This window comes from Pelophylax lessonae, assembly GCF_965119305.1.
Source record: "Pelophylax lessonae genome assembly, chromosome: 2".
NCBI classification, from domain to species: Eukaryota; Metazoa; Chordata; class Amphibia; order Anura; family Ranidae; genus Pelophylax; species Pelophylax lessonae.
In genome coordinates, this window is record NC_138769.1 from 111,225,486 (window position 1) to 111,289,902 (window position 64,417).

Sequence of the window (64,417 nt, forward strand, 5' to 3'; positions counted from 1 at the left end):
GGACTGGCAGGATCAATAGAATTTTTAATAATAATACATGTATTCAAAAATATATAAAAAGGCACACATTATGCGGCATATTTATTTGCAGACTTATTTAAAAGTTTATTTATTTATGGTCAGAGATTTATTTTCACATTTACTGACTCCTCAACAGTCTTTTGATCATTAGTTAATTTAGATTGTAATTAAAGGATTACATTGTGTATGTATTTCAAGCAATAAAGATGTTAGCCAGCAGTAGTCCAAGGATGGTAATGAGACTGAACCTTGTAGCTGTGCCTGTAAAGCAATAGAAAATAAATGATAAGGCATTGTTATACACCAGTGGTTCTCAACTCCGGTCCTCGGGACCCACCAACAGGCCAGGTTTGCAAGATAACTAAATTACATCACAGGTGATCTCATTTGCTGCTCAGTGATTGCAGTATTCTAGTCTGCATCCCCCAAGGTAATACTTAAAATCTGGCCTGTTAGTGGGTCCCGAGGACCGGAATTGAGAACCACTGTTATACACATTACTTAAATGTCTACATATAAGTCAAACTCCAAATTTTCATTCAAGAAACTATAAAAAAAAAACAATATGGAAACTCCCTATATACTTATGCAGTTCATTCAAAAAAAATTATGTGTCCCAAAAAAATGAGTCTTTTATTACTTATGTTTTAGTCTCTATTGAAGTGATTTTTCTATCACTTCCTGTCAGGACAAATGATGGAAAAGTTCCCAAAAGGACAAAAGACAAAAAAACTTTTTTGGTAAAATAGAATGCAGTAAGGTTAAAAAAAAAAACCTTCTGCCTTTTCAATCACTTTCAAGTGATATTAAAGACTATTTTTTATAATTAAAATAAAATGCAGCCTGAAGACTAAGAGCTGAGCGATCAGCGGTATTTTATCGCTCAGTTCTTGGTCTTCGAGGCGGCGGGGGACAGATGCAGCATCAGATCGTTGCTGCATCCAACTAGGTGAGTATAATTTATTTATTGAATCCTGAACTTCACTTTTAAGTATTTTTTTTCACTTTTTGTTTATTTTACTGTTGCTATTTTTCTTTTTTTTCTGAGTCTGCAAGATGTCACTGCAGATCTGGCAGTTTGGACCTTTAATTTAGTGTGTTGGAACTCCTCTTCGAGGTCACCCACTTTACTGGAGAGTAGATGAAAATCTTTTTATAGGGTGCCCATTTCTGATCTGCAGGTTTCATGGACTTCATGGATAAGTTGTCGGAAGCCTTTGCATGTGGGAATGAATTTTACATAATTCTTCCAATAAGGGTAGTCATTAAATTTAGTATCTGAGGTTATGGAGTTTGCAGGGGAAAAAGGAACAATGTCAGTTGTGAAAAACTCCAGGTCAGTGAGCGAGAATAAGGACTATGGGGGTTTAGCAGGTATTAGGGTTGCTGTTTTAGAGGAGTCATTGGGCATTTATTCATTTCATTGGCCAGAATATTAACTTATTCTCGCCAATCAAGTGAAAAAATGCTCAGGCTGGGTTCATACATGCAGCGGCCATGGCTCAAAGCAGGGATCTGGTGCATCCCAGTGGACTGATTCAGGTTCGAATCAGGTCAGAATTTTTGTCTGAATTAGCACCTGATTCGCAGCCAAGGACACACAGAACCCTTTCCGAATGCGGACTGCGGTCGCCCTGGAGGTGTGTGAACCGGCTACATTGAAAGTCAGTCACACTTTCCTGTCATGCGAAGTGGATGCGGGGAAACTCGCATCTAATTCACGTAAGTTTTAACCCAGCCTCAAGCACACCTAGCTCTTAGGCGCATTTAGACTTGTTTATCTGTGTTTAGGCATGCCAGGTGTTTTTTCTGCCAAAATGCTCTTCTTTTGAACTCACAAGTGATGTTTTTTCCCACCTCTAAACTGTAAACGCCTATGTGTGCATGGACACATAGGCTAACATTGAGGGGCATTTAGAGGCAGAAAAAAAGTCAAACAGCTATAAAACAGGTGTTTTTGAACCAAAGTATACATGAGGCCTTAAAGGAGAAATATAGCTAATGCTTTTTTGGCTTTTCTTCTCCAAGGGATCATAGGAGTGCAGTTTGTTCTGAAAAGCTCTGAAAAGATCTCGATCATTTGGTCGGGATCCACACAGATGTCTGGACCGGCAGCTGGCTCAGCCTCCCAGTGAGCTACTGAGAGCCTGAACCAGCTGCTCCCACCCAGCCACAACCCAGCGCTCCAGTGAGCGCTGGAGGGGCAGAGTAGAGAGCTCAGTTCTTGGCTTTAAAGCTGGTGGGGGACAGATGCAGCATCCAGATTGATGCTGCATTCAACTAGGTCAATATATATATATTTTGTAATCCTGAAATTCCCTTTTAAGTATTTTTTTTTTTTTTACTTTTAATCTTGTTTATTTTACTGTTGCTATTTTTCTGTTTTGTAATATTTACATTAAATATTTTCTTGCATTGTTCCCCCCCCCCTTTTTTAACAATATCTTAAAATCATTAAGCTCAGTCTCTGAATGCTCAGTATCAGAAAAATAAGAGTGTTTGTCTCTGTTAGGGTGACCACATTTTAAAACTTTGTTACTCTTTAGCTGTGGAAACAAGTGTCACATAGGTCACAACTGCAACAGCAACAGCAGATGCTGTGGACAGTGTGTTTCCATGAAAACATATGTTAATGGCCACTATTTGTATGTGTTAGTTGTTAACTGCAAAATCAACCTGCCCAGAGACGTCCACTCTCATTCTACTGGTGCTTAGGTTAGTGTCTCGTGGTGCATAGCAAGCAAGAAAATCTCTGCACAGGGTGAGCTTGAGATTTCTAATGTCACATTTTAGAATGCTTCTAAAGCTTTTTAAGGGCTGGTTCACGCCATACGATCATGAAAGTTGATGGAAAAATTACGCAGATTTCACTTGCAGAGAAATTAGTTTACATCAGTTTTCATACACGTTTCAGTGAGTTTTTATACACATTGACATCAGTTTTCATGCATTTGAGTTATGTGTCCTGTTTAAACCACAGTGTTGACATCACATCAGTTTTTTTTCCGAGCAGAAAATTGAAAATCTGCGATACCAGTGTTCTGGGGTGAACAGGGCACATAGAGAACAATTGTTGTTTTTTTTTTTTTTTGTGCCCTTGCAGAACGCGTGCAGAAAAACTGATATCTCTGCACATGGTGTGAATGAGGCCTTAATGTTCTCATGGATTATGCATTGCCATCAACACAACAGAAAATAGAGAAAAATAAAGAAAACAAAAGAAACATAAGATTAAAAAAAAACTCTAACATAAAAGAACAATGAACAGCAAATATGGTTCTAGAAATGTACAGTTCTGAGGTAGATGTGTATTCCCACTTAACACAAGGCATCTTTCCCACTAATAGCACTCTGGAGCTCTATGTGCTGGTGAATTCTTGTACTGTGCCTCCTGGCATGGCACTCTATAAATGCAGACAAAGATAACCTTTCAGCCTCAAAAAAAAAAAAAAAAAAAAATGCTAGGGACCAGTCACAGAGGACAATTGTATCTGCTTCTGTCCTTGGAGTTATGGTACAGTAGTTAACGCATGTTATGCCATGCATCAAACTGTGTTGCATTAAAGTGGAGTTCCACCCTATTTTGACACTTTGCTCCATCGATTACATTAAAACATCCTGTAAAAGAATTGGATAATTAACATTTTTTTTTTGTTTCACTTTCCTTATTTTTCCTGAAAATTAACTTACCTTCCTTCCACTTCCTCCCTCTGCGGCCGCGGCCCCCGACGTCACTCCCTTCTTTGCATTGACTCCTGGGAGATGAGCGTCATCAATCCCCGGTTGTCACTCATCACTTCCGGTGCGGGTGCGTCATTCCCTGCTGAATCAATTAGAACAGCTTCTGGGCATGCTCAGAACCAGCTGTGGGATGATGCGCATGCACTGGAAGTGACGAGCAGGGCATTCTGGGGCTCTGACATCCAGGAAGAGGGACGCTCAAGCTTCAGCTGCCCACAACGCAGATGGCAGCGCTGGACAAGAAATTTTCAAGGTAAATTTTTCTTCTTACAGGTAAGCTAAACAGGGGACAGTTCAGAGGCTATTGTTGCTTAAATGCACAAACCCTGACTGTCCTAGGGGTATTTTTTGTTAAAACATTTTATTTTTAGGGTGGAACTCCGCTTTAGGCAGCTCATTAATTTTGAATGGACTGACAAAATACAAGAACAGACCGAAAACAGGAACATGCAGCGTTTTTTTTCCAAAGCAGTGCACCAAAATGCTGCAACCTATGTACAGTACATCAGAGCTGTGTTGCTGTAGTGTGTTGGGGTGCAATTGAAAATAGCTGGCACTACAATGCGGTATCACGTGCAACATGCGATGTGGTAACTCCAACAAACCCAATCACAAAAGTATCTTTTAGCACTTAGGAAGTGGGTTACATTGTGGTATTGTAGAGGCAAGATTTCCAAGTAAAGTGGAAATTCCATTTATTCTTAGGTAAAACATGAAAAGCTACATTTGAAAACTGTCTATTAAAAAGGTAACATTTTAGACTTACCAGCACTGCGACCTGTGAAAAAAATAAAAAATAAAATATTTAAATACTTATTACTCATTAATTTTTAATGGGTTGTCAACACACAGGAACAGACCACAAAATAAACATGCAGCAACTTTTCCGATGCAGCTCACCAAAATGCCTCAACCCATGTGCATCAGAGCTGGTTGCCTTAGTGCATTAAAGTGCAATTCAAACTAAATGCCACTACAATGCGGTAACGCGTTTAAGATTTATTGCAATAACTCCAACACAACCAGTCACAAAAGTATTTTTTAAAGCTTAGGAGGTGGGTTACATTGTGGTATTGTGGAGAGCAGATACAGGATTTTCAAGAAAAGTGGAAATTCTTTTTATACTTACCAATAACACGATCTGTGAAAAAAAAAAAAAAGAAAAATGGCTTGTTACTCATTATTTTTACAAGGCTGCAAATGCACAGAAACAGACCAAAAAAACGGACATGCAAAAATGTTTCCAATGCAGCTCACTAAAATGCTCAACCCATGTGCATCAGAGCTGCGTTGCCTTTGTGCATTGGGGTGCAATTCAAAATGAATGGCACTACAATGCAGTAATGTGTATAACATGCATTCCAGTAACTCCAACACTTAATCACATATGGTGTTTTAGTTCAATCTTATTTTATTGAGAGAGAAGGGTTTTACAGAGTAAGGGGAGAAGCATGGGGGTATGAAACATACAGAAAAATAAATTGTTCAGGAATGACATATAGTAAACTGTGAGTAAGTGCATGCAACATGACGAGGGTAGATCAGAGGTCACCGATTATCAATGACCCCTGGCCTGACTCCAAAGCTTTGACTCCCACTAACCAATAAAACACGTTACTCCAAGTGGAATTAAAATGGCTGTAAAGCCTTTTATTATAAACAACATACAATAAAATAACCAAAACATAACATTACAGGTCAACTTGGGTTGGAAGTCCTTGAAAGTACCATATTACTGAAACATTGTGTCTGTAGCTAAGACATGCCCCCAGCCGCAAGACACCGCCTTGGGGGCAATCCCCGCTGACCTCAGACACATTACAGGTCTACCATGACCTGGTCATTCTTATTGGACCACCAACTAGAGGGCACCATACCAACGATGGTTCCCCACCTTTTTCCCAAAACACCAGATATTCCACCCTTTCAAGGACCCCAAACCGCCATATTTCCGCTACAAAACTACTACCAACCTAAAGTAACTAAACAAAAAAGGGAGGGAGGGAGGGCGTTCATCTGATGGCTTCAATTCTCCAACTGATACTGTCACACCCCTTCCTGCAGACTGTGCTCCTACACTCCTCCCCTTCACCCTGTCTCTGCAGCCAATCCAGTGAGCACTATACCTTTGCCACTTAGCACATAATTAACCCCACGCTGTAAGGTTCCCCTTCCACCCTGTCATGTATGCCCTACGCTTATCCATTTCATTCCTAGCTCCGGGCCTGCCTATCAATATCAATAAGTGCAAATAAGGAACATAAACTGCCAGGTCCATTAGATCCCGGCAGCAGCACAATGAAAAGAAAAACAGCAACTTGGGGTAGCAGGTGTTACATAAACATAAGAAAAGACAAGGAAAGGCCAACACAGGTAGAAACACTATCATAGCTGGCGTCACATGGGAAGATTGTGGAAAGTGTGGAAGGCATTGATAAATATCCCGGCTTCCCATTGAGAAGCGCCTAAAAACAACAAATAAGCAAAAAAGGATTGCCTTATAGTGTCAATGGTATAGCCAGAGAGGGGAATAAAGGGAAGAGGGTGGGATAAAGCAGGAGAATGTAAAGAGGTATGCCAATGGGGCAAATAAGGTGGAGGAAATCAGGAGGGGCCGCCCACGTCCCACTACTGCCCCCCAGCACCCGGCAGCACAGACGTCTCGAGCCAGGACTGAAAGGCATCCGAACAACGAAACATGTCCCAGGACCTCCAAGCAGCAGAGAATCATTCCTCCCTGCCCCCCTCTTGCGCCCACATATGGTGTTTTTTTTGGTGCTTAGGAAGTTGGTTACATTATGGTAGTTTGGAAAGTAGATAGGGAATTTCCAAGGAAAGTGACATGTTTTATTATTCTTAAGAAAAAGATGAAAATCTACATTTGAAAACTATAGGTTAAAAAGGTAAAATATTAGACTTACCATCATTAGCGACTGTGAAAAAAAAAAACAAAAACAAAAAAAAACATATTATTTTGGATGGGCTTCCAATGCACAGGAACAGACCAAATAACAGACATGCAGCATTTTTTCCAATGCAGCAAACCAAAATGCTGCAACTCATGTGCAGTAATAATTGCAATTAATCGCAAAAGTGTATTGAAATTGGTTTACATTGTGGTATTAGAGGGCAGAAAGGGAATTTCCGAGAAAAGTGAAAATTATTTTTATTCTTAGGAAAAACATACAAAGTTACATTTGAAAACTGTATATCAGGAAGGTAAAACTGTATACTTACCAACATCGCCATCGCCTTCTGTTAAAATAAAAATAAAAAATAATTAGCTTATTACTCTTTTTTATGTTTAGACAGAAATAAACGTAGCTCATCCAAGAATTATAAGGCTCCGTTCACATTTGGGGCGTTTTTGGGGACAAAATCCTATTAATTTCAATGGTCCCTGTTCACATCTGAGCGTTTTGACGCTGTGAGCAAAACGCCCAATGCTCAAAAAAGTACATGAGCTTCTTTTTGGGCAGATTACAGGCGTTTTCCATTGGTTTCTATTCAATCTAAAAACGCCTGCACAAATAACGCCTGTAAAAACGCCTGTAAATCGCGGTAAAAATTGCGGTAAAAAAAACACGCGAAAACGCTACGCTCAGGTGTGAATGTAGCCTAAACAATTTCAGGGGGAACGTTCCTATCATGTGTTTTGCTGAAATCCTATTAAACTGCAAATAAAAAAGAAGAAAAAGGTACTACGAAGTAAATGTTATACTGTACCAGGCACATCAATAGGTCCAAACGTCAGAGTTCCGTGTGTCTCCTGAATGTCACTGCTAGATCTGCTGCTGGAACAAGTCTGTAAGAAAGGAAAACTCCATTTTAAAATGTCAGTAGTTTTTTTCCTCAATCATTACCATAACGTTGCTCAGCTTTTCACCAAGGCAGGGAATACAACATAATTCCTTGATCTTTGGAACTACATGATGATGTTTTTATGTTGCCGTCTTGCTCATGCATGTTAAGTGTCTTCACATATGTTCATGTTCTTGATGAGACTTCATAGTTGTGAGGATGCGGACACAAGCAAGATTCCAACATGGTTTGTTACTATGCTATGCACTGCTTTGTATGTGCGCTTTGCTGGTGAACATTCCTGCCTTTCTTTTCCCCTTGATGCTATGGGGTTGATTTACTAAAAGCAAATAGTCTGTGCACTTTGCAATGTGCAGTTGCACTCTACAAGTGCAGTTGCTCCAGAGCTTAGTAAATGAGGTAAAGCTTCAATTTGCAAAGAATACAGAATCACGTTCAAGGAAAATAAAAAAAACATAATTTTTGCTTGCACATGATTGGATGATGAACGTCAGTAGAGCTTTTTTCTCATTTACTAAGCTCTGGAGCAACTGCAGAGTGCAACTACACTTTGCAAAGTGCACAGTCTATTTGCCTTTAGTATATCAACCCCTATATGTATCCTGCTCAATAGTGCCGCCACTTTGCTCTGTCCTATTCAACGTATTTAGCAATTCTTCAATTCCTGTGGCAACTTGTTGGACAGTGGCCATGAGCCTCTTGCCTGAACATACTGGTCTGATATCTCATGAGATTCTGTGCTCAGCTCCTCATTTGTTTTTTGCTTTTTTTTTTTCTCCTCTCTTGTCTACTTGGTCCTGTCTGGTCAATTTGTTGTCCTAGCCTTGCTGTTATCTTTTGCTTGTTACACACGTACGGATCGTCGTCATACAAACGTTCGTCTTTTCTCCCCGGGATGTCGGTGTCTGTTGAAAAGTGCAAAGACAGCACAAGGACAGCACAAGAATTTTGTCCGCAGACTTCAGCTGACTGCAGAAGTGATGTCATGTAATGGTTAACTTTCCCTGTGTTTTTTATTTTCTGAGCATGCCCAGTCTTGCAAATCTGCGGTCTGTCGGCTGATTTCTGTACTGACAGGCGAACAATCGTCCGTTCTGGTGTCCGCAGACAAAAATTTTCATGTTTGCAAGAAAGACTCTTGTCCGCGGATTGTGCGCAGACAGCTGTCGGAGGCACCACACTAACACGCGTACAATCGGCAGATCTTTCGTCCGCCGACGTTTGTATGACGACGATCCGTACATGTGTACGGGGCTTTAGTTTCTTTTGAGCCTGTATTCAGTCTATTTGCTTTTCTGTTTGTCCATCTCTGTCATGTCACCGGTGACGTCCGCCTCCCTGGAATGATAGCCATACAAATCCATCTCCACCATCAGGGTTCTGGCTAAGGGGACATTTACTTTTATAAATGCACCCTGCCAACAATTACAGGGTTCCCATGATTAGCTGTGAGTAGGCAGCCCCATGGAAAGCAATGGGAGACTGTGGCCAGGGCCGATCACTCACATTCAGCATGAATGATTGCATGTGGTTGGGGCAATTAGCTGCAAGACCCGCTAGCCTCCCACTGCTTTCAATAGGGCTGCCTACTCACAGCTAACCCCCATGGTGTTTTCGTATGTAATCATCGGTAGGTTTATTTAAAGGTGGAAATGCACCCTAAAGCCAGCCGTAGACAGATCGAAATTCAGCTGGTTCATCAAAAGCCTTCTGAAAATAAATTCATCTGTGGGCAGACTGATTGTACTGAAGTGAATCTATGATTCGACTTTAGTACAACCAGCCCGTTGTTTTTTTTTTCGTACAACCACTGCTGCTGGCTTCGGCGTTGACGGCTTACCCCAAGATTACAATGGCTGGTAGGGATTCCCCTGTCAACACTGTCTGTGGTTGCAGGAAAGAAATTTGCTCTGTGTATGGCATGGTTTAAGACTAGGCACTCTTCAGTTCTGCCTTTCATGGTAAACCTTTGACACCCACTGGTAACACAACTGCTGAGCTGGACAAATGTGTAAATTTCAGTTTGTGGGCTGAACACAAGAAATCAAACCTATTCCTCCATCCATGCTAACATGCTAACATGATTGGATGCAGGCGCTGTTTCAACAGGATTTTTAGTCAAAATCTATTGAAAAGTCCTCATTTGTTGAACAGAGAAATGTTGGCAGGACCACTGCTCAAATTTCGTCTGAGACAGCATGAATAGGATGAAATTTGAGCAGTATATGGCCAGCTTTAGTCACTGTCCTGTTGTCTTGGAACTTTGTTTTTTCTTGGATTGTCCACCTAGTTTGGATCTTTGCTCTTGTCTGGCATTTGATCCTTGGCAAGGAAAGCCCAGTCTATGAAGCCACAAACTTTCAAAGCACTCTTTGTGATTTTTTTTTAACAACAAATTTTAACCAGCATCATATTCCTGTGTTTTTCAAGCCAAGAAATATACTGACAAAAGCTGGTATGTCCAAAAGATCCAAGCACATACAGCTTTGTAAATACAGTCCATTTCAGTGAGGAATACAAAGACATTGGGGTTGCAAACCAACCTCTCAACAAACACATGGCCTGGAATAGGAGGGGGAACCCTGCAGGGCGGGGCAGGACACAGAAGTCTTTCTAAACCAACTTAAAGAGGAAGTAAACCCTCCTCTACAACTTGTACCTATAGGTAAGCCTATATTAAGGCTTACCTATAGGTACTGTAAATATCTCCTAAACTTGTACCGTTTAGGAGATATTTACCATACATGCAGCCAGTGACATCACTGGCGCATGCGCTCTGAAGGAACGGCCACTCGTGCCGTTCCTTCAGAGTCCCGTGCCGTGACTGTCGGCTCTCGCACGCGTGCGCGGGAGTGACGTCACCGCAGCTCCGGCCAATCAGATGGCCGGATGCCGCCATCCCGGAAGACGGGCGACTGGACATGTTGCCCGTCATAGAGGTGAGTGAGCGGCACGGCGGGGGCTCATTCTAAGGTAAGTATTGCATAATGAGCTAGTATGTGATGCATACTAGCTCATTATGTCTTTCTCTTGCAGGGTGGAAAAAAAAAACGAGTTTACAACCTCTTTAACAAAATGTGGGTAAAAACATAGAAAAAGCTTAGTAAAAGTGGAAAAGCTTCACTTTGCAAAGAACATTCAATTACATGCGAAGAAAATAAAAAATATGTTTTTCTTGCACATAATTTGATGATAGAAATCAGCAGAGCTTCCCCTCATTTCAGAGCTTCTGCAGTGCATAGTATATTTGCCTTAAGAAAATCAACCTCAATATGTCTTGAAACTTTCAATAGAACTTGACCACTCCAGGAAGAATAATTTACTTAGCACAGTCACAGTTTCCCCTTTCTCCTTCTAAGTAATAGCCCTCTCCTCTTCTAGGAGCACCTAATTACTGTCTGAGCTCCCCCAATTTCTTCCCTCCACCGTTATCTTCTAATATAATTTATTTTTTTTAGCTGCTGGGGCAAGAGCAAATGGAAATACAATATAGTGTCACTTTGGTGACAGCTCTCAATCTGCTGGAGCTGCTGACATTGCATCCAATCATACAGCAGTCTTGAGCTTTTTGAATGCCTGCACAAGGGAGGCTTAAAGTTTTACTAAACCCAGGACCCTGCATTCACTATATCTGATCTCCCAAATAACACGTAACATGGAAATTAAATTATTTTAGTGAATATAAACTGCTAAGTACCTTTTCTCATCAGCAGTATAATGCAGTCTTGTGACGTCTATCAGTGTCTAGTTAAAACTTGTAAGAAGAGTTTTTTTTTCTACTCTGACTGTCCTCTGAGGCTGCAGGATCCCTGAACCTCTGTATGGACAGTGCTGATTGGCCCTGTGCTGATCACATGCACCCTCCCAAGAAAAAAAAAAAAAACCTCTCTAGCAATACAGACCCAACAGAGCATGCGCAGAGTGCCCCTAGGGTTCTGTTCTATCGGGAGATGGAGTGGGGACAGTGGAAGAAGTAGAGGATCAAACAGCCTTTTTACACAATTCAGAGGATTACCCCTTAGGTTCCACAGTGAGTATAACAAGCATGCTTTACTGCATATACAGACTGATTTTACTGTTGTGGGTTAAGTAACACTTTAACAGGTAAATAACGTATGTAAATTACATTATTTGCATCATATGAGAAGATTGTTGTTGAAATGAATGGCCTAGTGACGGGGTCTTATTAAGGATTAGAGATGGGCCAAACACCCTTCCCCCCCCCCCCCCCATTCGGTTCCCAGCAGAACTCTCAAACAGGGGAAATGTTCTAACCCGAATGGCGAATGTCTATACGAGCCAAACAGGAAAAATCAAAAGTGCCCATTTTGAAGGCTTATATGCAAGTAACTGTCCGTAAAAGGGGTATGGGCATCTGGGTACTGCCCTGGAGGACACATATCAATAAAAAAATAAGTAATTAAAAATTCTGTTTTTTTTTTAGGAGAAGTGATTTTAATAAGCATGAAAAAATGCCTTTAAATATAGTGTCCCCTTAATGTGCCTGTAAAGTGGCGCATCTGTAGCATGCGTAAAACATGAAAAGAAAATGAGTTAAACCCCATTTAAAATGACTCGCGGTTACAATTGTCGGCACCCGGCTAAAAAGGGTTTGGGGTCCCCCGAAAATCCATACCAGACCCTTATCCGAGCATGCAGGCAGGCAGGTCAGGAAAGGGGAGGAAGAACCCCCCCCTGCCCCAAAGCATCCACCCCCCCATGTTGAGGGCAAAAGACCTGGTATGGTTCAGGAGGGTTGGGGGCACTCGCTCGTCCCCTTTCCTGACTTGCCAGGTTGCATGCTCAGATAAGTGTCTGGTATGGATTTTGGTGGGGCCCCCACGTCTTTTTTTCCCTAAATTTTGGCGTAAGGTTCCCCTTAAAATCCTGGGGGACCCCAGCCTTTTTTTTCTTTATTTTTTTTTTCACTGGCACTTTTTTTTTTTATTCAGCTGTCAGCGGGGAAACCCATTGACAGCTGATGACTCATCAGTTGTTAAGGAGGCCACGAGCCGGCTTCCCGGCCTGGCTCCTTAACAACCAGCTTACACTGCGCCCTGACTGCCGCTAGCAATAATCGCATGTAAAATCTGACAGGCTGGTTGTTCCCAGGTTAATCAATTGATCAACTTGGGTACATTCAACCTGCCCATATATGGTACAAATCTTGTCCAGTTCCTGCTAAACCAGCCGAGAGTCGAACCGTCTATGGCTGGCTTAAGTTTAAGTGTCCATGCAGCATAGCCCGCTATGCACTGAGAGCTTAGAAAGATGTGCAGAAGACAAGAGGCTGTGTACTGTGTAGGAAGCTTTCTTCTATCATGTGCTCTCTCTCTACCTTCATTCCTTTTCTCCATGCACTAATGCAATAATCCTGTTCAAGTTTAAAAATTAATTCCAGGTATGGTATTTTTTCTTCCGGGTTCCACACTAAATGACTGGCCTGCTGCATTGTTTAATACAGGAGGTCAGCCAATCAGTATGGGCACCATTCAGAGAATGCTTTGCAGTTTCTTAACTATTGCAAAGTATTCTCTGATTGGACTAGGTGCAATGCAAAGCATTATCTGAATGGCACCCATGATGAGCAGGTGACGTCCTATGCTCAAAATCCATCAGGCCCTCCGCTCCGTGTGGAACCCAGAAGCGAGTGGAGATCACTGGAGTAGTGGTGTCAAGGGACATTGGCCATGTATGGTATATACATAGTTACTGGAATTCATCTTTAAGCTTACATTGACTGTTGCCCTTTGTTCCATTATGAGAAAATAATCACTACCTGAGAAGAATGTGCCTGTAACCTTATTGCCAAGTAATTGGGCTTTGGATACATAGCTGTTGATCATCTAGATGTCAGTATTTACTGACAGTACCACAAGTACCACAAGTGGTGCACATATATTATATAAGTAAATCAATGTATGCATAGAAGTAATAACATTTTTACTTACAGGAGCACAAATATTTTTGCAAAGGTATACTTCACAATGCAAATACACGGTGCTGTAATCCCCAATGAACTTAAACATCTGTATGTAGAATTTTCCTTTGCTGGAAACACCATTTTCTAAGACCCGTATAGTTGAGTCTTTTGGGTTAGGGCAGCTGTAAAATAATAATAATTATTATTAATGATGTTATCATATGTTATTTTTCTAAACATTTTAATATTTAGATATTTTTAACATCAGTCTTTTTGAGTCATCTCTGGTAGTAACTAAGCATGCTTGGCAGACACCCCATTGTCCAAACATTAGTAAGACCTCATCTTGAGTTCACAACAAGGATGATGTAGAACTGGAAAGAGTGCAAAGAAGGGCAAATAAACTATTAGGGTCCATGTACACGGGACGTTGTTAAAAGTCCCTTTGAATGCTGGAATTTTTAGGACGTTTGAAACGTCCGTTCGGTCGCGTTTGTACCCGTGTTTATCGGGCGTTTAGCGGGAGTTTGCGGGCGTTTGCAGTTTACAGTCAGCACTCTTCTTCTAGCGCCACAATTGAGAGCTTCAAAGAATACAAGGTGTTTTGTAAATGGACAAATGGGAAATTCCTATCTGATTACCCACCAGCTCCTCTCCCGTTTTCCATTTACAGAATGCTTTTTGTGAATGGATAAGGGAAGGGAAAACTAATGTTATTAGTGTTTGATAGAATTAGGGACTGTTTATTGATTATTTATTGTATACTTTTTCTATTTTTTATGCACCAAATATGTTGATGTATGTACACTTTTGAGTAGCGCAACACAATTTAAATTGGTGTATTGATTGTTGTGTGGGAACACATTGGAGTGGATTTACTAAAACTGGAGCGTGCAAAATCTGATGCAGCTCTGCATAGTAGCCAATCAGCTTCTAACTTCCCACCCAGCCAATAATAGAATGACAGCCAGGCAGTGGCTTTACCATCCTGACTGGACGACATATGATGTCCTTCATATCGTGCTACTCGTGCGCGCCCCAGGAGGGCACTCAGCACAGCGATCGGTGGTGAGCTGTGTCCCTCGGGAGCCAGCAAATCACTGATCAGGATACAGAGCCACTGATGTGAGCTCTTTACCATGTGATCAGCTGTGTCCAATCACAGATGATCGTATGTAAACAAATGACTGTTATCGGCAATCCCTTTCCTTAGCACTGTCAGTGTCTGAGAAAAGGAATGCTGATAACCGGCTTTCCAGTTACAGGGGACATTTATAATGATAATCAGGGCACTGATCATCAGTGTCCTGATTATTAGTGCAGCCTCATCAGTGCAGCATATCAGTTTCCATCAGTGCAACATATCAGTGTCCATCAGTGCAACATATCAGTGTCCATAAATGCAGCATACTGGTATCAATGCATATCAGTGCAGCATATTAGTACCCATTAGTGCTGCCTCATCAGTGCCCATCAGTGCTGCCTCATCGGTGCAGCCTCATCAGTGCCCATCAGTGCAGCCCCATCGACGCCCATCAGTGCAGCCTCATCAGTGCCTATCAATGCAGCCTCATCAGTGCCCATCATTGCACCTTATCAGCACACAACAGGGAAGAAGAAAAATGATGTATTTGAAAAATTGTATAACAGAAACGAAGAAAAGGGTTGTGGGTTTTTGTTTTGTTTTTTTCCATCTTTTTTTGTTTGTTTAGCAACAAACAAAAAAAAACAGTGGTGATTAAATACTGCCAAAAGAAAGCTCTATCTGTCTCAAAACATGATAAAAATGTTATATGGGTACAGTGTTGCATGGCGGCGCAATTGTCATTTAAAGTGCGACAACGCTGAAAGCTGAAAATTGGCCTGGGCAGGAAGGGGGTAAACATACCCTGTATTACAGGGCACAAAGAAGTAGTACAAAGAAACTGGAAGCTGATTGGTTACTATGCAGAGCTGCACCAGATTTTGCACTCCCAAGTTTCAGTATATCAACCCCACTGTGTGTTTTCCTGCAGCTCTCCATCTGGAGTATATTTGATTTTAAGGTTTATTTTAATGTATTTATTTAAAATAAAAAATGTTGGCTGCGCGTATCCGTGTGCAATCCAATTTATGTTTTTAAACCAAAACCTTACTTTCAAACCACAAAACTGCTATCATTATTCAGTGACAAACTTTGAAAAGTGATCGCTATGAGGCCTCAGCCACTAGCACAAAAAGGTGAATATATAAACAATGTATATAAAAATGTGTGCAGCACTAATATACATAAATCATATCATAGAATACACCAAATGTTGTGTCAGTGAAGCAAATCAATAGTCCAAGTGTGTATAAAAAAGTTCATAATCCCCAATTGAAAGTGGCTGTGATAAGGAGTGTCAGAACACTCACCAAAAAGATAGAGAGAGAGTGCATTAATCATGATGAATTCACCTCTAGTAAATAATGCAATATTGAAAAGGTGCTCCTCCTCTACCATTCAGATGCACTCACCAGAAAACATATGGGAAAAAGCCTTGAATATTTCAAATCGAGAACTGGAGGTCCATCCTAATCTGCAGTACCATCCTCTCGATTGCCGAGTACGAGTACACTGTATGAACGCTCACCAAGCGGAGCCAAAATAATCAGACAGACTATCGTTCCTGAATCGGGAATGTAGCGGTCAGACGCCAGCGTGTAAACCCCTCCCACAGGATCACGTGACTTCCTCAATCTCTGAGGAAGTCACATAATCGTGACGATACGCATGGGAGGGGTCGGTGACAGAGGACTGTGTTTGTGGAACATATGAGAGCATACGGGAGCCGCTGCCCCGTTGGATGATTTTTTAAAGCGCACTGTCTCAAGTTTTAATGTAAGTGGATATTATGCAATAAATTTGGAATCTTTATATACTACACAATGAGAGTGTATCTTTTATACTGAGGGGTCGTGGAGGTAAGGAAGTCCAGACAAAGCCTTCTCAGTGAGGGTGGAAAGAGATTCAACAGTTGAGCAGCCTGGAATAAACCCCAACAGGGGAAGGCAATTTTGGATCTGGAAACAGGTCTAAACTGGAGGTGAACACAGTGGTGAAAGGTGGTGGGAGTCATGCACAGTTGTAACTGAAATCCACAAGGGTGAAGATGGAAAAACTGCGGAATATGAGAAGCACATTTAAGGTAAAAATATTTAAAGTAAGAAAAGCACTACTAATTTATAGTCATCTGGGACTTGAAAATTTGTTTTATTTTACTTTAATTTATTGTACACGAGAAAGTTTATCACTGAATAATGATAGCAGTTTTGTGGTTTGAAAGTAAGGTTTTGATTTAAAAACATTAATTGGATTGCACATGGATAGGCGCAGCCAACATTTTTGATTTTATTTTGTTTGCAGTTGTGGGAACACAATTATTTGGTTGCAGCCATCAGACACAGGGGTTGATTTACTAAAGGCAAATCCACTCTGCACTACAAGTTCACGTCTTTTGATGACGAAACGTTGGCGACTCCAGATGTAACGTCCACACGCTCCCTTACGGAGCCGGCCTCTACACTGCTGTTTATGCTGTTTGGATACACGTGGGACGCCGCGATCGGACCTACAGCTGTCTACTTAATGTGCCTGCATATGTCTTCTACATTGTGAGTAGTGCTTTTAATAAATATACTATATGTAGTTTACGGGATTACACTATGGTCCTTTGTCTTCATTTTTCCTCCATATACTTATCGGATTATAACGGAGTAATCAAGAGAGATTAGGAGGTGTCATCCACCTTTTTGGATCCATCGAATATATTGTTATATACCTTCTTGCTGGGAGTGGCTTTCTCATTCATTTGAGTAGCCATGGAGCTCTGGTAAGCTGCTCTTAATACTTGTGCACTGAGGTGTCCCCATCTTACACTTTTCCTGGGTGTCACTGGAAGGAGCGTCTCTCACAGTATTTTTGCACATGGATTTATTTGAACTTGCACTATTTTTTGGGACTTAACTCACTATAATTTACTTTGGACACTACCCTCATTATATTATTGTCTTGTGGATTAATTTTTTTTCACTAGTTTTTTCACATTTACTAGGTTATTTTTAGCGCTACACTTTTATTATTATTATTACTACAAGTTCACTGCAAGTGCACTTGGAAGTGCAGTTGCTCTAGATCTAAGGGGAAGATCTGAAATGAGGGGAAGCTCTGCTGATTTCTGTCATCCAATCATGTGCAAGCAAAAATGCTGTTTTCTATTTTCCTTGCATGTCAGATCCACAGTAACTGCACTTCCAAGTGCACTCATAGTGCAGAGTGGATTTGCCTTTAGTAAAAAAAAACCCATAGGGTAGAAGTGAGGGACACATCAGGTTAGGGAGCGTGGGATAATACACACCTGTATTATTATGTTTTTATTAGTTTACTTTTTGGTAGAGCACAGAGTTTTTCATTTGTTTGGTTCCATCCCAACAGAAACTGTTGAAGCTTTAGCTTTGACCTCAGGCCTCTCTAAGGTTCTGTATGAAGATTCTAGGTCTATGGATGTCCTCCTTCCAGGCTATGCGATTTGCTTAGTTTCACACAATTTTTAAAATAAAACATCCTTTTCAATGTGGTGCATCCTTAAGGCCCGTACACACGTACCGATCGTCGGCATACAAACGTCGGTGGACGAAGGATCTGCCGATTGTACGCGTGTTAGTATGGTGCCTCCGACAGATGTCTGCGCACAATCCGCGGACAAAAGTCTTTCTTGCAAACATGAAAATTTTTGTATGCCGACACCAGAACGGACGATTGTTCGCCTGTCAGTACAGAATTCGGCCGACAGACCGCAGATTTGCAAGACTGGGCATGCTCAGAAAATAGAAAACACAGGGAAAGTTAACCATTACATGACATCACTTCTGCAGTCGGCGGACAAAATTCTTGTGCTGTCCTTGTGCTGTCTTTGCACTTTTCAGCAGACACCGACATCCCGGGGAGAAAAGAGGAACATTTGTATGCCGACCATCGGTACGTGTGTACGGGGCTTTAGAATACAATGTCACTGTCACAGTGGCCTTTTACAAATCCTTGACAGCGGGAAAGTCCTTCTTTCCTCAAAATGGGAAGGTAGTGACTAGTGACTATGGATACAAATCTGCAGGGCTAGGGAGGCCTTCTCTGCCCACAGTGAGCAGAGGGTTTTTGCAGAAAAATCTTTTACCTTTACAACCACTTTAAAGTGATAGTCAACCCATTCTTTGCTAATTAAGAATCCAGAGGAAGAGAATAATGAAGTGTAGCCAACCCTACACACATTATCAGTATGTGTATCTTTGTAGGCATTAACAGACTTCAATAAAGATCTACTAAAGAGTGAAGTGGAATATCCACTTCATTTGAAAACCCCACTGTTATTGCTCACATAAATTTTCTAGTGCATTGGAAAGCCTCAATGTTTACTATGTGATCAATTCCTTTAGCATAAGTGCATCCAAGTCAAATATTCCCTGAATCAAAATTGGGCCCTATGAGTCTGTGATTGGGATGAAGATGAACTGACATTTCACCTATAGATAGCCTTTTGGTCCCAAAAGAAAGAAACAGCTAACTTAAAACAGGATATACTCACACCAATGTTCTAAAAGGGACCTTACCTGTTAATTATGATCTTATACTGTATGGGGTCATACATGTTGTTAGTTGGGGTACTGTAGCAATTTACCATCCGAAGACTAAAGTCATTAATAGCAACTGAAGTACTACCATCAGATATATAAACGCCAACATATAAGTTTAATTTGGTTGACAAGTGTATAACACTATCGGTATATGGAGTTGTATAGCTGATATCTTTGTAGATAGCCATCTTCACCTTAAACCGTCCATCATTTCCAATCGGTATATAGGTGGTGCTATAAAGACAAAACAGGGAAAAGAAAATGTAAAATTGAAAGTGTTTGTTGTCCCCCTACCCCCTCCTCCCAACTTTCCTTAAATTCATCTTGGGCTCATCCTATTTTTTACGGTCAGTAAATTTTCAGCTTTTTTCATTATTATGGGAAACATCGCATTTAAAGCTGGCCATAGGCCATTTTTCATTAGTATGGGAAACATTGCATTTAAAGCTGGCCAGACATGCAGGCACAATTGCATTGTTTTCAGGGCAGTGTTTACAGTGAGGATATGGAGGGGGTGCATTCCAGACACCTTCATCACTGGCTTTACAGGGGAAAATTAAATCATAGCTCCAGGAACAATCTTTTTTTTAAATGTACGTTTGGCCAGATTGGTTATATGTAGTTATTGATAAATCACATCTGGAGGGTGGCTGGAAATGTTGAAATTCACTATAGTAGTCTGTACTACACTGACTGTTCCAGGCTCTGCTGGAGCAACTTCCCCTCGGGTACACTAAAAAGAAGAGTCACTAACTTGGTACCTCTACCATTCAGCAAATGTCTTGTATTTTTTTTCCAATGAAAGGAGGTAATTATTTTTCTACAACCAGTGCAACACTCACATTAGAAAATATATGTAAAAACCCACATAAATGATAGTGCTAAATATCATCATAATCATTCCAATGTTTCGAAATACGATAAAAAAATTCTTAAACTAAAATGAGATATATATTAAAAAAAAAAGTCCATAGAGTATATTCAAATTGTGATCAAAATTAAAAAGTAGAAAAGTCCCAGGGTGACACCTCTCACTCTCATGCAAGGCTTACCAGAACAATTGTGACCCCCATAAAAAGGTGGTCAAAAACACATTACTTCAATGGATCACCCGCCCAATGCAGGAATAATCGTCGCAGAATATCCAGAAATGTTTAACATATCGCCACCATGGACGCCAGGATTGCGATACCTAAGACGACCCTGCACTATGCTACATGCTTTTACCAAGACTTACCTATGTGAGTAAGATTTTATTAGACCTACATTAAAGTTGTATACCTGCTGCACTTAGAAGATGCTGTGCTTTTCTCTCTTTTAAGAGGAATGAGGATGGGATTCTCAGGGTGAGGAGTCCTGGGGTGGTCCACTTAAAAGGAAAAACAAATTTACAGTTTTTCCCAGGATTTTTAAGTCCTTATTTAGGTTCCTGGGTGGGAAAGAGCCTCCAACCATGACTATAGGTACCTTCAACCTAAAAGGTTAACCCACCTGTAAGAGAGAAGCTAAAAAGGGCAGGAAACAGGCATCAGGTGTACATAAGGTGTTGGGCGGAACAGGACACAGTTGTGAGAGGGCTGTAAGCTGTTTGCTGAGATGCTGCTGGGTTTTTGTGAACCTATTCCAGACCCCTGAAGCAGGCGGGAACTTCAAACCTTGTTGTTGGACAAGTTTATGCTTGCAGTAAGCCGAAGCTTCATTTTTGTAGCAGAGTTTAAGGATTGTTTTGTTTGTTATATGCTGAAGAAAAGCTGTTTTGGTTTGCCTTTGCCCTGGTGATCTGGTAATAGGGTCTCTTTAAGGAAAAAACTGCAATAATTATTCAATATAGGTTTCTAGCTGCTTACAAAATGATACAAAATAACATAAACATATATATTAACCTCCAGGGCTTTTTTTTCCCCCAGAGAACAGGTGCAGGAACTCAACCACAAACTCCCGGACCCCCCCCCCCCCCCGGTGCTACATCAAAGGGTGAGTGTGACTAAATGGATAAGTGGGAGGGTCTTAAAGTAACGCACAGAATAAAGAACAATGCAGAAAATGCAGGAGTCAGAATAACATAATGCAGACAGTGCAGGGATCAGGAGAAGGGATTGCAGAGAGTGCCGGGCTCAGGGGTAAGTAATGCAGAGAGTGCAGGGGTCAGGAGCAAGTAATGCAGAGATTGCAGGGGTCAGGAGTAAGTAATGCAGAGAGTGCAGGGATCAGGAGTAAGTAATGCAGAGAGAGCAGGGATCAGGAGTAAGTAATGCAGAGAGTGCAGGAGTCAGGAGTAAGTAATGCAGAGAGTGCAGGGGTAAGGCGTAAGTAATGCAGAGGGTGCAGCGGTCAAGAGTAAGTAATGCAGAGAGTACAGGGGTCAGGAGTAAGTAATGCAGAGAGTGCAGGGGTCAGGAGTAAGTAATTCAGAGAGTGCACGGGTCAGGAGTAAGTAATGTAGAGAGTGCCGGGCTCAGGAGTAAGTAATGCAAAGAGTGCAGGGTCAGGAGTAAGTAATGCAGAGAGTGCAGGGATCAGGAGTAAGTAATGCAGAAAGTGCAGGGGTCAGGAGTAAGTAATGCAGAGAGTGCAGGGGTCAGGAGTAAGTAATGCAGAGAGTGCAGGGGCAAGGCGTAAGTAATGCAGAGCGTGCAGGGGTAAGGCGTAAGTAATGCAGAGGGTGCAGGGGTCAAGAGTAAGTAATACAGAGAGTGCAGGGGTCAGGAGTAAGTAATGCAGAGAGTTCAGGGGTCAGGAGTAAGTAATGCAGAGTACAGGGATCAGGAGTAAGTAATGCAGAGAGTGCAGGGATCAGGAGTAAGTAATGCAGAGAGTGCAGGGATCAGGAGTAATTAATACAGAGAGGGTAGGGACCAGTGGCATTGCTAGGGGGGTGAGGAGGGAATAGACCGCACCCAGGTGACACCGACCAGACCTGTGGGTAACAGCACCGCACCCCTACACTGATCTGCATCTCTCGCCGGCTGTCTCGGTCCCACACAACAGGGCGGACAAAAGCCGCCTCCCCCTCCTAGCGGTTTACATCTACACAGGAGGAGGGACACCACTGTGCATGTTCTGCGCTGATCTGAGGTATGTACATTGTAATGTAGATGGACAGAGGAGAGGGACAGTGACCAGTAAAGGGGACAAGTTGAAAAAAAGATGGGGGAGTAATTGGGGGGGGGGGGGGGTTAAGAGGACATGTGACTGGGGGCACTATGAGAGGGGAGAGGAAGGTCCTATGATAGAAATGGGCAACCCTCCAAAGAGCACAAGCCCTCTCCCCTCCCATAGTGCCCCCAGCACATATCCAAACCCTCACCTCCCTACTAGCACAAGTGGAGAGGGGGTCTGCACTGAGGGGGGTCTATACTGCTGAAAGGGGTCTGCACTGAGGGGAGAGGGGTCTGTATTGATGGAGAGGTGTCTATACTGATAAACTGATGGAAGGGGGGTCTAAACTTATGGAGGGGGGTCTGTACAGAGGGGGAGGTCTGCACTGATGGGGGGGGGGGTCGGCACTGATGGTGGAGGGTCTGCACTGAGGGGAAGGGGGTCTGTACTGATGGAGAAGGGTGTATACTGATGAAAGAGCAGTCTATACTGATGGAAGGGGGATCTATACTGAGGGGGGATCTGAACTGAGAGGAGGGGCGGGGTCTGTACTGACGGAGGGGGGTCTGTACTGATGGAGGGGGGTCTGTACTGATGGAGAGGGGGGAAGGTCTGCACTGATGGAGGGGGGGTCTGTACTGAGGGGGGTCCGCACTGATGGAAAGGGGTCCATACTGATGGAGAGGGGTCTATACTGAGTTGGGTATGTACTGGGGGGGGGTCTGTACTGAGGGGGGTCTATACTGAAGGAGGGGGTCTGTACTGAGGGGGGGTCTATACTGATGGAGGGGGGTCTATACTGTGGGAGGAGGTCTGTAATTAGTGGGGGGGGTATATACTGAGCAAGGTCTGTACTTAGTGGAGGGGGCTGTGTACTGAGGGAGGGGGATCTGTACTTAGTGGGGGGGGGGGGGGGCTCTATACTGAGGGAGGGGGGTCTATACTGATCGAAGGGGGGGTCTGTACTAATGGAGGGGGGTCTGTACAGAAGTGGCGTCTGCACTGATTGAGGGGGTCTGTACTGATGGAGGGGGGATCTACACTGAGGGAGGAGGGTCTGCACTGAGAGAGGGGGGTCTGCACTAATGGAAAAGGGTTTGCACTGAGGGGAGGGGGATCTGTTCTAATGGAGAGGGGTCTATACTGAGGGGGGCTGCACTGATGGAGGGGGTCTGTACTGAGCGGGGAAAGTCTGCACTGATGGAGGGGGGTCTATACTGAGGGGGGTCTGCACTGAGGGGGGGTCTGCACTGCTGAAGGATCTATGCTGATGGAGGGGGATCTGCACTGAGGAGAGGGGGGTCTATACTGATGGAGGGGGGATCTGCACTGATGGAGGGGGGGGGGTCTGCACTGAGGGGGTCTGCACTGAGGGAGAGGGATCTGTACTGAGGGAGGGGGGTCTGTACTTAGAGAGGTGGGTATGTACTGAGGGAGGGGGAATCTATACTGTGGGAGGGGGGTCTTTACTTAGTGTGGTAGAGATATGTACTGGGGGGTCTGCACTGATGGAGGGGGGTCTGCACTGAGGGAAGAGGGGCTGTACTGATTGAGGGGAGGTCTGCACCAGGTGAGGGGGGTCTGCACTGATTGAGGGGGTCTGTACTGATGGAGGGGGATCTGCACTGAGGGAGGAGGGTCTGCACTGAGAGAGGGGGGTCTGCACTAATGGAAAAGGGTTTGCACTGAGGGGAGGGGGGGTCTGTTCTGATGGAGAGGGGGGTCTATACTGAGTGGGGCTGCACTGATGGAGGGGGTCTGTACTGAGCGGGGAAAGTCTTCACTGATGGAGGGGAGTCTGTACTGAGGGGGGTCTGCACTGATGAAGGATCTATGCTGATGGAGGGGGATCTGCACTGAGGAGAGGGGGATCGGCACTGATGGAGGGGGGGTCTGCACTGAGGGGGTCTGCACTGAGGGAGAGGGATCTGTACTGAGGGAAGGGGGTCTGTACTTAGAGAGGTGGGTATGTACTGAGGGAGGGGGAATCTATACTTTGGGAGGGGGGTCTGTACTTAGTGAGGGGGGGGGGGTCGGTACTGAGGGGGGTCTGCACTGGTGGAGTGGGTCTGCACTGAGTCTGCAATCTGTACTGATTGAGGGGAGGTCTGCACTTAGTGGGGGGGGGGGCTGTACTGAGGGAGGGGGGTCTGTACTGAGGGGGGACTATAGTTGGTGGAGGGGGGTGACACAATGTTTTTTCTGCACCAGGTGACACCAACCCTAGTGACGTCACTGACAGGGATCAGGAGTAAGTAATGCAGAGAGTGCAAGGATCAGGAGTAAGTAATGCAGAGAGTTCCGGGATCAAGAGTAAGAAATTCAGAGAGTGCAGGGATCAGGAGTAAGTAATGCAGAGAGTGCAGGGCAGAGGCGTAACTAGAACCTTTAGGGCCCTGCTGCAAAAAAACCATGAAGGGCCCCCCGCGGACCCCTGGCTTGGGCCCTTCCCTTCAAGCCTGGGGCTCTTCCCACTGATCCTGGGGCCCTTTACTCTTGTTGCGGGGCCCGTTATTACGGTCCCGCTGTGGGACCCTTTCACAAGTTCTGCAGTGGACCCCCTTCCTGCCATCTTGGGGCCTCCCCACAGTGGTGGAATGCCAGAGCCTGCTTGCAAGTGTGACCTTTGCGATCCTGGAGGTTCACCCACTGGTGTCAGTAGTTTTATTTTTTGGTATTTTAATTGTATTATTTTTTATCATTTTATTTTATACAATGTCATTGACTATGACTCTGTCCATTCAGAAAAGGAAGGAGATGGTAAATTACATATTTACCGACCCTTCCTGGTTCTCTCTTGTGACACATCCCCTGCAGCAGCCAGCAGGAGAGGGAAGGGAGCACAGTGGGGGGGGGGGGGGGGGGACCATGCAGGGGCCCAGAGACAGCAGAACACAAGTGAACTGGATAGGAGGAGTGGCGGGGGAAGCATACAGAGGAACCAATCTCCTCCATTTTCTTCCTGCAGCTACAGGACGAAAAATGAGGACAGTGATTTCTCTACATGCTGCCCCCGCCACCCCTCCTGTCCAGGTGTACAGGGGAGCCGCACAGGCCCCCTGGAGCATGGGGCTCGGTTGCAATTGCAACCCCTGTAGTTACGCCCCTGATGCAGGGAACAGGAGTAAGTAATGCAGAGAGTGCAGGGATCAGGAGTAAGTAATGCAGAGAGTGCAGGGATCAGGAGTAAGTAATGGAGAATGCAGTAAGTGATGCCCAGGCCACTGTACAGAATACAGCCAAAAACAACCCCCTCCAGCCAGTACAAACCCCTCTCCTCAAGCCCATACCCACCCCAGCTCAGATCTCACCCAGCCATCCCAATCTTCCCTCCACCTCCAGTAAAGATCACCCTCCACAGGCCTAAAGCCTCATTCACACGAAACTGATTTGTGTCCTGTACAGGGCCATGTTTACCCACACAGTGATGCATAGGTGTTCCGAAGCAAGCAGTCCCAATATGACATGCATGTGAGTGTGGGTGCTTGTCCCTGAAGTCACCCTGAGTGCGTCGGGGCTGTACATCCCAGCACCAATGTCACATTGGGAACAGCAACTGTGTTTGTACAGCCCTTTTGTCCCAACAGATAACAATGGGACTTTCGGCACAGGGATGCAAGAAACACCTGTACATCCTTGTTCTGGTAAAACATTGCCCTGCACGGGGCACAGATAATCACTCAGTGTGAATCCCCCAGGCCCCCCCCCCCTTTGTATAAACTATTCTCTCCCAGCTTCTTGTAAAATAAAGTTTTACAAGTTAGTTCTTGTAGAAGAAACTGCTGAGCCACATACACTAGGCCACACTGCAGTCTTACTGTACACAGGGCTCTATCTTGCTCCCTCGTTCTTTTGCTGTGTGGAAAGTCTGCTTTTTATTTCCACTCATTCTCAGGTACCCCTGTCATAGAATGTACCTCTGCAGAGTAGAGGAGAGAAGGGAGGAGGCCACCTGTAGTGTTCAGCCTGTTACCGCATGCTGCCTATTGGTGGGCGGAACTTGAGCAGGAGGGGACAATGTCAGATCACTCCTGCCTGCCGAAGACCATAGTTTGCAGACCGCACTCAGCGACCATAGATGATCAAAAGAAACTCTAGGCTTGCTGGCCCCTATTGGATTGAAGTACCACCCCTCACCTACACCACGGCCCGTCCCCTCCTCTGCTGTTATGGAGATATATAGGACAGGGAGGGTTCTGTGTGCGCTGCTGGCAGAGCTGGGCTGTCATTTGGAGACACAGTAAAGGAGCTCTCACGTTTACAAGTAACAGCAGTGAGCGGCAATGACGTTGTTCCGCCACGCTTCGGCAGAAGAAAAGCCCTGTAAGAGCCGGTTTCCACTACCACGACCAGAAAGTCGCCCCGTGACTTGAAGAGACTTGTTTAGAGACTTGGAAGAGACTTGTGCACTACTTTGAAGAGACAGGCGGCTTTGTCTGTGGGGAATGCCTGGCTAATCTCTTTCTTCTTCATGGAAAGTCTGATAACAAGTCGCTTCAATTAAGATAAGGAGGCGACTCCCATTGAAGTATATGGGACAGTCGGATCACAGGTTGCCTCAAAGTAGTACAGGACCCTTTTCTGAAGTCGGAGCGACTTCAGTAGTGCCAATTAAGACGGCACTAATTGATTAACATTGCTTTTCTTATGTCAAGCGACCTGGGGCTACACAAGTCACCTCACAAGTCGTGCTAGTGTGAATGGGCTCTTAGCATCACATATTGAAACATTTTTTGAATAATAAAATATGTACCTTACGTCAGGAAACAAAATTTCGTCAAGAGAAACATTCATGCTTAATGGATATGAGCAGCTAACGTTTAGGACGTAATCCTCTCTATAGATAATTGCAGCAGGATCTGGTGGCAAGTAAACGTAATTCCTATATATGGCATGTGTGTCCGTCACCTTGAAGTAAAAAAATGTAATAAAAATAAATCAGTAATGATTTGTTATTGGTGTTTCATGATTTAAACTGTAAGTACTGTTATGTTATAACATTTTGACAGACATTAAAACAGCCATTTATAGTAAGGTAGTGTATGTATAACTAACAAGGTGGTCATCCACTAAAATAATTGAAAATTTCTGTCATTCCAGCATACAATCTAGTTAGAAACATAAGGCCTCATGCACACATGACATTTTGCAAACTCTCCTAGAAGCCTTTCCTCCTGGCTGCAGCATTTTGGCACAAAAAAACACCAGACGCTTATAAAAATGCCTAACGATTTTAAAAGCTCTTAGGAGCTTTTACAGGAGTCAAGCACTTGGCCATTCATTTATTTCATTGGCCAGAATAATAATTTATTTTGGACACTGAAATGAATTACCACTCAAGCAATAAACGCGACTAGCATTACCACACGTTTAGACGCGTTTATAAACGTCAAGAGTTTTATTTCTGCCAAAACTCTGCTACTTCTGGATGCACTGGCAGTGGGTTTTTTTCTGTCTCTAAAAGCCCCTGCCACTAAACTCTGATAAAATCCTGTGTGTGCATGGACACATAGGCTAACCTGCAAGGGAGTTTAGAGACAGGAAAAAAGAATATGGATTTTTTTCTACAGCTTACCTGTAAAATCCATTTCTTGGAGTACATCATGGGACACAGAGCCATATTCATTACGTATGGGTTATAGGCCACCTTCGGGTGAATGGACACCGGCAACCAATCAGACAGGAAGTCCCCCTATATAACCCCTCCTATACAGGAAGTACCTCAGTTTTGTAGCAAGCAATAAATACCCAATACAAGATGGGAGGGACCTCTGTGTCCGTGATATACTCCAAGAAACTGATTCTACATGTAAGCTGTAGAAAAAAATCCATATTTCCTTATCGTACATAACGGGACACAGAGCCATAGTCATTACGTATGGGATGTTCTATGGCAATGCACTTGAGGGGAGGGGGACACCATCAATACCGCCATCAGACCACAAAAGGTCTACATAGCTGCCTGCAGAACATTGTGGCCAAATGCAGACTCCTCCTGGGTCCTAACATCCACTTGATAAAATCTAGTGAAAGTATGCACTGATGACCAAGACGTGGTTTGCAAATTTGAGCCATAGAAGCTTGATGGGGAATTGCTCAAGAGGGACCTACACTTCTGGTAGAGTGTTCTTTATCGGAAAAGGTGGAATCTTCCCTTTCAAACCATACCCCTGAATAATACCCTGGAAAATCCAATGAGAAATCGTAGACTTAGATGCTGACAGCTCTTTCCTGGGCACTTCTGGCAGTACAAAAGATCGCTTTTACGAATCTAAGCCGACATTTTCAAATAAGTCTTAAGAGCATGTACTACATCAAGAGAATGTAGAGGAACTTCCCTCCTCTGTTTGAGGATCTGTAAAAAAGTAAGGCAGTACAATGTCCTGATATAAGTGAAACACGGACACCACCTTGTACAAAAAACCTGGGCGTGGACGCAGAGTCACCCTATCTTGATGTAAAATCAAGAATGTCTCTTTACAAGAAAGAGCTGCTAGTTCTGATACTCTTATAGCTGAAGTTATCGCAATCGAAAAGACCAATTTTCTGGTCAAAAGAATCAGGGGGATATGCCCATTGGCTCAAAAGGCTGTTTTTGTAAAACTGCCAGCACCAAATTTAGGTCCCAAGGACACAATAGTGGCTTCACCGGTGAAAGCAAGCATAATATCCCTTGAACGAAGGTTTGAACCAAGGATTGCGAAGCAATCAGTCTCTGAAAAAAAAAAACGACAGACTGAAATTTGACCCTTAATTGTGCTTAAGGCTAGTTTCATATCTACTCCTACTTGCAAGAAAGCTAGAATTCTCCCGATGATATTCATTGCCTGGCTTCACACCAGGAAATGTAAGATTTGCAGACTTTGTAATAAATGCCTCTGGAGATAAGTTTTCTAGCATTTACCAGGGTAGAAACTGTAGGGCCAGATATACCACATGCTTTCAAAATCAAGGCTTCAATAGCCAAGCCGTCAAATTTAGAGACTGTAAAGCAGGATGAAATATTAGACCTTGAGAGAGCAGGTCCGGACGCAGTGGAAGAACCCAAGGCCTTGCCACTGCCAGTTTCTGAATTTGTGCATACCAAAAGCTCTTCGGCCATGCTGGGGCTACCAGGATTACTGGTTTTCTCTCTAGCTGGATTCTGCGTAACAGACGCGGCAGAAGCTGAACCAGAGGAAAGGCATAAATCAGGAAAAACTCCCCACCAAGGCATCCACCCTGAATACAAGTGGATCCCTGGTCCTGGACACAAATCTCATCAACTTGTGGTTGATCCTGGATGCCAACAGATCCACATCTGGGTCCCCCCCCCCCAGCATTTGCAGATCAATGCAAAGATCTTGGGGTGTAAAGACCATTCCCCCGGAAACATCTGTTGACGACTCAGAAAGTCTGTCTGCCAGTTTTCTATTCCTGGAATGAAAAGTGCCAATAGGCATGGAACACATTTTTCTACCCAGGATAGGATGCTATTTACCTCTTTCTGGGCTGACCGACTTTTGGTGTCTCCTTGATAGTTGATATAAGCCATAAGCTGTGGCATTGTCGGATTGTACCCTGACAGGGTAACCTGAAGTCTGGGCTTCCAGAATTTAAAGCCCGACAAACTACTTGGATTTTCAAGACATCAATGGGGAGACTTTTCTCTACCCAAGACCACTTTCCTTGGACTGTGGCCTCCTCCAGAACTGCTCCCCAACTGGAGAGAATGTCATCTGTAGTCACTACTTTCCTGACTGCTGGAAGAAAGGATTTCCCTTTTTCCCTTTAACCAACAACTTAGACTCTGGCACTCTTAAATGGTACTCTTGGTGCCAGAGACATGCACCAGTCTAGGGACTGGACCTTTCTGGACCATGCTGACATAATGTTGTTCTGCAAGGGGCTGGCATGGAATTGAGCATAGGGAATTGCTCCGAATAAGGAAACCATCTTTCCTAATAACTTCATGCAAAGACATACAGAAGGATACTTTTGCCTTCTTACGGTTTGAACCAGATCCTTCAGGTCTGTGACCTTTCTTGATGGCAAAAATACCTTTGCCTGTATTGTGTCTACAAGGAAACCCGGATACTCCAGACCCTGGACTGGCTGTAATGCTGACTTTGTCAAGTTCAGAATCCAACCCAGACGTTCTAAGAACTGAACTGTCTGGAAAACATTTCGGCATAGAGCTGAAGCTGATCGATCTATTGGTAATAGATTGTTTAGATATCCTATCACTGATATCCCTTGAGACCTTAGGGCAGCCAATACTGGAGCTTGGATCTTTGTGAACACTCTTGGAGCCGTGGCCAACCCAAAGGGCAGGGACATAAACTGAAAATGATGGTTTTCTACTGCAAAGCGTAAAAACCTTTGATGGGCCTGAAAAATAGGCACATGAAGGTATGCATCCTTAAAGTCTATGGATGCTAGAAATTCCTCTCCCTGCAGGGAGATCATGACTGAATGAATTGACTCCATACGGAAAGTACGAATGTTCAGAAACTGTTTTAAAGCTTTGAGATCCAGAATAGATCTCATGTCTCCATTTGGCTTGGGGATTACGAAAAGGTTTGAGTAAAAACCCCTGAATCTTTCATCCTCCGGCACTTCTGTAATCACTCTTGGTGACCTTAATTAGTCCAGAGCCCGAAAAAGAGATTTTCTTTTTAGAGTATCATCAGGTATGTTTGACTTTACAAACCGGGGATGCGGGAACACACAAAATTCCAGTTTGTATTCCTGATAGTGGAAATAACCCAGTTGTCCTGAATTATTTCTACCCAGGCCTTTGAGAACTGTAGCAGCCTTCCCCCAACCGATTGGGTGGAGGCGCCCCTTCACAAAGAAGGCTTAGAGGTGGACTTGATAGATCTCTGGGCCCAGGGTTTCTTCTGCCCTTACCCTGAATGCTTGGTCCTAGATCAAGACGGCTGTCGCAACTGCCTGGGATTAGAAGCACTGGGAGTCTGAGTGCTGGGAATCTTAAAAGAAGGACGTTTGCTTTTCCTCTTAAAAGCTACTGTAGGTCGTATCTTCCAGCCTAGAGTACTCCCTAAATGAAATGTTTGCATTTGTATTTAAGTATGTACATGTTTTATGGAATTTTGTCCATTTTTATTATTGTAAACAAATAAAATTGACGTCAGCCTTTTAAACTTTATTACTTTGTTTGCTAACTGGAAAATAGATGGGGCAAATTTATTTCATGCAGCCATTGGTTGTCAGCGGAACCCCCTCTGCCGAGCCATTTTATTCTCCCGGGGGGTGGGGGGAACAGGGGAAGCCATCCCTGCTGGTAGAAGGCAGCGATTATTGCTAGTTGCCAGCCACTTGCTATAATTGCATGTAAAATCCAGCAGGCCGGTTGTACCCAAGTTGATTGATCAATGAACTTGGGTAGTCAGCCTGCCCATACTTGGCTTGAATCTCAGCCAGTTAATGTTGAACCGCCCAAGACTTGAACTGTCTATGGCCAGCCCCAAATCTGCCCTTTCTCTAAAGTATGATTAGCATTTGGATTGTGCGTCAGAGGCTACTGACAGGCAGTGAGGAAGAAATGTAATGCCTCCTCACTGCCTGTTTTAACCCCATTATTGTTGACAAATGCGCGGCAACTGCATACATTACACTCGGTTGTGGGGCATTTGAGGCACTTCCTGTTTGCCTGAATGGGCTGCGTTTGGCGGGTTTGTCACCCCCTGATTGCTACATGTCAGGTAGACTTTGCTGTGGTTTTTAAGTATCACAACCATGGCATGTAAACTCTTCTGTTGGCTGCCTATTGGAGCTTAAGGAGGTGCTGTTGGTGGGTGTCAAAAACGCAGCTCCACCACTTATTTTTATTGTCCCACCGACCACACGTCTAAATGACACCCTAATGAAAAGTTATTTCACTTAATACGCTGACTGTAAAAATATATGTGAATGGGGAAAAGTCTGATCAGTCCCAGGATTCTCTCCCCCATTCGCAGTTTGTGTTCCAAGCGGTGTAACCAATAGAAGAACCTTTCTCAGTGGAGGAGGAGGGAGAAGGGGACATGTCCCAGTTGAACCATCTGTACTGTACTTTAAGGTGTCAACCATCGTAGCTCTTAAATTTCAGAGACTGAAAGAAGACAGGCACCCCTGCAGTGAAGATGTATCCATGACCCACAATTTTGGGACATATTTCATTACAAGTAAGTGATGTGAAAGCTGAAGGGATTTTTTTCTTTGTTTAACTAAACGTCAGGTTTAATTATTAGGAGCTAGCTTAGGGTTAATACTATGGTCAGGGGATAAAGGGTTAGGGGTTACATGTTAGGGTCAAGATAAGGGTTCAGGCGAATTCTCCTGATAAATAAGGGGTTATATTTAAGAGGACAGATTAATTGGTTGAGCCTAAAGCAGTTCTAAAGTCTAAAGGGTTTTACCTTAAATCACTCTTCGAATTAAGGTAAAAAACCTTCCATTGTGTGTTCCCCTCCTTCTCAATACTTACCTGACTCCTGTATCGACCCAGCTCTGTACCCAGCTGCAGGTCTTCTCTCCCCTCTCTTCCTGGTTCCACAGGCTTTGCCAAGAGCAGCAGAAGCCATTGGCTCTTGCAGTTGTCAGTCAAATTCCCTGAGCAGAGACTGGGTGGTTGGACTGAGCCATGCTGTGTGTGTCTATGACAGTAAGCCCACATGTCTACCCCAAAGCAGGTGGCTTGCTACGGGGTGGCTTTGTGCAATACCATTGCAATACCATTGCACAGTGCAGGTAAGTAGAAACCTATTTGTAGCACTGTCCCCATAGGGCTTGCTGCATGATGACCTCTGATTACCAGCACACAGTCACTTAGGAAACAGTTCACACAACCCTCCTTACTCTTGATGGCTCGTCACACATTAAACAGTCCAGGGGTATTGGTCTTTAGTGTTTATTTTGGAACTTGAATGGGAGAAGGGAATAGTGGGATACTCCAACTGTAACTATTCACAACGGAAAAGGAAAAACTCTCACGTGGCCTCACCAGGTTGTTTGTGGAAGCAGCTGCACTGCTTAATCCATACTGCCACGTGTATGGAAAGAGTTAGGTCTCCTTGCTCTTTACTCTCCAGCAATAGACTTGGTGAACTACATTCTCGTCAGGAAGCTACCTAGCATCCATTTTTCTGACACCCATCCACTGACTCTTCTTGCTGCAGGGGTGCCCCCCTCAGCTCAGGCCCCTTGACACAGATCTGTACTCAGAATCAGATTCTCCAGTGTTTTAGTCAGCTTCACAGGACCTCTGGGTTCAGTTCCTCACTAGCACTCTCCAGGCCCTCAGGTTGACTACCTGAGGCCACATGGCAGCTCTACAGAGGAGAAGGCATCCACCCCCTCCCTCCGGGACTCCGCTATCCAGCCAAAAGACCCAGAGCACATGTGCTCCTGGCTTTATACAATATTCCAGCATGCACTGAGGCACTTTGACATTGAAAATTGAAAATTTACATTTTCTACTTTGACTGTTAAAAAATATGCAATATATTACATTTTTGTCATATGTTTAGGCCAAAATGTATTTAGCTGCATGTCTTTGACAAAAAAAATTCTCAATGAGTGTATTTTTATCCACTTTAAGACCGGAAGATTTTACCCCATTCCTGACCAGGCCATATTTTGCGATTTGGCACTGCGTTACTTTAACGGACAATTGCGCAGTCGTGCGACACTGTACCCACATTTTTTTCCCACAAATAGAGCTTTCTTTTGGTGGTATTTGATCACCTGTGCGATTTTAAATTTTTGAAAAAAAGAGCGAAATTTTGAAAAAAAAAAAAACAATATTTTTCACATTCTGATATATAATATTTCCAAAAAAAAATTTAAAAATCAAAATTTTTTAACATTTTAGGCCAATTTGCTTTCTGCTACATATTTTTGGTAAAAAAAAATCGCAATAAGCGTATTTCGATTGGTTTGCGCAAAAGTTATTGCGTTTACTATTTACGGGAAAGATTTATGTCATTTTTATTGTTTTCTTTTTTTTTACTAGTAATGGCGGCGATCTGTGTTTTTTGCGGGACTGTGACATTGCGGGACATTGCGGCAGACAAATCGGACCCCTAACTGACATTTTTGACACTTTTGGGGGGACCAGTGATATTACTACAGTAATCAGTGCTAAAAATATGCACTGTTACTGTAATAATGACACTGGCAGGGAAGGGGTTAACACTGTTGGTGATCAAGGGGTTAAATGTATGCCTCATGCTTACTGACGTGTGTGGGGGTTCTGTGACTATGCTGCATCCTGTGATCTCTCCCTATCTGTCACAGAGAAGACTGCCCTGCACCCTGAGCCCACCCAGTTGTGTGACAATAGCGAATGAATATTTGCTATTATCACACTGATTCTCCACCCAGCCAATCAGGAAGCAGGTCCTGAGACCCATTTCCTGATTGATCGAAAGGAGAAGCCATGCTATTGGCCAAGGAGGAGAAGGGAGGAGACGCAGGGGAAGCCACCGCCGCTGCCAGGGAAAGCCGTCGCGGCCGCTGTCTGCCCTCCATGTCAGTCCAGGGTGAGTGAGCCGGCGACGGGGGTGGGGGGGGGAAATGATGTGCTGGCTGGAGCTGGTGTGGTCGGGGGGGTATGGTGTGGTCCGTCAGCCGCCCCCCCCCCCGGCCCATGGAGCACCAGCCGCCACTGCCTTTCAGCCGCCGCTGCGTGGTGAAGATGACTTGCTGAAGTTCAAGCCGAGCATCAGAACAGGGAAGAAAGGGTATTTAAGTGACTTTGAACGTGGCATGGTTGTTGGTGTCACACAGGCTGGTCTGAGTATTTTAAAAACTGCTGATCTATTGGGAGTTTCACACACAACCATCTCTAGGGTTTTCAGAGAATGGTCCAAAAAAGAGAAAGTATTCAGTGAGCGGCAGGTATGTGGAGGAAAATGCCTTGTTGATGACAGAGATCAGAGAAGAATGGGCAAACTGATTTGAGATGATAGAAAGGCAATCTATCTCAAATAACTCAAATAACCACTCGTTACAACCAAGGTATGCAGAATATCAGCGCTGAACGCACAGCACATCGAACCTTGAAGCAGATGGGCTACAGCAACTCGGCGATTTTGGCTCTGAGGAAGAGGGTCCTCCCTCAAAACGCGTAAGCCACATCAGGTTTTGAGGACGCCATCACGCTATCCAGCAGTAGAGAAGTGTCCTGGAAGCGAGCGGTGCCCATTTCCTATATGCTTGTTCATATGCTACGTTTGTGAGTATATTGTACTCTACCCTTATTTGATTTTAACCACTTAAGCCCCGGACGATTTTCCTGCTAAAAGACCAGGGGGTATTTTGCGATTCGGCACTGCGTGACTTTAACGGACAATTGCGCGGTCGTGCGACGCTGTACCTAAACGAATTTGACGTCCTTTTTTTCCCACAAACAGAGCTTTCTTTTGGTGGTATTTGATCACCTGTGCGATTTTTTGATCACGCGCTATAAACAAAAAAAGAGCGACAATTTTGCAAAAATAGCAATATTTTTCACATTTTTTTATATGAAATTCCCCAAAAAAAATGTAAAAATCAAAATTTTTTAACATTTTTGGCCAATTTGTTTTATCCTACCTATGTTTGGTAAAAAAAATCGCAAAAAGCGTATTTTGATTGGTTTGCGCAAAAGTTATCGCGTTTACTAACAAAGGGAAAGATTTTTGTCATTTTTGTTGTTTTTTTTTTTAACGCGTAATGGCGGCGATCTGCGATTTTTTTTGCGGTACTGCGACATTGCGGCGGACAGATCGGACCCTTGACTGACATTTTTGACACTTTTGGGGTTACCAGTGACATTACTACAGTAATCAGTGCTATATATATGCACTGTTACTGTAAAAATACACTGGCAGTGAAGGGGTTAACTTTATTTGGGAGGGAGGGGCTGTGTGTGTCCCTAGGGGCGTGATTCTTACTGTGATTGGCTGTGGCTCTAGCTGTAAGGACACTGATCAACGGATCTACATACTAGATCCGTGTAATCAGTGTCTTTACAGCGAGGAGAATGACAGGCAGCTTGTTTACACAAGCTGCCTGACATTCTCCCTCTTCCCCCGACGATCGCCGAGTGGCCGGCGGACATTGGGTCCGCTGGTCACACGCGCGGGGGGGAGCGTGACCGCGCGGGAGCGGGAGCGCGCCTTCGCGGGCGCGCGCTCGCTCCCCAGACCCTCCCAGGCTAGTGACGTTAATTAACGTCACTCTGCCTGGCAGGGGCTGACCGCCGCAGTAAATCTACTTGCGGCGGTCGGCAAGCAGTTAATAAACGTTTAAGTCGTTTACAAGGGGCACAAGGTCGGTGCGCCCTTCTCTTGTTTACTTCTACTAAAAAATCACCAGTATAAATATACACACACACACACATATGTGTTTGAGCTTTGAGGTGCACACCCTAATGCAGTGAAGGCAAACCTTGGCACCCCAGATGTGTTGGAACTACATTTCCCATGATGCTCAACTACACTGCAGAGTGCATTAGCATCATGGGAAATGTAGTTCCAAAACATCTGGGGTGCCAAGGTTTGCCTTCACTGCAATAGGCTGTGCACACCTATGATCTCTGAGGAATGTTTCCAACACTGAATCTATGAATGATTGAAACTATGCCATGAAAAATGAAGGCAGTTCTGAAGAGAAAAGGGGGTCCAACCTGGAACTAGCAAGGTGTACCTAATAAAGTGGCAGGTGAGTGTAAATTTCCATTTTTACCTAGCCAATGTGTAAAGGAAAATACATTTTTAACATCACTCGTACTGCAATTCAGTCCATAACACTTACAATTAGCTCGGTTCCACAAATGCCTTTTCCCAGTGACCACCTTAGAAATACAGAGTCATCATTATAGGGAAATCCAGTACATCTTCTATCCAGCAGATGGATGTATGGAATATTCGTTGCCATGTCTTTTAGCGTGGCAACCTTTAGGGTCAGTTGAATCTCATTATAGGCGCATACTAGTTCAGGACAAAAACCACCTTTAAGGAAAAAATATTTAGAAAGTGTTCAGTTTGCAAATCAGACATTTCTTCAGCTAACACTAGTGCTGCTGTTACACCCCAATAGACTAAGGCAATGCACCTACATTGTAGTACACTGCAATTCATTGTACTGTACAAAAAAACAGGGTCTTGTGAAATCTTAAGCATGTTAATGATGCCATCATTGATTTTGAAATTCGACCAACCAAGCCTTCAATTTCACCCCCAAGTTGCCACAGAAAATCTTTTTTGTGGCCAGGAATCTTCTTTTCTTTCCGGGAATTTTCTTTTCTTTTTCGATTATAATGCTCACGTGATTCTCCCATCGTTAATTAGAAAATCGTTCGTTTTTCAAAAAAAATTCCCAACATCCCTCAAATTTGATGGCTGCATGAAATGGTGCAAATTTCGAACAAAAGTTCTTAGATTAGATTTTCCAAAGAAAATGATTTTGGAATTCAACCCATGGATGGCCAGCCTTAGGGTATGGCAAGGGTCTGGCTCTGGCAAGGAGATAAGAAACCCAATCGTTTATAATATATGGGCCAGGAAGAGATTGTAAAAGAGATTTCACAAGATCTTTCAAAATCTTTTCCTTTCTCAGCAAAGACCTGCTGTTGAAGAACATTCAAACCTATTTGTGTGTATGCATCAACTTCTCCAACATTCCAGAGGACAAAAACCAAAATGGCAGCATTCAGAACATGTATACAGTAGGTGCAATGAGATGTGATGTTCATTTTTATCTTGCCACTGCTATAATCAGGGAAGCCATCAGAAATTTTGGGGCCCCTTACACAGCTTTGGACCTGGGCCCCTCCGGGCCTGACAACCAACATTCCTCAGGGCCGTCTCGCCACTCCGCCCACTAGCCATCCCACCGAGTCCTTCAGTGCACCTACTTTAGTTTGAACATTCTTACATCTTAATATATGTAAATGAATCCACTCCAGCAAAGAGACATCTCCATATATTCAGCAAAGAGACAGCCCAATCCTGCAAAAATAAATTTCCATCGAGCAAAGAGACACCCCAATCCAGTAAGAGACATCCCTTCGGCTGCATTGGCTTACTCTGCGGCCATCCTGCTTTAGCAATTGCTAGTTACTACAGCAGCAACAACTCAATCTCGTTGGTTGGGCCTGGTCGGCCAGGCCCCTTGGGACGCCTGGGCCCCCTACATATGCATGGGCTGTCCCTCCCTGATGGCTGCCCTGGCTATAATGCTGCTTTGGACTTTAATGTGCTGCTATTAGGCCATTGAAAGGTGCATTCTGACTATTGCTATGGATTACCACATCTTAAACACTGCTCTTTGAGCTACATAAGCCAGTTGTTGTATAAAAACCTTACATTTACATATATACATACCAAATACATAATACACAGTAATACTTTCACTAAACAATACATACTTTTTAGTTTACAAGTTGACCCGTCACCACCTCTGTTACTGATAGCATACCCTGCAAAGCAAAAAAAGAAAAAATATTATAATGAGAAAACATTTAAATCTCCTAAATAACTGTAGCCCCTCCATGTGTTATGTAGCACTTATAAAAGTTAAGGTGTTGCTAGACCCTGGTGCCCAGGGCCTGTGCCCTGGGTCTTCTACTGTTCTCTGTTGCCATATTTGCTAGTATGATAAGCATACTAAATTTTTTTTTCAACTTTTTTTGTCTTTTTAGTACATCTATTCCCACACCCCCAGCAGTAACTGCATTTTCTTTCACTGCTCTTTAGTTGTTGGGTAGATCATTTAGCCCTGCTCACACCAGTGCAGCTTGTCACGCCCTATTGTCGGCAATGGAACTGTTCAAATCAGTGCGACGCTAGCATTGCGGTGCTGCACCGATTTGAAAAAAAGGTTTCTGCATTATTTTTTTGCAATTTCAGGAGCACCTGAAGTCACACTGACCTGTGGATTTGAAATTGTGCGATTTCAAATGAAGTCGCACAATTTTAAAGCTTCATTCGATGTGAAAGGGAGCTAAGTGAATTATATAAGCTGGCATTTGTTTTACAATTTTTACATTGTACTAGGTTAATTTGTTAACCTATAATTTTTTAGTTTAATTTAATAGATTATCCACACCTCTTGGGTAACATTGAGGTTATACATTCTATGTACAAAATTATTATGTACAGTACATCCTCTGCACCACTGAAAGCCAGAGGAAAAGTGAGTACAATATACAGTATATAATGTATATATATTTATTGAATATGCTGCCTTTGACCAGGTGCTTTAGGGAAGCTTCAGTTAATGTTCTTACTAAGAACATGAACTACCCAGCTGAGTTCTAGGCAGATATAAATGTAGCCAGGTGACTGGCTGGGGATAGAGAGCGAGAGAAGCACTGGCTGCAGCCGCTCTATGTGACTACTGCCCTGCAGTGCTGAACTTGTTAACATCTATGTCACCAATAAAGGGAGCTGCTGAGCAAAAATAGTTCTAATGCGTCAGGCAGCACTGCACTGTGGGAACTGTAGTCCAGAGGAGAGAGACTCTACTGTAATCAAGAGCTTTTGAACTGCATTTTCCAGACAGAGATTGCCAGGAGTAGGGGATAGAGCTGTATTTTCTCCAGCTATGCTGGACACATCTTCCTCTTGCCATGTGGGAGCCCATAGAGTGCATATTGCTGTCTACTGTGCACCACAGCTGCTGCATTAATATGGCATGAGCAGGATCCAGAGTGTTTAGTTTGGGAGTGCTGACAGCCAGAGTCACCTATGTGCAGAGAAGATCAGTGGACTAATTGTTGTGCATGACTGGTTGGTGGGATGTAATATCACTGGGACTGGTGAGCTGCTGCTGTGGTGATTTACTATTTGATGCTAGATAGAGAGTGACTGAGCCTTTTTAGGAACTAACCATACAGTTATCTATTAGCCTTATTGCTGCCTGTAGGCTTAAATAGGACTATTCTCATGTGCACCTATGGTACCATTGGGCCCCAACACTAGCCTGCTAAAGAGTTAGCACTAAAGATTTATAGTTGCTACACAGAGACCTTTTCCAGATGCTTATTCTAAAAGGTACCACTCAGGGGACATTGCACCATATCCTAGCCGTTCTTTTAGATATAGTATTATTATTTACTTTGCAGTTAATGCTTACATGCACTTTTTCATGCTGATTCATGAGTTGATTCCAGTCTAGTGGTACAGAACTCTATTCTAAGTTACCTTGGCATAGTGATTATACTGTCTAGCAGACCATGTCTGAAACTACCTACTGTGTGGTAATTTCTGCTCAAATCATCATTTATTCTAACCCCTACCACTAAGCAGTCTTGTGTCTATTTCCTAGTGCTAATTCACAGCCAAGTTAAATAAAATAAAAAAATAAATAAAAATATCCCATAGTTTGTAGATGCTATATATTTTGTGCAAACCAACCAATATATTTTTTTATTTTATTTTTTTACTAGTAATGACAGAGATCAGCGACTTATAATGGGACTCCGATATTGCGGCAGACAGTCGGCCACTAACTGACACTTTTTGGGGACCAGTGACACTAATATAGTGATCAGTGCTAACAATATGCACTGTCACTTTACTAATGACACTGGCTGGGAAGCGGTTAAACATCAGGGGCGATTAAAGGGTTAAATGTGTGCCTAACAGTGTTTTAGTGTACTGTGGGTTGTGTTTTTACAAGGGGAAGACATGGATCCATGTTTATGCTTTGCAGAGACACAGGATCCATGCCTTCCCTCCTGTCAGCATGGCAGTCTGCCTCTGTGCTGGATGATCGGCGGGTGCAGGCGGACATAAAATCCGCCTTACCCACAGATCAGCTCCCGCTGTTGATAAAGCAGGCTGCCGGTGGTGTGCATGCGGGTCCCCTACCCAGGCAATACCTGAGCACTTTGATAGGGAGCAAATAGAAAGAGCTTTGCAGTGTGGACCTTTCTTCATGGATCACCTGCCAATGGCACCCGTGTAGCCTGCAGTTTATGTCTGCAGAATATCATCTGTGGTAAAAGTACCATCTATATGGGATGGAATGCATGCACGAGTAAACACAGAATAGGCAGAAAAAGGCCTTCAGACATTATTAGAACAAGGTCCTTCAGCATCCAAGGCAAAACGGCCAAAGTGTGCCCCCTTCCTTCTCCATGAGCTGTAAACGTTTTCAAAAATAGCCCAAAATAAGTCTTTGATCTCAATTGCTCATACACATAAAATGTTAGGAGAAGATAAAAAAAAAACACAAAGTACTTTGGTCTGTAGGGAGAGATCTACCCACAGTGCTTCTTAGGGTCTGGATTCCATTAAGAAAACCAAAAAAGGATGCAAAAGACAGCAGCCTTGTAGTGAGACAATAGCAGGATGGATCAATGGGATGGATGTGATTAGGAATGGATGGATGGATGGATAGATGGATGGGTTCAGACTTCATTTATGGTGCAGCAGGGCTTGTCAGATCATCAGGACATCTTAAAAAAACAGAAGGGGAACCGCAGTGCAAACATCAATGGAAACATAAGTCATTTATTTAAGACAATAATAAAATACTTACATCTAGGTAAGCAGATGGCTGTGTAAGGTGAGAAAGCTTCTGTGGCCGGCCTGGCCATCTAGCTGGCAGAACCAGCTGTTATGCACGGATTTCCAAAGCCGTGGAGGGAGTCAGAGGTGGTAGCAGTGTCTCCTTCAGGCAGAGTGACAAGCCATGATGGCAAACCACGGTGACAAGCCATGGGAGAGGGGGCATATAAAATGCGTTTCAGAGGCCCTGCCTCCTCTGTCAAGTATCAAGATACTGCTATGCGGGTATATGCTTGCAGGGCTGCTGTTAGAAATTATGGGGCCCCCTACAGCCTACCTGATAGGGCCCCCCCCCCCCAAAAAAAATATCAAATTGAATTTCTGCTAAAATGCCATGGTCACAATGCGGTTTTGCAGCCATTACAGAAATCATACCCTTGCTGACTCTGCTTCCTGACACCTGTATTTTGTTATACTTTTTTAAAATTGCTGAATGGTAATTTTACATTGTGAGACCATGCTGCAACTGAGTCAGGTGCTTGGCTTGCAGTTGCAGATCAGCCCCTTTTAACTGAAAAGGGGGGTTTTAGGCTGGGTTCACACTGATGTGAATTGGATGTGGGTTTTTTTGTATCCAATTTGTATGTCAGGAGAGTGTGACTGGCTCTTAATGGAAACAGTTCACAAAGCTCCGAGGAAGCTGCAGAGCGGTTTGCAGAAGAGTCTTGTGCCTTTTTCTGGTCTGTTTCAGGTCTGAATTGAGCCAAGAATTTGGGCCTGATTCATTCCTGAAATGGAGAACAGGGATGCAGTGGATCCCCTGCTGTGAGCCGCTCCACACAACGGTGTGAACCCAGCGTGATAGGTGGTGCTACATGTCCAACTCTGCAGCATGCGTTAAAAATGCTGCAGCTGTGTAGTAAAACATTTCAGCCACAGCATGTGTACAGCCCTATGTGACTGCATTGTTAGGATTCGGATGCACAGCCAGGGGTGGCAGTAAATCCATGGCTCAGCCACCCATGTAATGGCGCTTTTCCACTGCATGGAACCGCACCGGTTCGGCACGCTTTTGTGCTTTTCCACTGCTGGTACCGCATGGTATAGGGTCGGAACGGTTCGGTACGGTACGGTATAGGTTTGCTTTTCCACTGCATGGAACCGAACGGTACGGTACGGCTCTGAAAAAACAGTACCTACTCGATTGTGGTTCCAACAGGTACCAAACTGGTACCATATCCCACAATCCTTTGCATGCAGTCACTACTAGCCACTGATTGGTCAGAGAATCCCACCCACCCCGTTGTTATCCCACCCGCTTAACTTACCCCACCCACAGTACTACTTTAGTGGAAAAGCAAACCTATACCGTACCGTACCGAACCGTTCCGACACTATACCATGCGGTACCGCAGTGGAAAAGCAAACCGGGCCAAGCAGGGCCGAGTAGAGCCGACCCGGTACGAGCCGGTACTTGCAGTGGAAAAGTGCCATTAGAGTCCTTAGGCTGCATTAACACTTTGCATTTCCTGAACATGTGACAAAGTGCATGGGAAACTCACATACTGCTTGTGGTGCCATTAATTGTAAATGGCATTCCAAAAAAAAGTTAGCAGACCCACGTTTTGTCAGGTGTGGCAAACTTGCAAAGCTGCATGCCTGATAATGTTCTAGACCTTCTATGGTGTGTTTGTCAAATGTAGGGCAGCCAATTCAAGTGAATGGGCTTCCCTATGTGTAAAAAAACAAGCTAAAAAAAAAAAAATGTGAGCAGGAACATGCATTCCTGCAATGCTTAGTGTGAATGGGACCTCAGGGTGGCTTATAGAAATGGCTTGGTGGAGATGTGCATCAGCTGGAATTCTGAACTTTATTCACCCTCCCCACTCACCCCGTTTCAGCAGAAGCACTACAACATTCAAACTCTGCAGCCACTGAAGGTTACAGAGCTCACAGAGCATGGTGAGGTCAGGAGAGCAGAGCTTGTGATTCAGGGAGGAGGAGGAGCAGGCAAAAAACTTCTTACCTCAATCTTTCCTCTTTGCAGGAGAACACTGCTGATCACAGGGGGAGGGGAGGGGGAGTTTCAGGACCCAGCAGTGTAATGATTTCAAGGCAAAAGAAGAGAGAGACGATCTACAGCTGTCCCTGCTACTCCAAAATCGGACGGGATGCAGCCCGAGAACAAAGCCAGCATGGGACAGATAAATAAAGGGACTGGAGAATGGAGGGAGAAAGTTAGCAGCAGTGCTGGGGGTTTCATGAGTCACAAGACAGTACAGCCGCTCTCCTCTCCTGCAGGTGCCCGGGCCCCATTTTGGACTGATGAGGCTCGGGCCCCCTACAGGAGGGCTGGCTGTACTGCCTTATCAGCGGTCCTGTATGCTTGTAATTGACAGACAAAAAAACAGAAAATGGTAGATATATTGTTTTATCTCTTGAGTAAATACCCCTTTTATTGCATACTAAGAGTCTGCTAGCCTTGCTTGCTGCAGCTTGGTTTTGCCTGCTATTACTGAGTCTCTGATCTGCTAAGACCCCTACAGGTTCTCCCCCTAATAAGTAACTTGCATTCATATTTTTAGCTCCCACATGCATTACTTTACATTTTTCAATGTTAAAGTGGAGTTCCACTAATTTTTGTGTTTATTAAAAGTCAGCAACTACAAAAAGTGTGGCTACTGACTTTTAATAAACACTCACTCACCTGTCCCATGGTCCAGCGATGCAGCCGCCCAAAGCCTCGCTTCTCTCTCTCTTCTCTCGGCAGCTCCGGCATCACTAGTGTAGGCACCCGGCTGTGACAGCTTGCGGCTTCCCATTGGTCCCCATTGGTTGGGCAATCTTCAGGAACCTGTGATGTGTCCCAGAAGAATGCAAGGTGGGAGGGGGAGAGGAAAACTTCCGCTCGAGCCACCTAGGCGGCTTGAGCCGAAGTGGGAGCAGGTATCTGTCAAAACTAGGTACCTGCCCCCCCCCCCAACTAAAAAAATGACATACCAAATTTGGAGGGGGGGGGGCGGGAGTGCTTAAAGTGAAACTTCCCCTTTTGGGTAGAGCTCTGCTTTAACCACTTGCCAACTGTTTTCAGTAATATTATTGCAGCAGTGCGGCTCCCCTGGGTTCAGCGATGTAGACCTACATCGCTGGACTCCTAGTGATTCCGCGCGCTCCCGCTGTGTTTAGACTGCCGCCTCCCTTCCCCGATCATCGTGGAAATGGTGAGAAGACCCGCCTGCTTATGTAAACAAAGCAGGCGGATCTTCTCAGTGACAGACAGGAGGAGATCACAGGATTCAGCATAGCTGAACCTGAGATCTCTTTGTCTGTCACAGAACCCCCCCCCCCCCCCCCCACACACACACACACATACACATGTCAGTAAGCACGAGGCATACATTTAACCCCTTGATCACCAACAGTGTTAACCCCTTTCCTGGCAATGGCATTATTACAGTAACAGTGCATATTTATGGCACTGATTACTGTAGTAATGTCACTGGTCCCCCCAAAAGTGTCAAAAATGTCAGTCAGGGGTCTGATCTGTCCGCCGCAATGTCGCAGTCCCACAAAAAATCACACATCGCCGACATTACTAGTAAAAAAAAAAAAACAATAAAAATGACTTAAATCTTTCCTGTAGTTAGTAAATGCGATAAACCAATCAAAATACGCTTATTGCGATTTTTTTTACCAAAAAATAGGTAGCAAAAAACAAATTGGCCTAAAATGTAAAAAAATTCAGATTTTAAAATTTTCTTTTTTGGGAATGTCATATAGCAGAATGTGAAAAATATATATATATTTTTTTTCAAAATTGTTGCTCTTTCTTTGTTTATAGCGCAAAAATTTAAAATCGCACAGGTGATCAAATACCACCAAAAGAAAGCTCTATTTATGGGGAAAAAAAGGACATCAATTTTATTTAGTAGTTAGTAAACGCGATAAACCAATCAAAATACGCTTATTTTGATTTTTTTTACCAAAAAATAGGTAGCAGAAAACAAATTGGCCTAAAATGTAAAAAAATTTGGATTTTTACATTTTCTTTTTTTGGGAATGTCATATAGCAGAATATGAAAAATATTGTTTTTTTTTTTTCAAAATTGTCGCTCTTTTTTTGTTTATAGCGCAAAAAGAAAAAATCGCACAGGTGATCAAATACCACCAAAAGAAATCTCTATTTGTGGGGTATTAAAAAAGGACGTCAATTTTATTTGGGTACATCGTCGCACGACCGCGCAATTGTTCATTAAAGTAACGCAGTGCCGAATCGGAAAATAGGTCCCGGTCAGAAAGGGGGCAAATCCTTCCGGGGCTGAAGTGGTTAAACTTCATCTGCCATATTACTACCTACGCCCCCCCCTCCCCCCACCACCCCCACCATCATTTTAACTAGGTCTTCTTGTAACATTAAAACATCCTGTGGTAAGGTTATTGCCCTGCTTAACTTTGTATCGTCAGCAGACACTGAGATTGAACTATTTTTTAAAACCATATTGTTTATGAACAAGTTAAGGTGTATATGAACCCTTGCCTTGTAAAACAGCCAATTGTGTTTAAGACAAAACACCTGTGTATATGAATATATAAAATAAACTATAAATACCTTTTCTTATAACACATGACCTTCCAGGAGAAGGCAGAGAAATACCAGTAACATGATCTTCAGTAGAGGAGCGTAGGGGAGGTATGTAGGTGGGTCAACACAAGTCTAACCATTGGAGCACAGGCAGGCTGCGTCCCCAGGCAAAAAAGCAAACTGGCCATGCTGAAATGAATTTGATTCCATGCCCTAGCATGGTAAGTTTGAAATTGAAAAGCAAGGGGACTGGCAGGATCACCAGATATTTTGCACAAATAGAACAGTACATTTTTTAATAAAAGTATATGGTACAATATACACATATGAGGAATATGAAATGTTGGGGTGACAAACAGAATTGGTCCAAGGACAAAACCTTGGGGCACACTGCTCACAACTCAACAACATTCATAAAATATCAATAACAACCTTTTGGTTGTGCTCCTGCATGCAGTTTTCTATGCAGGAGCATATAAAATCATCAGTGTCAAAAGAACTACGGTTCTTCATAAATTCATGTCGGTACCAGTGTTAATTTCGTCGACTAAAACAGACTAAAACGTTTTCGTCGACTAAATGAACACAATTTTAGTCGACTAAAATACGACTAAAACTAAAACAATTCAGATGACTAAAATACGACTAAAACTAAAATGGCATTTTAGTCTTAAGACTAAAATACGACTAAAACTAAAATGGCATTTTAGTCATAAGACTATAACTAAAACTAAATTGAAATTTGCTGCCAAAATTAACACTGGTGTAGTGCTGTGCTAGTGCATGCTCAAAGCTTAATACCATAAATAATAACATATTCGATTTTTCACTCCAGGACCAGCAGTAGTATATAATGAGTTTGGAAATTGTAGAGAAATGCTTAAATAATGCATTACAAATTACAATTGAACTACACCCATTCGATTATAGATGACTAAAATGACTTTTAGTTGACTAAAATGTAAGATGTTTTAAAATGTACTGGAGTTTTAGTCGACTAAATACGACTAAAAACTAAAACACTTGCAGGAGACTAAAATGGGACTAAAACTAAAATGCCATTTTAGTCCTAAGACTAAAAGTAAATTGAAATTTGCTGCCAAAATTAACACTGGTCGGTACTACTAATGATACTTTTTTCATCTGCAAATTCTTGGATATGGTCCCTTATCACTCCTCCAATCGTTTACATACTATTTATTCATACTGGCCTGTAGTTTCCTGATAAATATCTTGGCCCTTTTTTTTAATTTTGGTACTACATTTGCTTTTCGCCAGTCTGCTGGTATTATTTCAGCCAGTAAGCTGTCCTTAAAAATGAGGAATAATGGTCTGGCAACATGGCTAAGTTTTTTGAGAACTCTCAGGTGTAAGTCATATAGTCCTGGTGATTTATTCACATATTTCTAGCTTTTTTTGAACACAGGTTTCTGTCAGCCCCAAGGGTACATTCAATATAATGGTATAAACATTACTGACTTGTTTTTTATACCTCTTCCTTTCATTCGTATTTATACAGTTGCCTTCTCCCTGTCACCTGTCACCTGTCACCTGTGACCAGCTTTCCCTGATCATCTTCACTGGGGCCATTATGTTCTTTTTACTATTACTACATTTGAAAAAAAAATGTAACTCTCCTCAACAATGTGTCTCTTGCTACGATGATTGCGCTCTTTTGCATTTGTTAAAGCATTTTTTGTTACTTTAGAACACTGATGGTGACTCTTCGGTCTTATATTTTTATAACCATGTGCTGACTAGGCCTTTTTCTGGCATTCTTTGTTTACAGATAAAACTCAGTTTTAAATAATATTTTTTTAACAGCGATCCTAGAGAAAAATAGGGAATTGGTTGCAATTTTTTTATGTCACACGGTTTTTGCTCAGCGGTTTTTCAAACGCAATTTAAAAAAAAAAATACACTTTAATGAATTAAAAAAAAATAAAAAAAACACAATTCATACCTCAATGTTTTTGGAAAAATATGAAAGATGATGTAATGCCAAGTACCTAACATGTCATGCTTTAAAATTGCGCATGCTCGTAAAATGGTGCCAAACTACGGTACCTAGAAATCTCCATAGGCGCGCTTTAAAACTTCTACAGGTTACAAGTTTAGAGTTACAGAGGAGGTCTAGTACTAGAATTATTGCTCTCGCTCTGACATTTTTGGTGTGTTGTGATCACCTTTACATATGTAGACGTGACCTACATATGCATTCACCACTGTGTGCGAGCACGGGGGGGGGGGCGCTTTAAAAAAATATTTTTTTACATTTATTTTATTACATTTCTTAAATTTTACACAGTCCCTTTAAAAAAAGTTTTTTTTTTCTGTCACTTTCATTGCTGTTGCAAAGAATGTAAACATCCCTACGATAAAAATAAAGTATGACAGGTTCTCTTTATGAAGAGATCTGGGGTCTAAAAGACCTCAAATCTCTCCTCTACCATTAAAAGAAAAAGGTATATATATATATATATATATATATATGTGTATATATATATATATATATATATATATATGATTTTAATCTTGTTTACATGGAGCTGGAACCAGAGCTAAACATGACATTTGTCCTCCTAGGTCATAGAGATGAGCAGATCTTTCTTTTGTTCATCTCTGTGTCCAGTTGCCCCCAGTACCGGTTCGGTTCCCGAACTTACCAGTTGGCCAGGTAGGCCCAGGAACCACCAGAAAGTGAATGCACCACTTGGACCACTTTTATTAGAAAGACCGGCGCCTGAGGGAGAAAATAATATTGGGGTTATGGCTTGTAGCTGCAGCCATAACCACAGTATTAAATGTCAAAATAATGACATATTTTCCTAGTTAGGCAGTAGACAAGTGGACAACTTGTTCTTGTTAAAGCAATAGTAAACAGCACTTAAAAAAAAAAAAAAAAAAACCTGCAAGACAATGGCATATTGTGCTAGTATGCATGGTATACGAGCACATTATGAAATACTGACCTTAAAACAAAGCCCTTCAGTGGCGTGCTGTCATCGCTGACAGGGCTTCCATCTTCACCTGGTCTTCCTTCTGGGTTCACATGCTCCAGCCCTCTGATTGCTCGGGGTAGTCACGGGCGACGGCACAGAGCTCTGAAGAGATAGCACAAGTATACCGCCCCTTCAGAGCACATGCGGCGGTGATGTATCACCAGCTGCTTGCAGTGTGAATGTATCCTAAACAATGCAGGTTTAGAAGACATTCACTGTACCTACAGGTAAGCCTTATTATAGACTTGTAGTTACAAGTAAAAAAAAAAAAGAGTTTACTTCCACTTTATTATTACTTTATACCTTTAGTATTTAGCTACCAGGTTTAACTTTTGTTGTACATAAAGACACTTTCTGTCTCAGAGACCACTGGAGCATTGCCATGAGCAACATTTAATGCTTCAACTCTATGGACCGCATTGTTCATATCCTCTTTTAGAGATTGACATGAGCCCCAGTGTATTTTCCAAAATGATGTATAAAAACCCTTAGCCCTTAAAAACCCTAAAATACCCATAGTTTCAATGCACTGTGCTATGTTGTAGCAGACACATGGGTGCAATGTCCTATAACACTCAAAATGTGTAAGAAACACTACTCCCTTGGCTGCATATTTCCGAGCTAGACTGTGACACATTGGTTCACAAACAATGGTTCTCAAATCAAAAAAAGAAAATGGGATAAAATACCACTTGGTCAAATCCAACTCCTGCTTTCATTTTCCAATCTACTACCTAAATATGATATCTGAGCTTTTACTGTTATTGTCACATATATTAAAATGAATCCAAGATTGCAAACCAAAGAAGAATGCCCAAAAGAATACCCATTCATCAAGACCCATGACAATCAAAGTCACAGCACATTTATACAGCTTTTTCATATCTAGTATACATTTCTTTCAAATAAATTGCAAGGCTTTTTCGACTTATGTCATAAAGTGAAGCCTTCTAAAAAATCAACCTGGTGTCCTTATAGAATGAAAGGTGGTGGTTGTGACTTGTAAGCACTCCAAACTATGAGGGTCCTTTCCCAAGGGCATTACGCCTGGCAGACTCCGCTTTACTCAGCGGGGGATCGGTCTGCTAATCCCCACTGAGCAGGCGAATGCAAAGTCACTGTGCTGAGACGGACCCGTTAGAGCCCCGCTCTGCTCTTTGGGGAGATCGGATGAAAATGGAGCACCTGTCTGTTTTCCTTCGATCATATCTGATCTGATAGAGGGATGGAGAATAGGGTTACCATCTGTCTGGATTTCATGAACAGGATTGGATTGGATATCAGCGGGTGTCAGGGGACACGTAACCGCTTACATCCGCTGCCCCATAGGGGTGATTGGAGGGTCAGATCAGGTCCGCCTAAAAAACTGACTAGCCCCACACAGCCATACCAAATTTTAAAAAATTACAGGACCCTGAAGGAAGTACAGTAAGGGGGCAGTTTGGGGGCGGGAGCTGTGATCTGTGAACATGCCTTATTTTGCACCCTAAAAATGGGAGAAACATGAAACATGTTCGGAAAGATGGGGTTCTCTTTTAAACCCACAAGTGTATTTTTACCACTCCCCTTCCTTCATACTAACTTTTCAAGGTACAAATGTAACCATTTAGAGGCTAAACTAAAGGTTTAGTAAAGTAAAACATTTTAGTTATTAAAATAGTAGATAAAAAAAAGGTTTATACATTAGATCAAATGAAGGACAAATAGGGAGGAAAGTGGGACAGAGGGATTTGGTTCAAAATGAAAGACAGTCCCTCCATATGAAGAACAATTGGGAGCCATGGCATTAAGACTGCATTTCTTTACAGTAGAGGATCGTTAAACATTAAGCATATTAAAATGTTATCTTACCTCCTTCTAATTGAAATGAGGCTGAGAATGTGGCTGATAGAAGCAGCACAATAGTTACTATAAATGCCTGCATCCCGTCTGAATTTTATTCTTGCAACTGAAAATTAAAAAAAAAAATCTAAATTTTCATAATTTTATTAGAATGAGGCTGAGAAGGTTGTCGATAGAAGAACCACAATATTTACTAAAATGCCTGCATCCCATCATTATCTTGTTCATGCAATTGAAAATGCAAAAACCCCAGATTTTTCATAATTTGATCGGTTGGCATCTTGAACAAAATGCAGATAATACTTACTTTAAGATATGTTGGTGCACAGATGTCTCTGCAGGATTGGCTTTCTCCTTGGCCTATAGTGCTTTATATAGAGGACAGAGTAGGTGATACCACTGTCTTTATTGCTTTTTGCTACTGCTATTAAAATATATCATATGCTCATTCACAGCTATGGAATAAAACAGTGAACAACACAATTAGATGTAAAGAAACCTAGCAAAAACAATTTCAGCTACTATAAAATATAAACCAAGCGCTGTTATTGGCTCAACAGGCAAATGTTTAACTTTTAGGGTAGATCAGAGAAGATTATGTCCTTTTATTCAACTTAAATTACTTATAATATTCACCTTCAGCTTTGTTTCAGTAATATAATCTGTTCATGTGATGGCAAATTGAGGGTCATCAAAAAAGTTTTAACAGTTTAGGAGTAATAAACCTTGGATAAAAACCTAACACCAAACATATTTTGTGATTTAATTAAACAATGCAAAGTACTTCCGCATAATAACGTGCAAACGTAGTGAAGTTGGGACATTCTTCTTTTTTTAGCAACTGGAGCTGGTATGCTTTAAAGGAAACCTGTTTTGGGAGGAATACATCTAAGAGGGTTTACATGTATTACCAGGCGGTAATCCCTTAAAACCTGAGACATCAGTAAAAACTTTGTTTAAGGTTATCTAACACCATGATCCTGAACTCTGGACTTTCCATAAACTTGAACACTTGGGGAGCTTTTGCCCGGGACCTACTACATGATGCTGAATTAATCAAGACTGATTAATAGTTAGAGAGTTAACCAGAGTGACAGAACCTAATTATTTTAGCCATCAGAATCCCAACACCTCCATAGTGTTTGTCCTATTCTTCTCCACATGTAGGATCTCCTCACAAGAGAATATATTAGCTGAATGGCACCTGGTTAAACAAAGCTTCCTTTACTAATTACAACATTTCCTACATACAGATTTTTTTTCAGTATTTAATGATGACACATCACAGGCAAGGTGGCTTTCACACAGCTACACTAGGAGAAACTCAGCATCAATCAACGTTGACTTTACTTTTATGGTCCCATTGCTCTTTATTACTTGGTATAGCTGAGGACTTAATTCCTGCTCCATCAGGGGAGCAATCACACTGTGCGCACTCACATTTTAACACAGCAGATGTCTGCTTCCCAAAGCCAACAACCAACTAAATCTACTCTTCTCGACTTATTTACCCTTAGTCTAAAGCCTGACAGTTGGGTTGCCCTGCATTCCTGGGATGGGACATACATTTAAAGGATCCTACACCCTCCTACAATGGTGCAGCTCACCATGCTGCACCCCTGTTTGGCACACATGTTGGGAGTGGGGACAAACTCTGAATTTTCAGGAACCTTTGACCACATCCCATAATGCAGTGGTACTCAACTCCGGTCCTTGGGGCCCACTAACAGGCCAAATTTTAAGTATTACCTTGGGGAGATGCAGACTAGAATACTGCAATCACTGAGCAGCAAATGAAATCACCTGTGATGTAATTTAGTTATCTTGCAAACCTGGCCTGTTAGTGGGCCCCAAGGACCGGAGTTGAGGACCACTGCCATAATGTAACCTACAACAGGCGGGAGGAAGTGAGATATTTAGCATTGGTATTACTGTCTGTTAAAAGTATTTGCCGTCTGTCTATATTCTGTGTAGAGAAAGACGTGTTATAAAAGTTTCAGTTTTTCAAAAATTATCCTTTTGTTCTGAGGGATACGTATGCCTGTAAGAGTCTAATTATGTCTTTGCAATTAAGGAGTATTTTGTGAGTACAAGGAATCTGGCTTCCTTCTACCACAGCTGATTGTTTACCTCCTTCGCTGTTTGTGCCTTGATCAATTAAAATCTGCAGGCTTTTCCCAGATTTTGTGGCACTGCCATGAATGTGGAATACTCACACTCTCTCTCTCCCCGTCTATCTCCTACTCTTTGCCTTTGTCCTGAGGTTTGTGTGTGTCTGGGTGACTGTAAATTGTTCAATAGTAAGTATTTTGTAGTACAAGGACTGTAGCCTAGGCGGGCAGTATATACATTAACTAGGAACAGGTTCTTTTTAATCAACCCCACTTTATGCTACTATCACTGTAAGGCACAATCAGGCAATTCTCACTGCAGCAAGCTATTCATGCCACAGTACTTGTTTTTGCATTCCATCCCATGATGTCCTAGGTCTTTGATAATACTAGGCATGTGATCAAAAGTAAGGATGTTTTTTCAATTTGTAAAGAAAACAGAGGTAAATTTAGTGTTTTTTTTCTATCTTGGAGAGAAAATTTGAGTCCACAAATGTGGAGGGAGTACTTAAGCACCTTGAACAAAGTACAAAGAACAGGCGTGTTTGTGGTGGGATATAAAAACTTTAGAAAGGTTTATAATAGAAGGTATTATCCTAGCGCTCTTAAGAAGAGATAAAAGTCCAAACGATAGTCCAAATCAGGGCTTCCCAAACTTTTTTGGGCCGAGACCCACTTCTGAATAAAGTTATTTTTTGGGACCCACTTGCTTGTAATTGAATACCAACCGCGCAATTATCAGTTAAAATAACAGAGTGCCGAATCGCAGAAAATGGCCTGGTCACTAAGGGGGCAAATCCTTACAGTCCAGAAGTGGTTAAACCTGCAGAGGGACCAGTGTTTTTATTTGTAAATTACTTTACTGCTGCTTTAGGCCTGGTTCTAGGTGACTTACCTGAAGTTCCTGCACTGGCAAGCTTTCTGCATTTTTATATGCGTGGGCCCAGCATTTAAAACACAGTTTGTGTGTACAGGAACTGCAGGTAAGTCGCATGGTGCAAAAGCAGGGTGAATTTGAAGGGCACTGCATTTTTTTAAATTCTGCATGCACCTTTTTTTCCATGCGGAAAATGCAGGCATAGCAGCCCATCCGAATCAATGTGCTGCTATGCCTGTGCAAATGTGGGCCACCAACCTGCATACATGTGAACCAGGCCTAAAATAAGCCATCAAGCAGTGTCTGGTCAGGACGTATGGTGGCCTATGCTGCTCTCTAAAAAGTAAAGCCACAGCCTTTACTGGTCAGGGTTTTTAAACTGTATTAAGAGTTATCAGTGTTAATACTTTCACTGTAATAATTACACTGGCTGGGAAGGGGTTAACATCTAGGGCGATCAATGGGTTAAATATGTGCCTAACTATGTGCAATGTGTGTAAAGTGTGCTGCTTTTACTAACTGATTTCTATGGTTTTCAGAGAAACATAGATTGTTCCTTTTGTATAGAGCTCTGTGTTGAATGCCAAAACACAACTCTGGGCTGTGAAGGTACACAGCTGATCCCGGCCATGATTCATTGATCGGGACTTGCAGGCAGGCTCCCACTATGTACAATCACAGTGGGTACAGGTGGAGAGAGGGGGTGCCAGCAGGAGCGCGTCCTAAGCCCAGAAGTAGGCAGCGATATAGAGGTACATCACTTTGGCTACAGAAGCCGCTCGTCCACAGTACTTTGCATGCGTGCGGTCACTAAGTGGTTAAATAAGTTTTTAGTTAAAGTGTATGTTACCCCAATATTTAATTTTCCTGATATGTGTCTGTGTTTGCATGTATTCAAATGAAAATGTAGGCTTTTATTTGCATTGTTTCCTTTGTGTGTACTGACCACACAAGGGCAGGTCAGCACATCTATCCCAGCATGGTCAATTTTCTTTTTTGCATTCTACTTGGGTGCACAGTCTGCCTTTACCCCAGTGGTCAGACCTTTGCTGACATATCCCCCTGTACAGCTAATCACTGGGAAGATCAGTATATTGCTGTTTCTCTGACAGGCCTCCATGCAGTCTCCACCCCAGCTCTTTAATCCAGGTATGCAGCTGAAAATAGAGGTTACCTCAATACTTAAAAATATAAAACAGGTATTTAAAATAGATTTTTGTATAAATACACACAAACGTTTTGTCTTAAATTCCTCGTTTAAACGGAATGAGTTGTTTTACAAAGGTAAAGGTTCACACCTTAAGTAGACATTTCAAATAAAAAAAATATAGAAACATCAAAGGGATGGTATGGACTTTACAGACGGAAAAATAAAGAGAATGAAGAGAAAGTAGCTTCACAAAAAGGGCTTGCAGCAGGCAAGGAGGCATTGGAACAGGAGGGCAATATCTCTTGGGAACAAAGGGAATTTATTATTAATTGCCTGGAGTTTTGTTTAATACATATATACTTTTGGTTTGAAGAACAATTCTAATTACAAAAGATGGGGGCAGCAATGGGGGCCAGAATTTCACCCAGTTTGGATAATCTATATATGGACAAATGGGTGAGGGACCTTTTTTTTGGTAGAGTTTGGCCTCAGTTACATTTTGGGAAAAAATTTATTGACAATATTTTTATTAGTGCAACATGTTTTTATGTTTATTAGTTGACTAAATTTATGTGGATATATAGTTAGTGCAACTATCACTGTTTTAGTTTTTAGTCACTGAAATAATTTTGACACTCAATCAATTTTATTCTTTAATATTTTTATCAGATTGAGAGGAGATTAATAATCCCTCAGAACATTTATTATCAGTGCTAATAGCAAATACATGGGTATAGATTTAGGCCTCATTTACAAGGGTGTACTACAACATACATTAACCACTTGCCGACCGCCGCAAGTACATATACTGCTGCGGTCAGCCCTCCCTGGGCAAAGTGACGTATAAGTACGTCACTCGCCCGCGAGCCAATAGGGGGCGAGCGTGCTCCGCCGGAGGCGCGCTCCTGCCCCCGCTCGTTTACTGCCATCCGCGCGCGAGTGACCGGCGGCTCCGATGTCCGCCGGTCACTCGCGATCTCCCGCTGGAGAGGGAGAAAGGCAGGCGGCTAATGTAAACAAAGCCGCCTGTCATTCTCCCTGGTGTAACTGCAGAGATCATATGAAACTGCTATGTAGGATCGTATGTCTCTGTGGTTACATCAAAAGCCACGCCCCTTTACAGTAAGAAGCATGCCCCTAGGGACACACTTAACCCCTGGATCTCAAATAAAGTTAACCCCATTCCCTGCCAGTGTCATTTTTACAGTAACAGTGCATATTTATAGCACTGATTACTGTAGTAATGTCACTGGTACCCCCAAAAGTGTCAAAAATGTCAGTCAAGGGTCTGATCTGTCCGCCGCAAAGTCACAGTCCCACAAAAAAAGTCGCAGATCGATGCCATTACTAGTTAAAAATAAAAAAAATAAAAATGACATAAATCTTTCCCGTAGTTAGTAAACGCAATAACTTTTGCGCAAACCAATCAAAGTACGCTTATTGCAATTTTTTTCACCAAAAATATGTAGCAGAAAACAAATTGGCCTAAAATGTTAAAACATTTTGATTTTTACATTTTTTTGGGGGGAATTTCATATAAAAAAAATGTGAAAAATATTGTTATTTTTTAAAAATTGTCGCTCTTTTTTTGTTTATAGCGCAAAAAGTAAAAATGGCACAGGTGATCAAATACCCCCAAAAGAAAGCTCTGTTTGTGGGAAAAAAAGGACGTCAACTTAATTTGGGTACAGCGTCGCACGACCGCGCAATTATCCGTTAAAGTCACGCAGTGCCAAATCGCAAAATAGGCCCTGGTCTTTGAGCAGCCAAATCCTCCGGGGCTTAAGTGGTTAATGACAGGACCATATTTGCCTGCATGGGATGTCAGATGTTCCATGCGTCCCCATGCAGACAGTTCCATTTATGTCAGACGGAATGCAGCGGCTGCACAGACACGGCCACTGCTCCCGATATGAGAGCTGTCTGGTTGCATGGCCCCAAAGGGTTGTCAAATTGACATAAATGGGACTGCCTGCATGGGGATGCACACAACACTTGCGCATCCCCGTGCTGGCAAACAGCGTCATTGCATGGGTGTATGCTGTAGTACATCTGTGTGAACAAGGCCTTAATGTATCGATGTAATCAAAATAAGTTTAATTGTAAAATATTCATATTAGAGTACAGTGGAATCAAATTGTTGCTAAAACCCATTTTAAGGAGACTGACCATAATGTTTCAAGAGGGCAGTTTCTACACATAAGGAGAAATTGCACTACACATGAAGATTTATGCCAGCAGGAGAATATCTTTAAAGTGATACTAAAGTTTCATTTTTTTTTTAGTTAAAAATAACAAACATGTTATACTTACCTGCCCTGTGTAATGGTTTTGCACGGAGCAGCCTGGATCCTCCTATTCTCAGGTCCCTCTTGGGCTCTCCTGGTCCCTCCCTCTTGTTGAGTGCCTCCACAGCAAACAGCATGCTATAGGGGCACCCGAGTCGAGTCGCAGACATGAAGCCCTGCCTCCTCGCTCTGAGGAGGAGGGTCCCGGGCAGCTGAGTCTCTGCCCATCTCCATTGTTGGATTGAGATGGGCAGAATGCATTAAGATAAAAAATCTTCTGCCTTTACAATTACTTTAACCACTTCACGCCTGGAAGGTTTTACCCTCCTTAATGACCAGGCCATTTTTTGAGATGCAGCACTACATTACTTTAACTGACAATTGCGCAGTCGTGAGACGCTATACCCAAATAAAATGTATGTCCTTTTTCACCTCTTCGTTTTTTTGCTATAAACAAAAAAAAGCGACAATTTTGAAAGAAAACAATATTTTTTACTTTCTGCTATAAAACATATCCATTAAAACAATTTTAAAAAATCAAATTTTTTCAATAATTTAAGCCAATATGTATTCTGCTACATATTTTTGGTAAAAAAAAAAATCCCAATTAGCGTTTGCACAAAAAGAGTCTACAAACTATGGGATTTTTATGGAATTAAAAAAATTTTTTTTTTTTTTTACTAGTAATGATGGCGATCAGCAACTTATAGTTGGACTGCGACATTGCGGCTGACAAATCGGACTGCTCACTGACAATTCTGACACTTTTTTGGGGACCAGTGACAATATTACAGTGATTAGTGCTCAAAAATATGCATTATTACTGTACTAATGACACTGGCACAGAAGAAGTTAACATCAGGGGCGATTAAAGGGTTGAATGATTCCTGGGAGTGCTTTATAATTGTGTGCGGGGTGCTCTGACTATGGGAAGACAAATATTGGTGTTCCTGCTGTAAGAACGTCCTTACTTACATAGGCAGACTGCCGTTCTGTGTCTCTCGGGAACGATCGCGGGTGGCCGGGGGACATTGGGTCGACTGGACCCACTGATTGGCTCCACCTCTAGCAAATCAGGCTTGATCATGCCTCTGGCAGCGCGCGCGCATGCCCCCCAGAGCCCCTGCTCGAAAGGACATACAGGTATGTGATTCTGTGCAGGGGAGCTAACTTGCCACAGTAAAAGTACGTTAGGCGGCCGGCAAGTGGTTGAAGGTAGATTTATACAGAAATGTTATAGAGATGATAACAGGCCTAAGGAGGAAAGATAGAAAACACAATGGGTTGATTTACTAAAGGCAATCAGACTGTGCACTTTGCAAGTGCAGTTGCACTCTGAAAGGGGAATTAACTCTGGAGCTTAGGAAATTAAGGGAAGCTCTGATGACTTCCATTATTCAAGCATGTGCTAGCAAAAATACAGTTTTTTTTTATTTTCCTACAATGTGATTGGGGATTGTGCACAGTCTACAGCAGGGGTCTTCAAACTATGTCCCTTCAGTTATTCAGGAACTACAATTCCCATCATGCTTAGTCATGTCTGTGAATGTCAGAGTTTTACAATGCCTCATGGGATGTGTAGTTCTGCAACAGCTGTAGGGCCGTAGTTTAAGGATCCCTGATCTACAGTGTTTGCCTTTACTAAATTAACCACAATGACTGTGGTTTTATAACAGAGTTTAAAATCCAGGGTAAAGCAATGGAAAAAATATTAGTAGACATTTATCCATTCTTCTGGGTGATAAGACTTTAGATCCATTACTATTGAGAAAATGAGAACATCTCAGTTCATATATAGAAGGGAATAGACTAAACTGGCAAATAATGTAATCCAACTATCAGGAATAATACAATTATATTTCTGCCTAAGACAGGCTTCCATAGAAGATGTCAAGGTTGCTGTCATAGCTAAATAAATAAAAGATATAGGGAATTTCTTTTTCTTAAATAGTAATAAAAAATACTATATTGAAAAATGAATTTCTTGTAATACAATAGGCCACAGTGTCCATGCTGATTACAGTATGGGGACTGCACAGTAAGGACTTTAACTAAAAGAAAGCTGTACTGTAAGAATCTTTTAAGACAGTGGTCTCCAACATTGAGGCTCGGGGGCCGGATGTGGCATTTTGCTTGCCTTTGTCCGCCCCTTGGGGCACTATTCCTCCAACTGACATCAATAATAGAGCACCACTCCTCCCACCAACATCATCGATGGAGCACTATTCTTCCCACTGATACCAACAATTGAGCATTAATTCTCCTGCCAAAGTCAATGATAGGCATTGTTTACTCCCACTGATGCCGAGGCATTTTCTACTCCCACTGACCACAATCCAGCCCTGCTAAAGCCTAAGTGCCGGTTCACACTACTGCGGCACGACTTCGGGGGCGACCTGTGAAGTCGCGTGCACCGCGACTTCGGCACGACTTGCACGGACTTCATATAATGAATGTCAATGCAAGTCGCTCCGAGGTCGCCCCAAAGTAGTACAGGAACTATTTTTCTAAGTCGGAGCGACTTGAGTCGCTCCTATTAGAACAGGCTACACATACTGTAGCTGCTGACTTTGAATATTAGGACACTTACCTGTCCTGGAGTCCAGCAATGTCGGCAACCCAGCCAATGTTTTCATGGGCTGTCAGGTGCTGCCGCCGCCATTGCTGGTAAGGGCACCTGGCAGTGAAGCCTTGTGGATTCATGACCGGTTCCCTACTACACATGCACAAAGCGCGGCATGCATTTTGAATGGTGCGCAGCAGACGAAGGAGGAGGGGGGGGGGCGTACTTGTGACATACTTCGCCACAGCCGAGTCCACCGGAAGTGGGGACGGGTACCTGTCAAAAACAGGTACCCACTCCCCCCTCCCCCCAAAAGTTGCCAAATGTGGCACCGGAGGGGGGGGGGGAGGGAGCAATCAGAAAAGCAGAAGTTCCACTTTTGGGTGGAACTCCGGTTTAATAAATACTGATTATACAAAAAGAAAACGTTTGGAGACCCCTGTTCTAAGGCCTCAATCACACGGGGCGTACTAATGTGTACACCTGTGAAGAGTCGTGTTTACTCACACAGGGATGTATTGGTGTTTTCTGTGCTGCTTTAGTGCCGGTTCACATTTGTGCGATCACAGAGATCGCATGTAATTTGGAGTGCACTGCTCCTGAAATTACATGCGATCTCTGTGCGGTGCAAATTCAGCCATACAGTTTGTATGGCTGAATTTGCACCGCAATCGCACTAAAACACGCACAGGACCCTTTTTTTTTTGGTCCGTAGCAGAATCGGATCGCATGGTGGTTCACACTAGTGCGATTCGATTCTGTGCGAACTTTCAGATCGCACTGCGATATGCGATCTGATCTGGGGGTGTCGTTAACTTTTAATTGACACCCCCAGCATATTGCATATGGGGTGTGGATGTGATGCGGGAACACGCTGTATATTCGCAGCGTTACCGCATCGCAGAAATACACTTAATTTGACATCCGCAGCGTTGTTTTTAGTTACCATTATGGTATGTTTATGGTTTTGTGGTGCATCTGAGTTTCTACAATAAAGACTGTTTGCTTGAGTTGACGGAGTTTCCATAACAAAGGCACATACAGACCTCTTGTTAACTCAAAGGTCAAATAGTTCCGGTGTGTGTGATTGTTACTTTTTTTTAAATTTCACCTTGACAACATTTTATGGAATGTACAGTACATGTTTATATTATACACGTGTGTGTTTAGTGGATGTTATAGGTTAGGTATAGCGCTGTTTATTTATTTATTAGTGTGAATATTGTTTTTTTCGGAGTATGTGTATACATGTTATGGTATAATATATGTATAGTGATATCTTTTTATTTTGACGCACACAGAGCGCTCACAGGCTTTTTTGTTTTGTTGTTTTTTTAATATTCCCAGTCATGCTCTTATTTTCTCACCCTGTTTTGCCTTTTTAGGTGTAGCACCCTACAAGGTAGGTGCTAGGTAAAAGCATAGTGGGCTTTGGCTGCCTAACAGCAGGGCCATGATTTTCAGCTGGACTGTCATGTCTCCCAGGTGTGGCTGCTGAGAGGGGAGTCTCCCCACTGGCTCCATGAGAGGATTCTCATTGGGCAGTGGAGGAAACCCAATCAGTGGCCCATTCAGGCCTGTATCTACCCCTGAAGGCAGATTCTGCCACAGAGCATTCTGGGAGTGGGTATAAGTTTGAGGGGAATACATGACGCAGCGTCTTTGGTGGAAAGCAGAGTCCCAGGAGGGAGAGTATGGCTGTCTCTCCTTCTGTCAGAAGGGTCGGGTGTTTCGGGTGGCTGCCTGAGAATCCAGAAGGGAGAGCTGAGCTGCAGAGAGGATCCGGTGTGCCGAAGACCAGTGGAGCAAGAGGGGTTCAGTTCCATGAAAGCCTTCCAAGGTCGTGAGTACTGCCCCTGAGGTCTGCCTAGTGTAGAGGGGACCACTCCGGTGAAGGTCCCAGGGATCCTGGAGCCTTGAAGTGTCAAGGGGGTTGCCTAGTGAAAGGACCCTGAAGTGTTAAGGGGGTTGCCTAAAGAGAGGACCCTGGAAGTGTAGAGGGGGCGCCAGCGGTTGGGCCCTGAAGAGTTAAATGTGCAGTGTTGGGAGTTGCAGCAGTACAAGCAGTTACTTCACTGACTGAGGAGCTACCTCAGTCAGTGAAGGGCTGGAGGGAGTCATGCACAGGACTTTTGAGCTAGACAGAGTGTCAAGAGTCAAGGATCATTACAGTCCTGGATCTTCTGAGTTAACCAAGGAGTTAAAATTGAAGTTTCAGCACTTTCAGCAGAACAGTATTTAAAGCGCCAGGAAGCGTTGGTTGCCATTCAGTTGGCGTCAGGACAGCGCTAACCGGCATTTTCTACAAAGTGTCCCAGTTAAACCTAGTTGAGCCAGAGGAGTATCCCACTCATTCCCTTCTCCCATCCCCAATATAAAATAAAAAACACAAACCAAAGATGCTGGAATGGTCATTGTCTCAGTTCTAACACTTGGGTTTTCAACTTAAATGTGTTGAAAGTGTTTCCGGTAACAATGGCAGACCCACATCAGGCCCAATGCCTGGAAATATTGCTACAAAAGTTTATGTGAACTCTAACAATACATTTTGCTTTCTTTGATCCCTTTTGGCCTGTTAAATAAACGATTGAAAGCATATTATTATACAGTATTTGTTTGGCAAGTGTTTATCCGGCCGCAAATCTTGTGAAATTTCCATACTTTGTGCCTCCAAACTGTTATCGGTTAGCATTGTTCCCTACTATCTCTGTGGACTACAAAGTGCTTCTTCACGTTATGGAGAAGAGAAGGAGGTATTTTGTAACCCTAAAACAGTGTTATGTAGTCCCAGCACACTACCTGTCCTAGAGTGACAACGCTGCAAAGTACAGTTGCCACCCTAGGACATTAAGTGTGTGAATGTAAAGATTACCAGGTTAAAATAAAGGGAAAAAAATGTGCAAAAAAAAAATCGAATGCAGCCACCTCGTTTAACCACTTCTGGACCGGAAGATTTTCCCCCTTAATGACCGGGCCATATTTTGCGATTCGGCACTGCATTATTTTAACGGGAAATTGCGCGGTCGTGCGACGCTGTATTCAAATAAAATTGATGTCCTTTTTTTCCCACAAATAGAGCTTTCTTTTGGTGGTATTTGATCACCGGTGTGATTGTTATTCTTTGCGCTATACACAAAAAAGAAGCGACAATTCTGAAAAAAATATATATATATTTTTCACATTCTGCTATATAACATTCTCAAAAAAAATAAAATTGAAAAATCAAAATTTTTTAACATTGTAAGCCAATTTGTTTTCTGCTACATATTTTTGGTAAAAAAAAAATTGCAATAAGCGTATTTTGGTTGGTTTGCACAAAAGTTATCGCGTCTACTAACTACGGAAAAGATTTATGTCATTTTTATTGTTTTTTTTTTTTTTTTAATAGTAATGGCGGCGATCTGAGATTTTTAGCGGGACTGCAACATTGCGGCAGACTGATCAGACCCCTAACTGACATTTTTTACACTTTTGGGGAGACCAGTGACATTACTACAGTAATCAGTGCTAAAAATATGCACTGTAACTGTAATAATGACACTGACAGGGAAGGGGTTAACATTGTAGGTGATCAATGGGTTAAATGTGAGCCTAGGGGAGTGATTCTAACTGTGGGGGGCGTGGCTTGTGGAATGACCATAGAGACCTGTGATCCTATATAGAAGGATCACAGGGGCTCTGTGATCATTCTAGGGAGAAGAACGGTCAGCTCTGTTTACAAAAGCTGACCATTCTTCTCTCTCAGCGGGGAGCGATCGCGGGTGTCAGGCAGCAATCAGAGCCGTCTGCCCCGTGCATCGGCTACCCCGCTGCCGAGTGGGGGCGGGAGCGTGCGGCCGGCGGCGCGCGCTCGCCCCCTAGCTGCAGGCACGCGACAGATGTAAGTCTATGTCGGTCTGTGCAGGCGGGTCGCACTGCCGCAGTAAAAAGGCGGTGGGCGGTCCGGAAGAGGTTAAGGATATGAATGCTGCAACACTATCATATTTTCTTCCTGGGTTTTGTAAAGGAAATTTGTACATCCTGTATATAATTGTATTTTGTATGTATTGCACACTGCACTCACTGTGCACATGGCACTACTAATGTTTTTATTACATGTTTGCATTCTTTCAAGTCCTGATTAGAATTAGCCTGCCTATGTTACGCCTCTTGTTACCATAAAAGTATAACTATAATAATGCGATACCTACGTAATAAATAATGTGTATAAAAGCCTTCTATTGCGTCAAATAAAACAGAACAGTTATTTTGGAAAGATGCGGA

The 64,417-nt window shown here is 42.9% G+C and overlaps 1 protein-coding gene across 1 annotated transcript; it reads right to left on the reverse strand.

Annotated features, from left to right (window-relative positions):
- Nucleotides 1-214: 214 nt before the first annotated feature.
- On the reverse strand, nucleotides 215-51,247 carry LOC309547978 (uromodulin-like; the record flags this gene model as incomplete). Its single annotated transcript, XM_082247969.1, has 10 exons — nucleotides 215-282; nucleotides 4,529-4,540; nucleotides 7,000-7,017; nucleotides 7,489-7,567; nucleotides 13,536-13,689; nucleotides 19,130-19,387; nucleotides 27,006-27,160; nucleotides 37,037-37,233; nucleotides 38,652-38,702; nucleotides 51,175-51,247. The coding sequence occupies 10 exons, from the start codon at nucleotides 51,245-51,247 to the stop codon at nucleotides 215-217; spliced, it is 1,065 nt and encodes a 354-aa protein (XP_082104095.1).
- Nucleotides 51,248-64,417: the final 13,170 nt, after the last annotated feature.